Consider the following 72089-nt stretch of genomic DNA (forward strand, 5'->3'; position numbering starts at 1 on the left):
CTTCCTTATCACTATGATTTTAGTCTTAGGTCATTTTTTGGTTTTCCAAAGCTTATTTTTTAGTAGATTTTTTTCAGAAGGGGCTTATGAGAATAATATTCCCCAAATTCTTATAGATTTTGCAACAGTTTGCCTGTGGCCTCTATATTTAAAGGTCAGTTTGGTTGCTTATCAGCAACCTTGGCTCACATTTTCTTTCCCTTAGCATCATAAATGGAGAAGACTGGAGAAGACTCTTGAGAGTCCCTTAGACTGCAAGGAGATCAAATCAGTCAATCCTAAAGGAAATCAACCCTGACTATTCATTGGAAGGACTGATGCTGAAGGTGAAACTCCAATACTTTGGCCACCTGATGTGAAGAGCCGACTCATTGGAAAAAACCCTGATGCTGGGAAAGATTGACACAGGAGGAGAAAGGGACGACAGAGGATGAGATGGTTGGATGGCATCACCGATTCAGTGGACGTGAATTTGAGCAAACTTCAGGAGATAGTGAAGGACAGAGGAGCCTAGCATCCTGAAGTCCACAGGGTTGCAAAGAATTGAATGCGACTTAGTGACTGAACAACAGTGTCATAAATATGCTGACTCCATTGTCTTTGGGCATAAATAGTCTAATGTCAATCTGATTTATCTCCCTCATCAATGACATGGTCTTCTAGCTTGAAAACACCAATAATTCTCTTAGAATATGTCTTAATGCTGACGTTTTGGTGAATTGTCCTAAATGGCTTTCCAAGTTTTCTTTATTTTTTCTCAGGAAGATTTTCTTGAATTCCTTCCTGAGCTTTGCTGTCTCACTTATTCTTATTTTTCCTTGCCTCTAGAGCAACTCTTTCTATTCATGTGGGTCTATTTATTAGGTCAGCTTTGAGAGTTCTTAGGGCCCACACCACTCCAGTGAAACTCTACCTTAACATGGTTCCTAGATTGGAACCTAGAAATATCCTTGCTAGTTTTAGCTCTTCTCAGGTTGACTCCTGATCTTTCCATGCTAAGGGGCATTTTGGAGAAATCAATGGGCAATTTTTGGATTATCTCTTTCTTGTGGTCACTGAAAATTCCCATTCTTTTCCTCTCTTTTCCCCTGGACAGTGGCTGGTTCTATACAAGTCTTGTTGGTGATGGTGTTTTGTCCCAAATCTGTTTCTCTTTCAGAGTTGATGAGGACACCTTGGCACTTGCTTTTATTATAGGTGTTCTTAGATTTACTATCTTAGTTTCTCTTTATTTTGTGTGTGTGTGAGCAGATTCAAAAGATATGCTCCTGCCAGCACCAGTACCTTCCTAGGATTCCTTTCAATAAAATGAGATTGATAAATGATAGTAATAAAACTTATCTTGTGCCACAAGGTTGTTACAGAAATTAAGTGAGATAACGTCCATGATAGCATGTGTAAGACATGGGATAATCCACACATGTTTCTTTGAATTGCTTGTGGGAGAGACTATAGCCCTTTCATTGCTCAGACCACATTCAATGCACCCTCCACCCAATAGACATTCACAAGCTCACTTTCACGATCATTGATGGCTCAGTGTCACATGGAGGTAAGGAGCAATCAGACCCCATACACTGAAATCAAATCTCTTGTATTTCCAGAGGATTAATGCTATACTATTAAACTACAAACTGGAAACAGATCACAAGTATATAACATCCTAGTTCTCTAATCCTCAGTACAACATTCCAGAAGTAAAACCTGATGAAGATGAAGATAAGGAAGAGGAATAAAGGGAGGAAGGAGAAACTCTAAATAAAATAAATTGGGTGAGTAAAAGAAGTCCATGGGAAAAGGGAAATTCATATTGTCATGGTTGGATGTTCTCCAAAATGTCCCCAGATTTAAAACTACAGCTGTACTACACGAAACAGAATGAAATTAGAACACTCTGTGACTCAGATGGTAAAGCATCTGCCCGCAATGCGGGAGACCCGGGTTTGATCCCTGGGTTGGGAAGATCCCTTGAAGAAGGAAATGGCAATCCACTCCAGTACTCTTGCCTGAAAAACTCCACGGACTGTCTGCCGAGGAGCCTGGTAGTCGACAGTCCATGGAGTCACAAAGAGTCGGACACGACTGAGCGACTTTCACTTAACCCCATACACAAAAATAAACTCAAAATAGATTAAAGGCCTAAATGTAAGGCTTGATACTATAAAACTCTTAGAGGAAAATATCAGGCAGACCACTCTTAGACATAAAGCATAGCAAGATCTTTTTTGATCCACTGCCTAGAAAATGAAAACAAAAGCAAAAATAAATAAACAGAAAAAATAAATAAATAAACAGGACTTAATTAAACTTAAAAGCTTTTGCACAGCAAAGGATATCATAAGCAAAACTAAAACAATGGGAGAAAATATTTGCAAATGAAGCAACCGATCGGGGTAATCTCCAAACTATACAAACAACTCATGCAGCTCAATATCATAAAACAAAAAACCCAGTCAAAAAATGGACAAATCTAAATAGACATTTCACCAAAGAAGATATACAGATGGCCAACAAATGCATGAAAAGATACTCAACATCACTATTTATTAGAGAAATTTAAATAAAAACTACAATGAGGTATCACCTAACAGTGGTCATAATGACCATCATAGAAAATCTACAAACAGTAAATGCTGGAGGTGTGGGAAAAAGGGAGCCCTCTTACACTGCTGGTGGGAATGTAAATTGGTACAGTCACTATGGAGAACAGTATGGAGGCTCCTTAAAAAACTAAAAATAGAGCCACCATATGATCCAACAAGGGCTTCACAGGTGGCGCTAGTGGTAAAGAACCCATCTGCCAGTGCAGGAGACATAAGCTACACAGGTTCGATCCCTGGGTTGGGAAGATCCCCTGGAGGAGGACATGGTAACCCATTCCAGTATTCTTGTCTAGAGAATCCCATGGACAGAGGAGCCTGGTGGGTTACAGTCCATAGGGTGTCAAAGGGTCAGACACTACTGAAGTGCCTTAGCATGCACACACATTAGATCCAGCTATTCCACTCATGGGTATACAACTGGAGAAAATCATAATTGGAAAGTATGCATGCACCCCAATGTTCACGGCAGCACTATTTACAATAGCCAGGACACAGAAGCAATGTAAATGGCCATCAACAGAGGGATGGATAAAGAAGATGTGGTACATATATACAATGGAATATTATTCAGCCATAAAAGGGATGAAATAATGCCATTTGTAGGGACATGGATGGACCTAGAGACTCATACAGAGTAAAGTAAGTTAGACAGCTGCTGCTGCTGCTGCTAAGTCGCTTCAGTCGTGTCTGACTCTGTGCGATCCCATAGACGCCAGGCCACCAGGCTCCCCCATCCCTGGGATTCTCCAGGCAAGAACATTGGAGTGGGTTGCCATTTCCTTCTCCATTGCGTGAAAGTGAAAAGTGAAAGTGAAGCCACTCAGTCGCATCCGACTCGTATCGACCCCATGGACTGCAGCCTACCAGGCTCCTCTATCCATGGGATTTTCTAGGCAAGAGTACTGGAGTGGCTTGCCATTGCCTTCTCCGAAGTTAGACAGAGAAAGACAAATATCATATAATATCACTTAAATGTAGAATCTAGAAAAATGATACAGATGAATTTATTTGCAAAACAGAAATAGAGTCATAGATATAGAAAACAAACTTATGGTTTATCATGGAGGGAAGGGGGTGGAATAAACAGGGAGATTGGGACTGACATATAAACACCACTGTGTATAAAACAGATGACTAATGAGAACCTACTGTATACCACTCTAGTAAGTGGAATTCTACTACTTGGTGCTCTGTGGTGACCTAGAGGGAAAGGAATCTTAAAAAGAGAAGATATATGTATATATATAACTGATTCACTTTCCTGTACAGCAGAAACTAACACAACATTGTAAAGCAACTATACTTAAACAAGAATTAATAAAAAATTAGAAATATAGAGAATGGTCCCCCAAAAACCCTACAGCTGTAAAACCCCTATAGTTATTGACAGAAATTTACTTTTAAAATTATAAAAACAAATGGGCTCAATAGAAATAGCTAAAAGGAGAATGGTAAAAGTGAAAAAATATCAATAAAAATATGGAAATCCATTTTAAAGATGCCAGAGGCAAGATTTGGATACTGAAAAATAATGGAAGTATGCAAACATATTACAGAACAACAAAGCCAGTTTCCTGACTCCTTATGGTAATTATCCTGTAAGGTCAGAGAAGAGTTCTCTTGACTATGCAAGCTAATTTAAGACAATAAATGCTGTATTAGAGGCAGTAGAGGGCGCTGGAGATCAATAGGTTTGTGTCAGCAGGTCCTGGAGAGGGCAGAGTAGGCCACAGGAGCTCACCCCTCTGGACTCTTCCTCCCTCCCTGCCCAGGAAATCTAAAAAAAGCCTGGTGGATTTGCTTGCTAGCTTCATTTCTGCAGCCTTCAGTCCCCACCGTCCACCTCCTCTGGCAGTCGGGCCCCTTTCCTTTACACTTTGATGGCAAGTCTCTGACCAAGGTCACCAAAGATTTCCCAGAATGCCACTAAATCCTCTAGTCTTCACACAATCCTTGGCTGGATGATGCACTGATGACTACCCTCGGATCTTCACCAACTCACACTTCCTCAACTCCTTCTTTCCTGATTTTGCCTCAGCATCTCTGACAGAAACCACTCAGATGTCTCCAGCAGGGCCTGTTTTCTACTTGCCCCTTAAATGTGGGTGGTTCTAGGGTCCCCTGAAAGGTTTGCTTGTTCTCATGGCTTCCACTGCCATTTCTGTGCTGAATACTGCTATACCTGTGTCTGGTTTTGGCTTCCATCTTGCCCAGCCCAGCCAAGTGCTTCTAAGGATTTAGCACTCCACCTACTGCAGACTGTGCAGGGAAACTTACAAATAGCCCATTTTACCACCACCTCCAGAATCTAAACACCTAACCTCATCTGCAAGTCACTTGTCCCTTCTTTCTCTATTCCTCCTCCCATTATGCCTTCATCTAACCCTTAGGAGATGACAGATGTCACCAATGGAAAAACAACCTTGGTCTTCAGATATGATCACATCGTTCTACTAGTAAATGTGAAGTGTTCACTCAGATGCTCCCTGTTTTGTGAGTACTACCTTGTCCAACCAATTTCAAACCTCTTTCACTTCCCCACCAGCCTTCCCAAACCCCTTTACCTTGCTCTACTTTTTCTTTTTTCCATAATACTTAGCACCTTCTTGCATACTGTACAATTAACTTATTGATTATATGCATTTTTGTTGTCTGTCTCCCAGCTAGAATGAAAGCTACAAAAGGGCAAAAATGTTTGTTTTATTCTCTGGTGTATCCCCAGTGCTAAGTGCTAAACTTTCAATAATTCATTTTTGCATGAATAAGTGAATAAAGCAATAACACAAGAGCAATTCACGAGGCATATGAGAATCAGAAAGAGATACAGGATGCAAATGAGCCCAGAGAATATGGTTCAAAATTCCATCCATTATGGTGTAATAAGCATTAGTAGGGTATTATTATGGGTTTCCCTGGTGGCTCAGAAAGAATCAACCTGCAATGAAGGAGACCCAGGTTTGATCCCTGGGTCGGGAAGAGGGTATTTCAGTGGCTATGCAAAACAGAATAATCAGTGGGCCTAAAAATGGCCCCAGCTAATACATTATATATATATATATATTATATATATATAATATATATATTATATATATAATATATACTTTTAAGTCAGAAATACTATGCTATATTGTATGTTTAGATCCTAAAATTTGTGTGGTTTGTTAAATCCCACATGTCAGGTAACATGGTAGACAAAAGCTGACCACAAGAAGGAGGCTTTCCCAATAGTTTCCTGCTTCACCTTAAGCGGGGTGTCCAGGGTATATTAGTCATGTTGTTTTTTTTTTAATTTTCTGTATTTTATGATGCTTTGGCATCTTGGGACCTTGTGGACTTAGAGGAGGACTACTTCCTCCCCCGCTACTGCTGCTAAGTCACTTCAGTCGTGTCCAACTCTGTGCGACCCCATAGACGGCAGCCCATCAGGCTCCATCCCTGGGATTCTCCAGGCAAGAACACTGGAGTGGGTTGCCATCTCCTTCTCCAATGCATGAAAGTGAAAAGTGAAAGTGAAGTCACTCAGTCGTGTCCGACTCTTAGCGACCCTATGAACTGCAGCCTACCAGGCTCCTCCATCCATGGGATTTTCCAGGCAAGAATACTGGAGTGGGGTGCCATTTCCTCCCCTAGGGTTAGTTAATTCCTAAAAATAGCAAACAACTTGCTGCAAACCAACCAATCCTAAGTCTATACCCTCCATCTACCTCCTTTTATCAGGATCCTGCCTCCCAAGACAATATCCCTCTACCCTAAATCACTCCAGGGCTGGGTACCAGACAACCAGGGACCATCCTCATGGCCCAGAGCCTGTCAAAATTCTTCACACTATTCAAGCCTGCTCTGTTTGCCTACTTTGCCTCACTCATTCCTTTTCACAAAAACTGCACTAAAGGCTCTTGCTTACATTTCCCCCTGACTCTTTTTGCCTCCTGACTGACTCTGGTGCTTCCCCATGTGGCCCTGAATTGTGTGGAGTGCTTCCTGATTCTAGGAATCTGTAAGAACTTATTCTTTCATGGCAGTCATTTCCATGTCTGTGCGTCTTACCATAATTTAATAAAAGAAATCCTAGGAATGTTTTAAAATACAGGGCCTGTGATGCTTCTGGTCAGACTTTTACAACCCAAAATTTCTGACTAAGAAACCTCAGCTAAAATGAACTGGCAAATGTATTCCATTTGCTTAACTAAGTAACACAAGGAAGGTATTAAAAACAAGAACACTTTGGGAACGTTCTGTTTGGACAAGTGTACTGACAAATGTTGAAGGCTTGTGTTGCTCCAAATGGGCTTCTCTTTTCTTTTTTTAAGATCTTTGAAATGCTTAAGAGAATTTGATCCACTAAATGTTAGGAAAGTTTTTCACATTAGATTTGTAAATCTGCCTTTGTAGCTGTGAGAGAACCAAATGCATTAACTTTGTAAATACAGTTTGAAACACCTAAGATCATTCAATTAATTCAAGTTGAAACTGATGCTAAATACTGAGGAAATTTTGGTTTGTCAAATTTATGAAATAAGAGCATATTAATCAAATAACCAATTAAAGTGATGGGGTTTTTTTCTTACACAGAAATCACTTAGGTTATAAATATAGCTTATATGTTGAGCTTAAAAGCTGAAAAGTAATGGTTTTTATATTTATTATGTTGATAAATGAAATATTAAGACACAAGTAACTGTAAGACTATTTTTCTGTGCATGAAAGCTCTTTGCATAGAAAAGTCACTAACACTTAAAATTTTCCAAAGGCTTCACAAGGCACCTGAAATCAAGTCTAAAATCCTTAGCACAGTCCAAAGTACCAGAGGCAAGTCAGCCAGTGCATCCCTTTCCTTGTCATCCCTATGCTCCTTTACCCTCTGCCTCACTTCCCATACCCGGTCTCTGGGGCTGCCTATTGCTGGCTGCCAGCTTCCCTATCCCCATGGGTGCTGGTGTCATCTTAACCTTCCTCTTCACCTGGCTCTTTTGTGCCCTTCCTTCAAGCCTCAGCTTGAATGTCTCTTCCAACCAAGCCCCCTCTGAAACAAACACGTATGGTATTCTGTATTTTGCAACTAAAATCCACATTAGAATTCCCACCTATGGGGACTTCCATGGAGGTCCAGTGGTTAAGACTCCAGCTTCCAATGCAGGCAGTGAGGGTCTGATCCCTGGTTGGTCAGGGAACTAAGATACCATGTGCTGTGCAGTGAGGCAAAAAATTAATAAATAAATAAGAATTCCCACCTGTGTGTTAATTTTTTTGTTCTCCCCTGGGCAGGAACAACTTCCCCAGAGTGGTACCATTTGGCCAGGTCCCTAATAGGTGTTTTTTAAAACAATGAGCAAGTCTCTTGTCTTCTGAAATTCAACAAGAAGACCACAAGTGACCCTTCAGACACCCAGGACTAATCCCAACTACTGATGTTTGAGGCAAGACAATGCAAGCCCTCTGCCCCCATATGACCACCCCCTCCCAATGTAATGTCCTCTCTGTCCAGTCTTTCATTTGAGTGCAACCTTTTGGCCAAATCCCTTCATCTATGAAAAATATGATGATTAGCATGAAAATAATATTCTAAAGAAATGGAACTGGGCCAGTTGTATAGAAAACAAAGAGAACCTTGATTTCTACCTCACTCCATTCACACACACACATAATTATTTTGGGGTGTATTATAAATTTAAAGGTAAAACCTAGGACTACAAAAGATTCCATAAGAAGGCCTAAGAGGATATTTTCACCACTTTGAAGCAGACAGATTTCATACACAGGACACAGAAAGCCTTAATCACAAAGGGTTGGGGTTGTAGAGTTTATTTAAATCTTTTATTCTGCCATACTGGTAAGCACAATAGGATATACTTGCCAAGCTGATATTTGAAAATTGATATTTGATACAGAACCTTTCACTTCTGAAAACCCAGAATCTTAAAAAAGCTCATACTTGTTAGCATCACCAGAAATGTATCCTAGTGGATCCTGGAATCAGAGGGAAAAAATAGTTACAAAGCATACCATTCGAATAATTGCTGAAATTTGAGTATGGAGTGTATAGTTTTACTCAAGTTGTGTAAAGTAGTGACACTGTTAGTTCCTCAGTCGTGTCTGACTCTTTGTGACCCTGTGGACTGTAGCCCACCAGGCTCCGCTGTCCATGGGATTTTCCAGGCAAGAATACTGGAGTGGGTTGCCATTCCCTTCTGCAGGAGATCTTCCCAACCCAGGAATCAAACCCAGGTCTACCACATTGCAGGCAGATTCTTTATGTCTGAGCCACCAGGGAAGCCCCAAGTTATGTAAGAGAATGTCATTATTATGAAATTCATGAGGAAATATTTAGGAATATAAGGATATTTGCATGTCATTTACATTCAAATGAGTCAGGGGAAAACACATATGAGAAAGAGTGAGAAAGAGAGAGACAAGACAGAGATAGAGAGCAAATGTGGCAAAACATTAACAACTGAGGAATCTAGATCAACAACATACGAGTGTTCTTTGTACTATTCTTGCAACTCTTTGGTAAGCTAAAGATTTTTTAAAAAATAAAAATATATCAAATTTATTTTAATATCTAGTTTCATTTTTAAATTAAAGCTATTGGACAGTTTTTTTTGTAATTTAAAATTCATTATCAGAGGTGAGGAAAGAATTAATAAGCTTTTAATGATTAATGACAACTAAATTATTAACCATGCATTTTTAAAAGCCATGTTTGAGTAAAAATTTCCAGTTATGCTACTTAATGAAGGAACTATCTTTTAACTCTTTATTTCTAATTATAGTCTCATTTTGACATAATGTACATCTTTTTCATCCAATCAATACTATGCCAAACAAAAATTTTCCAAATGTTAAGCCTTTCTTTACTATTTATGAAATATGACTTAACTGTTACTCTTTAAAAGTTCCTTAAAGGAAATTTGAAATTTTAATTTTCACCATGAACCTGTTTGATCAAAAAGGTAAAGGATGTCACTACCACATTAATTAAAACAAAGAGTAGAATAAAAAGCAAAACTGGTATTTATATAATCAACAAATTATCTGAAAAACATTTTTACTACTTCACATTTCTTCTTAGCACAAGTGAGAATAAATTGGTTCCAAGGTACTACAGATTTGGCATTTTTACCACAGGCTTTAAATCATATTGTTACTATACTCAAATCATCTCAAGAAAATGGTGGTGTTCACAAGTACAAAAATTATTATATCCAGTAAGTGGTGTTCTACACAGTCAAGATAATAAGAGAATTCTTTACAAAATTATATTTTGAAAAATGCAGAATGTCTGACAATTACCAGTCTCACAAAAGCTAAAATGAGAAAAATACAGAAAATAGAAGTACTCATTAAATAATATTATTTTGCTTTGAGGAAGCCAGAAATGATTCTATTTGAGGAAATAAGTGATAATGATAAGAGATGTAATTAATACACCCTATCTCTTTTAAGCCAAAGCCTGTTTTTCACCTCAGGACAATTCTGATTTTTGCATTCTTAAGCCATTGTTTGAATAGAGTTCATAATCTAAAGCCATTTTCCTCCACAGGATGTTTTCATTTTAGTATTAATACATAAGTTGCAAAAAGGCAAATGACTACGTCAGTTACAAAGAATTTGTAGCATAATAAGAGCCAATTTATAGTAACTGTCAACCGACTTCTGTACTGAAGCTGAAAAGTTGCTACAGTACAGGTGAGAACTAACATGAACTAACATGATTCTTCCATATGCTCAGACTTTGTTTACTGAAAAATACCATCATAAGATCTGAAAAGAAACCTTACTGGGTCCTTCCAATGCTGAATAATTTTCCAAACGATTTTCCTCTGGTTGCAGAGCCTGTTTATGCCTTCAATGTTTTTTCAATCATTTAGTTTTTGCAATATTTTTTTGATATTTTTGTTTCTTCTTTTGCTCCTTTTCCCAATCATCTTAGCCAATTTCCAAGACAATATAGCACTTGCTAGAAACAATGACATTAGGGCCAAAATAACTGTGGAAAAGAAGTCATATGGGTCCTTTGAAGCCCACTCCACAACATACTCAGCCTAAGCCTTTACATCAACTCTTTGCAACTCCATGGACTATAACCCGCCAAGCTGTTCTGTCCATGGAATTCTCCAGGCAAGAATACTGGAGTGAGTTGCCACTTCCTACTCGAGGGGGTCTTCCCAACCCAGGAATTTAACCTGAATCCCTTGCATCTCCTGGATGCAAGGTAGGTGGATTCTTCACCACTAACGCCACCTGGGATTATTGGCCAATTATAATTTCATATGATCCTTGGTTGGTTGTGTTCTTCTTTAGCTCTACCATAAACTCTGACTGGAGGCTTAAATCCTATATACTCCAGGGTGGAAGCAGGAAGGCAGAAGCAGTGGTCTTCCCAGCCCACCCATGGGCCAGTGCTCACCTGGATCCTAGAGTTGCTGTTGTTTTAATTTTAAGAACAACAACAACAACAACAAAAAGTTCTTGCTGAAACTGAGTTGAATCCTGTCTCCCAAAGATTTCCATCTCTTTGGATCTAATTCTGTCCCTTCTGTGATCTTTCTGGACAAACATACTTTTCCACTATAATACCATTTCAGACATCAGAATGATGGTATCATGACTCTCCTAGCTTTTTCTCAACAGATAATCTGGGTAGGAACTTCACCTCTTTCCTGATCTCTACCCTTCTTTGCTCCCTAGTTGTTCTTTCTCTTCCACTCAGGGCAGATATAAACACATGTGCACACACACACACACACAAATACACTCACAAGTGTATATATTAAGTGTGATGTCTTACTTTGGGAACCTCTGTCAGCTCCTACATGTGCAGAGCTGTCCATGGGAATGCACAAGGAGTAATTTTCTTCCATGCATAAAAATCTCAACAAAATGTCAAAGGCTTCTCAATAAGACTGTGACACAGCCTGTCACTCACTGCATTGGCAAAGAAAAACTAGAGAGCAAAGCATTGTCTCTTTCAGCAGGACTGTGAGATGAATGGAGTCTCAGGAACTCACAGTGTGTGGAAAAGAGAAGAAATAAGACATAAAAGCCCGCTGTAGAAAGGTTGTGCTATGGTGTGATGTGTTTCCCCGACCCCACCACTCTTTTCAGAGACAGAAAAAAATGGATGATGGTAGATTTCACCAATTCTTTCATAAGTGAATGAATGAGGCTTTCCCAAAGAAAACTGTCTCACAAAATGAATGGCTCCATTAAACAAATCTGGTGACACAATCAGACATTAGGAACCAAGATAGCCACAAGTTCTACTCAGTGCACAAAGGCACAGATGGATCTGAATTCTGAGGATGTGTATTCACATTTAAAGTATTGACTGATGGCATGGATTGCATGAGATCTACCAAAAGTGAAAAGTGAAAGCGAAATTGTTAGTCTATCCGTCGTGTCTGACTCTGTGACCACATGGACTGTAGCCCACCAGGCTCCTCTGTCCATGGAATTTCCCCAGGCAAGAATACTGGAGTGAGTAACCATTTCCTTCTCCAGGGAATTTTCCCAATCCGGGGATCAAGCTCAGGTCTCCTGCATTATAGGCAGATTCTTTACTGTCTGAGCCACCAGGGAAGCCCCAAGAACATGAGTGGCTAGCCATTCCCTTCTCCAGGGGAGCTTCCTGACCCACGAATGCGAACCTGGGTCTCCTGCATTGTAGGTGATTCTTTACCATCTGAGCCACCCAGTAAGGTACATTTAGCATGACCAAAACCTAGCTATAGCAATGAACGCCTGTGAAATGTATTTTTACCAAGATAGCTCCAAACCTGTTTGCTGGTGTGTTCCCAGGGCTTGGAACAGGAGGTTTGAAATATAGCAAGCTTCTCAAGGTCCTTTCTACCTCCTTGATGCTGAGCACAGAGTTCTTGCAGACTCCATGTTAAAAGTAGAACATTAGCACCATCTAAAGGCTACATTCCAAATGTCTTGCCAGTGTAAATGTTGCCTGAAATAGTGTTTACTGTGGATTTTTTTGGGCTCCAAAATCACTGCAGATGGTGACTGCAGCCATGAAATTTAAAGACGCTTACTCCTCCTTGGAAGGAAAGTTATGACCAACCTAGATAGTATATTGAAAAGCAGAGATATTACTTTGCCAACAAAGGTCAGTCTAGTCAAGGCTATGGTTTTTCCAGTGGTCTTGTATGGATGTGAGAGTTGGACTGTGAAGAAAGCTGAGCGCCAAAGAATTGATGCTTTTGAACTGTGGTGTTGGAGAAGACTCTTGAGAGTCCCCTGGACTGCAAGGAGATCCAACCAGTCCATCCTAAAGGAGATCAGTCCTGGGTGTTCATTGGAAGGACTGATGCTGAAGCTGAAACTCCAATACTTTGGCCACCTCATGTGAAGAGTTGACTCATTGGAAAAGACCCTGATGCTGGGAGGGATTGGGGGCAGGAGGAGAAGGGGATGACAGAGGATGAGATGGCTGGATGGCATCACTGACTCGATGGACATGAGTTTGAGTGAACTTCGGGAGTTGGTGATGGACAGGGAGGCCTGGCGTGCTGCGATTCATGGGGTCTCAAAGCGTCGGACACGACTGAGCGACTGAACTGAACTGAATGCTTTGGAGTATTGACGCTGAAAATTTTTGCCTACCGAGAATGAAGCAGTGGGCCAGTATCACATGCTATGTGTCTGAGATGGTTATATTTCTGGAGAGGTACATGTTATCTGTAGTGCTTGCCTGTTTGAAAGAGTAGGCCTTTTAAAAAAATTTTTATAGAAATATTGATTTACAATGTGTTTCAGGTGTACAACAAAGTGGTTCAGTTATACCTATATGTATAAACACATACATTAATTTTTTTTACATTCTCTTCCCTTATAGGTTATTATAAGATATTGAGTAGAGTTCGCTATGCTAAACAGTAGGTCTTTGTTGTTTATCTATTTTATATATAGCAGTGTGTACCTGCTAATCCCAAACTCCTAATTTATCCATCTCTCCCCTTCCCAAAAGTAGGTCATGTTTATCAAAAGCTGTACTGGCTTGCTGTATTGTAGGGACCTGTTATTCCTTAGCTCAAACTGCCAGTGGGTCTAGTCTGAACTTGGCCATTGGTGGGAGGGAGGCAGTTGAGGAGCGGGGGGAACCGGGCAGTTATGAAATAGCCATTAGCCTTGTAGGAGAGATGGGGGCTCCAGGTCTGCTTTGCTCTTTGCTAGGTTTGTGGCTTTAACCTCTCTGATCCTCTTAGGCATAAAGCAAGGTTGCTCAACTAGATTATCCTTAGGGACCTCTCCTTTTCTACCATCATTGTGGCCCTGCATTTTGAGACCATGATTAACCTGGTCCCATACCTCTATTTTATATCATTTTGGGAAGCACAAGAAAATGATCCAGGAAACTTTCTGTTATATTATACCCAGGTGAGTTGTACCCAAATCCTTTGGGTTCAAAGGCAAGGAAAGCCTGACTTAAAGTTTCTTTGGAAAGTTTCCAAGGCCCCAGTAGTAAGCTAGAGTCCCCAGATTCCCTAGAAGTTACTAAGGACCTATTAGAAATAGGAGCTTGTCTTTAAAAGACTTGGGTGGTAGGAGGATTTTACAATAGATTGACCCTCTGATACAGTCATCCAATGGAAATGTGACTTCTGAGGGTCAAACCTTGGCAGGTGTGGGGACAGAGAGTGGATGCAGCAAAAAGAAAAAGAATTTTAAGCTTAGTAGATAGAGATCTAGGGCTTCGCAGATGGCGTTAGTGGTAAAGAACCTGCCTGACAATGCAGGAGTCGAAAGAAGCATAGACTCGATCCCTAAGTCAGGAAGATCCCCTGGACGAGGGCATGGCAACCCACTGCAGTATTCTTGCCTGGAGAATCCCATGGACAGAGGAGCCTGGTGGGCTACAGTCCATAGGGTCACACAGAGTCGGAGATGACTGAAGCGACTGAGCACACGCGCATGCAGACAGAGATCTGTGGTTAGTTTGCCTCTGCCCCTTACTGGTCGTGAGACTCAGGAAAAATCACTCAACTGCTCTAAGCTTTGGTTTCCACGTCTGTAAAATGCACCTAACAACCAAGTTGTTGAGAGGATTAAATTAGACACTGTACTCATCTAGTCTAGCCCAATACTGGATGCAGCATAAATATCCCATGAATGATGTCACAAGCTTATTATTTTAAAAGCAGACTCTCCCGTTTAAGGCAACACAGTGAACAAAGAAAGGTTTGAGATTCTTGTGCATTAGCACAAGCCCCAGCAATAGATTTTGAGTCTCAGATCTAACAATGCTTGCCAGGTTCCTCTGACACACAGCCTGGGTTCTTGCTTTTGTCTTTCAAAATGGCCTCTTAGCTCTGTGCTTCTTGAGTGTCTGCCATCGGTTGCACCTTTCCTCTGCACCATCTTGCTTCTGCTTTTAGCACAGGTGGCTTTGCTGTCAGGGTGTTTGAAGTCTTCCTTTGATGGCCCTGCAACTAAGCAACTTAATTATGAATGAGCACTCTGCCTAAAAGCCTGTATCGCTCTGCTCTTGTTTTTGTTCAAGTACCTCTGGCATTTAGCCAGGGACTCGATACACAAAAGCAAAGGGATGACCGACCCACCCACCCACCACTGAACGACCCCACTCCCTTCCCATCCATTTGCTGCTTGCTGCCTTTGTTAGAAGGGAAGAGAGGAAGAGAGAGCTATGAGGAAAAGATCATGAAAATATAATACATTTTTGTGAAATATATTGATAACATGTTTAACCTTTAAAAAAAATTCTCAAAATGAATGATGCATTATCAGCAATTCATTCTGTTCCAAGATTGGTCAAAGCAATGAGCTTACTTCTATTTTTAATCACTTACATAAAATATCACCCATGTACAGCTCTTGAAAAGAAGAGAAGGAAACATGAGAAACTGAATAAGTAAAAATACAAGGTTTCTTTGTGGTGAAAGTACAGCAAAAACTTTATCTTAAGAATAGTTAAGTGTTAGAGCAGGGCTCTGTGTGTGTGGGGGGTGTGTGTGTAGAATATTCATGATATGGGAAGAGATCTTCATAATCTGGTCTACAAAACTGAGTAGTAGAAAGCAAAGTGATGCTCTCTGGATCACACAGCCGGTTGGTGGTGGAGCCAGGAGGGCATTTGGATTTCCTGACTCTTAGATACTTTTGAGCAAGGCCATGTGGACAGTGAAGTCTCCAAAGTGTCCAAGTAACTGTTGCTTGTGTTACTGTTGCTTTTGAACTGTTACTAAACCAGTTCAACTTCTTTTTTGTTCCCTCAACCTCTTTGCTCTTGTTCTTAGACTTGTCCACTATATTTGCTCCCTTTTTACACAAAGATTTCAGTACATATGTTTCAAAAATAATACATGGTTGGAATTGACATGCACTGTGAATGTAAAATAAGCACCAGATTTCAAAGACTTGATATGACAAAAAGAATGTGAATGATCTTAGTGATAACTTTTCTTATTGATTACATGTTGAAACAATATTTGGGATAGATTGGATTGAGTAAAATTTGTTAAAATTAATTTTACCTGTTTAAAAAATTTTAGTGTTGCTACTATGGAGTTAAAAATGATTTATGTGGCTCACATTATAGCTTCAATCATGTAGAATTATAATCTTCCAATTTGAATTAGATATTCTACTCTTTGTTCAAATCCAAGATTTGCAACAAAGGCTTCTGGCTAAGGGTACATGACTACTGTTTTGGCAAAATAGAATTTAATGGAAGAAATGATTGACTTAGGTATATTAAGCTGTGCTAATCAATAATTGCACTGTTTGGGGCAGATTATATAAATTATACTAATCCATAGTTGTACTATTCTGGTAAAGTAGAAATTAACATAAGGCATAAATGATTTAAATGCATTAATTTGTACAATTTACTATAATCCTCCCTTCCTTGTGGTGGAACATATAGTCCCCAACTCTCTGGTGTCTTTAAATTTAAATGTAACCAAAAATGTTGCCTTCATAAAGTTCTTCCAGCAGGCCACCACTCAGAACATACCTCAGAATAGGCTCATTAACTCACAGCTGTAAGCTGTTATTAAAGGGTGGGGTGTGAAGCAGAGAGAGAGAAGACAGGGCTTTTGAGAATAACTGAATGATGCGAGGAAGAAAAGGCTGTACATTACTTCAGAATAAATTAATTTCCCAGAAAAATATTAAAAAGCTTACACATTGTTTTCATCTAAGCCTGATTCATGCATGGAGGAGGGCAAATAAAATGATCTAATAAGTGTCTTCTGCCACTAGAGTGAATGTAATTTTAAAGCAGAATATACAAGCTAAAAATTAAGCTATAAAATAGAAACCAACTTTGATTTATTTCTACCAATTTAGTACTATAACCTTAAAAATGAAAACTTTTTACTGTATAGTAATATAACAGAAAATCTTAGGAATGCATAAATTTTTCTGGGGAAACATATGGATAAGAATACCATTCAGATTAGGCAAAGCTCTATTTGAGAAGTTGCACCTTGTTCTAACTCTGAATGCATAATGCAAATGGTTGCTAATATTCATGAGTGCTACTCAGTGCCAGGCATTGTTCTGGGTTTCTACACATCATGTATTAACGTATTTAATTGTCATAATAGAATCATGAATTCTATTTATAGACTCATCCTACCTTACAGATATGAAATCCAAGCCACAGAAAAACGGAAAAGCTTGCCCAGAGATCACATGGCTAGTAAACAGCAGAACAGGGGTGTAAGGCAGTCTGGCCTCATAGCTCACGATCTTAACATACAACGAGCACTCTGAGTTAGTGAGTAAAAGTGGCCAAAGAGTTAAACAAAGTCTTAGAATATTGGTTTCAACAACAATAATGAAGAATTCATTTGCATGGATCATGGGAAATTGCCATGCAAGAAGAATCAAGGATTTAGCATTGGCCAATGGCATGAGCCTTGGTTGAAAAGTCAGGAGACACAGGATCAGAAACCTCTATAAATAACAGTGGTCCCCAACCTTTTGGCACCAGCGACTGATTTCATGGAAGACAATTTTTCCATGGACCAGGGGGTTGGGGGGAGTGGTAGGAGGGTGGTTTCTGAAAGATTCTCATAAGGAGCATGCAACCTAGATCCCTCACATGCACAGTTCACTGTCGGGTTTGAGCTCCTATGAGAATCTAATGCCACCGCTGATCTGACAGGAGATGGAGCTCAAGCAATAAGAGCCATGGGGAGCAGCTAGAAATACAAATGAGCTTCACTCCCTGGCCCATGGCTCACCTCCTGCTACGTGGCCAGAGCAAGGGGTGTGGGGAGGAAGGATGGGGAGTTGAGGAACCCTGTTCTATAGAGTGAGACAGTGGGATGATGTGCCCTCCACGTACCTTTATCAGACCAATTATTCTGTTAGTATTATGGCTTCTGAGAGCTTCTTCCAATGACAATTACCTAAAAAGTCATGAATCGCAAATGAAGTTGTGGAATTTAATAAGGGCAGGTGAAGGAGACTGCCCCAATGCGAAGAGGCAATAATTGGACGCTAGGATTATGGGAAAAACACTGCTGGTGTCGACCAAAATTGAAGAGGACACATTGTTAAGAATTTAGTTATTTAAAACCAAACACAGGGTTTAGAATATCAGTTCTTATCAGGAAAGATCTTTACCTCTTTAAATTTTTTTCCACTGCACATATGCATGGACAGTTACTTTAATACACTTTGTGATGATAATGGCAATATTAGGTTTAGTGATTGTTTTGAAGATAATGAAGAATTCTCAGATACCAAAGAAAGTCTGAATGATTAGAAACCATAAGAACTTACTTGTACTATCTGTACAGTGAGGGTAATATTAACCTCACAGTCTGTTGGTAGGATTAAATGAGATAAAGCAGAGAAAGTGCTAAGCTCAATGTCTGCTTCATTATGCTCTGTTAATCAAGTTTAAAAATGATGACAGCAACAGTGATGATGACAATGACAGGCCACACAAGTCAAACTGCACTAAGGGAGCCATGTCTAACTCTCAACAATTTTAAAATAAAACATTCCATTTAACATGTATACATTACATGAAAATATTGAAGCTATTCAAAAGATTACAGCCAAATATGACAGGATTTTAAACTCACAAGCTCAGCTTTGGTTTTATATATAATTTGAAATATATTTATTTTCTGCAGAAGCTTATATTCAAATAGCATATTCTCTAAAGTTCTGTTGAATCAAACCCCTCATGGTTTGTGTCAACAAGCTCTCTACATTCTGGGATGGTAGTTTGCAAATGAGAACTGAGAGATGCCAACACAAGATGGTTTGGTGGTCATTGTCTTCTGTTTTCAAGTTTCAGGAAAAAAAAAAGAGGGTGTTACAGAATTGCAAAGAACTTATGGTTTCTTATCCAGGAGATTTCTGTAGTAATTAATTTACCTCATAAGGATGAGATACCATCTGTGCAAGTGCTGTATCATTATAATGTTATTATTGAAAGTCATAGCCCCTTGGTTTAAAGATGGCCTCCTTAAAACCAAGCACACAAGAACATCTGCTTGTGGATTATCTCTATGTGTCACCAGTGAACTTATTATAGTCATCTCTCACCCTCTCTAGGTTGTACATGTATGAAAATCAAGGCTATAGCTTTTTCACCTCAGTATCTCCAGCACTTAGATATTGGTACATATGTTGAAGCTGTGCATTTAGAGGAAGTAGAAATATTGATTTGAACCTTAAATATTATGGGCCACTTCAGAAGACAAGATGGCTTAGATGCACTTGCTTCCTTTTCCAGGCCAATAAAATATGTAGAAGTTATTGTTGCAGGTTTGGTTCCCAAGACTCAGAGGCTGAGATGGAGCTTGTGATGCAAGGTATTTATTAGGGATCATCACAAACACAAAGAGAGAAGCATGCCTGGCCAGAAAGAGAAGTAGAGCTGACATGCCTTCTGCCAACCCAGTTGGACAGCTCTGGCTAGAGTTGTCTTTCATCAGAGTAATATAGATAGGCTCTTATGACTCCACCTACATTAGTCACTGGATGTGAAAGCCACCCCTGGAAGAGCATACCCCTGGGCAAGGTGACTCTGCAGCTGAGGCACTCTTGGAGAAGACTGACAGCTGAGGCAACAAATCCTTCCTTGATGCATGCATGTCCATGTCCACCCTGGTCACCAAATTTTAAATGTTCTGTCTACCATGTGATAAGATGGCATTAACATGTCTTTAATCAATAAGATTAGACCACTAGACCATTCAGGTATGACCTAAATCAAATCCCTTATGATTATACAGTGGAAGTGAGAAATAGATTTAAGGGACTAGATCTGATAGATAGAGTGCCTGATGAACTATGGACTGGGGTTCATGACACTGTACAGGAGACAGGGATCAAGACCATCCCTATGGAAAAAAATGCAAAAAAGAAAAATGGCTGTCTGGGGAGGCCTTACAAATAGCTGTGAAAAGAAGAGAAGTGAAAAGCAAAGGAGAAAAGGAAAGATATAAGCATCTGGATGCAGAGTTCCAAAGAATAGCAAAAAAAGATAAGAAAGCCTTCCTCAGTGATCAATGCAAAGAAATAGAGGAAAACAACAGAATGGGAAAGACTAGATATCTCTTCAAGAAAATTAGAGATAACAAGGGAACATTTCATGCAAAGATGGGCTCGATAAAGGACAGAAATGGTATGGACCTAACAGAAGCAAAAAATATTAAGAAGAGGTGGCAAGAATACACAGAAAGTGAAGTCACTCAGCCGTGTCTGACTCTTTGCAACCCCATGGACTGTAGCCTACCAGGCTCCTCCATCCATGGGATTTTCCAGGCAATAGTCCTGGAAATGAAGTGGGCTGCCATTTCCTTCTCCAGGGGATCTTCCCAACCCAGGGATCGAACCCAGGTCTCCTGCATTGTAGACAGATGCTTTACCATCTGAGCCACGAGGGAAGCTCCAAGAATACACAAAAGAACTGTACAAAAAAGATCTTCATGACCCAGATAATCACGATGGTGTGATCACTCACCTAGAGTCAGATATCCTGGAATGTGAAGTCAAGTGGGCCTTAGAAACATCACGACGAACAAAGCTAGTGGAGGTGATGGAATTCCAGTTGAGCTATTTCAAATCCTGAAAGATGATGCTGTGAAAGTGCTGCACTCAATATGCCAGCAAATTTGGAAAACTCAGCAGTGGCCACAGGACTGGAAAAGGTCAGTTTTCATTCCAATCCCAAAGAAAGGAAATGCCAAAGAATGCTCAAACTACCACACAATTGCACTCATCTCACACGCTAGTAAAGTAATGCTCAAAATTCTCCAAGCCAGGCTTCAGCAATACATGAACTGTGAACTTCTGATGTTCAAGCTGGTTTTAGAAAAGGCAGAGGAACCAGAGATCAAATTGCCAACATCCGCTGGATCATGGAAAAAGCAAGAGAGTTCCAGAAAAACATCTATTTCTGCTTTATTGACTATGCCAAAGCCTTTCACTGTGTGGATCACAATCAACTGTGGAAAATTCTGAAAGAGATGGGAATACCAGACCACCTGACCTGCCTCTTGAGAAATTTGTATGCAGGTCAGGAAGCACCAGTTAGAACTGGACATGGAACAACAGACTGGTTCCAAATAGGAAAAGGAGTATGTCAACGCTGTATATTGTCACCCTGCTTATTTAACTTATATGCAGAGTACATCATGAGAAACACTGGGCTGGAAGAAGCACAAGTTGGAATCAAGACTGCCAGGAGAAATATCAATAACCTCAGATATGCAGATGACACCACCCTTATGGCAGAAAGTGAAGAGGAACTAAAAAGCCTCTTGGTGAAGGTGAAAGAGGAGAGTGAAAAAGTTGGCTTAAAATTCAACATTCAGAAAACGAAGATCATGGCATCTGGTCCCATCACTTCATGGGAAATAGATGGGGAAACAGTGGAAACAGTGTCAGACTTTATTTTTTTGGGCTCCAAAATCACTGCAGATGGTGATTGCAGCCATGAAATTAAAAGACACTTACTCCTTGGAAGAAAAGTTATGACCAATCTAGATAGCATATTGAAAAGCAGAGACATTACTTTGCCAACAAAGGTCCGTCTAGTCAAGGCTATGGTTTTTCCTGTGGTCATGTATGGATGTGAAAGTTGGACTGTGAAGAAGGCTGAGCACCGAATAATTGATTCTTTTGAACTGTGGTGTTGGAGAAGACTCTTGAGAGTCCCTTGGACTGCAAGGAGATCCAACCAGTCCATTGTGAAGGAGATCAGCCCTGGGGTTTCTTTGGAAGGAATGATGCTAAAGCTGAAACTCCAGTACTTTGGCCACCTCATGTGAAGACTTGACTCATTGGAAAAGACTCTGATGCTGGGAAGGACTGGGGGCAGAAGGAGAAGAGGACGACAGAGGATGAGATGGCTGGATGGCATCACCGACTCGATGGACGTGAGTCTGAGTGAACTCCAGGAGTTGGTGATGGACAGGAAGGCCTGGCGTGCTTCGATTCATGGGGTCGCAAAGAGTCGGACACGACTGAGCGACTGAACTGAACTGGAATCAATGAGAAATTTGTAATTACATTCATAATTGAGTTAAAGAATTTACCCATGTTTTCATAGATTTCTGGTAGAATCTACCAAAATATTTCATAAATATAATGAAGAGTTCAGGGAAAACTTTGATTTGTTGGCATATGATGTCATTTTCACATGAACTATTGTCCTTCAGCAAGTGGTGGCTGGGTACTTGTTTGTACATTAAAACAGATGTTACTAAGATGTTTCAATGGGCAGTCTTTCTGGGATGTAACAATATACCTATGGCAGAGCTTGGGTAGAACCTTTCTGCCCAGATCCAAGCCTTTCCATTATTCTAGTTCCTGAAGGGAAAGGGCTTGTCTGTCTACCCAGATGTGACTGTGTCCTGGGGTCAGGAATCAGCATCAGCAGGATATGGCTTCCATTTCTGATCTAAGCCTTCCCAACTACCCATGCATTTGGTGTTTCATCTTGTGTAGCTGTCTTATTCAAGTGTGTATGTTTCAATGGGGCCTGAAAAAGTAACCAAAAGTAAATCTGTATCTTAACTTCTCCAAGGTCACAAGAAAGAAATCAACTTACCTAAACAGTTCCCCAGTCATAACATGTAGGCGCCACGTTCTACCTAATACAAAATCATGGCTTGAGTGGATTAGCAAACACTTGAGTTTAGAAGAAAACCAATTGTTATTTCCTCAAGACCCAAACCAGTTGAATTGTTCTTCATTCTAAGTTTCTGAGGAAAGTTCAGGTGGTTACATGAAGAAAACTAAAGTGATTGGTCTGGGAAATTGAGAACTCAAGAAAATCAGTTCAGTCCATAAACCTCTCCATTTTCTACTGCACTATTAACACATTATTATTAAATGCTTATAAATTATGAGGGTAAGATCAACTTACCCTAAAGGAAATCCTTATCCTATCCTAAAGGAAATCCTTATCCTTATCCTAAAGGAAATCAGCCCTGAATATTCATTGGAAGGACTGATGCTAAAGCTGAAACTCCAATAATTTGGCCACCTGATGTGAAGAACTGACTCATTGGAAAAGACCCAGATGCTGGGAAAGATTGAAGGCAGGAGGAGAAGGGGACGACAGAGGATGAGATTGTTGGATGGCATCATTGACTCAATGGACATGAGTTTGAGTAAGCTCCGGGAGTTGGTGATGGACAGGGAAGACTGGAGTGCTGCAGTCCATGGGGTTGCAAAAAGTAGGACACGACTGAGCGACTGAACTGAACTGAAGATCAGCTTATAAGAGGCTTGCCCTTCACAATTGTAGATTATCACACATATCTTAAAGATGTAAGTTGCTAAAAGTATAACATAATTTCCCTTTATTCATTCAGAGCAAATGGGGAAGACATTCCTTTGGCATTTCAAGAACGCAGTGTTTTTAACTGATCAATGTTTTCATTTAGTTATCTCTCAGTCCTTAAGGGTAGACATTAACATATGGCTAAATATGTTTAATTTTTTAAAGATATAGTGCAAATTCCATAGTAACTTACTATCCAATAATGTCTAAATTCTCTCCATTCCCAGGGCTATTTTTAGGTCTTTTGGAAAATTATAACTTTTTCCTCTTTCTCAGCCTTGATATGCCCCATTAAATTTTACTCTGTCTCGCTATGCTCTTTTCCAGCCCATTCACCATAGTCAACATCCAAGATCCTGAGAAAAGCAGGACTCCTTTCAGAGGCAATGGGACAGAAGAACTCATGGTTGTGGAGAACAGGAAGTCTGGGTTCTAGTCTGAAATCCAGGACTAAGTGTATGACTTTGGGCAAATTCCAGGGTTTCTGCATGTCTCCATTTGCTCAGAGAGAGAAGGACGGAAGCTTTTTAATGGCTCTCCAATGCCACTGTTCTCTAACGTTCCAAGCATATTCTACTTTTTTCCATGGGGGAAACTTTGACAATAGACCATGTAATAGAATTGGAAGGAAACACTTTCTATGGCTTTCAGAGAATTTGGAAAATATGAATCATAAAACTGCCCCCCTCCAGTCCCACATTGGTAGCAAGGAAATAAAGATTTAGTTTAGGGCATATGACCCTCAAAGCAAATTGTTTTCCAAGCCAGGAAGAGATATTTTAAGACTAGAAACACTATTTTCACTTTTTGATTACTGACATGAAAGAATAGCCATAAATGTGACCAGCAGTTAATACTTTCATTATCAGTTATGAATTATAACAATTCAACTTTAGGTGTTAAATTTAATTCTTTTTTTTATGACAAAATTTATCTTCTATAATGATTCAAATTACCACTTCACATTTGCCTTCAGAATGAGGAGAACCTCCAATTTAGTGGACTGGCTGGCTCTGTCACCATGAAGGTCAAGATCAAGGTCAAGGTTTAATATATTAGTCTCATTCTGTTCCAAAGCCACAAATATAAATTTAACCCTGCTGGCTTTCTTAAAAACATGTGAAAGTTATGCCAAAGAATGTATAAAACCATCATCACTACAGAAAATGTAATTCTTGTGTTAACTGTACTAACAGTGGGATGCACCGTCATCTCTGGTGAACCAAGACAGCAAGGTGTCACAGTTGCCTTGGAAGCTGAACTGCCAGCCTGGGTTAGTGTTGAGATGCTTAAAGTGGACACAGCACTATGCCAGCACCATGAGTATTCTTGCAATGCTCCTAAGTACCATTGGCCCTGGATCAATGGGCACAGAATGGCACAGAAACCATTGTCTGTGAACCATTTGTTCTCCTTCTGGTTCTTCAGACTTCATTTATGGATACTTATTTTCTTCTGAGAATAGTGCCTAAGAGATGCACCAGATTTTGTGCCCATTTGGTAAGCTAGATTCTGAGACTAAAAGCCACATGTCATAAGCCCCCACTACCTTAGTACATTGATTTTCAAACAAATGTCCCCATCCAGTATCTTCTGAAACCTTATCTCCCTCTATTTCTGGATCCCCCTCACACACCATAGGGGATACATCCTAGTAGTTGAGTAGGAAAAAACAATCCTTACACCATCAAGATTTTGAAGATACTGTCTTTTTATTTCAAAACATGGGAATAACTCCAATTTTGAGCCTCAAGGACCAAAATCTATTTGAACCAAATATTAAGAAGATGAGCCAGGCCACCATTTTTGGCAGCAAGAGTCCCATGGACAAGTGGATATGAGAGAATGACGCCCATGACATGGCTAAAGCTATAGCACACCCACAAAGATATTTGTACTTGGTTGTCTAATTTGCATGCATGAGTATAGAGCATTTTCCATGCCACTAGTACATATATGCCTTTTTCAAAGTCAGTGCAGGATCCATATTTGTGCAGGTCTTTAAAAGTCTGCTCTCTTACTATACGTTACCATAATTTATCTGAGAGAGCTTCAAATTGACAAATTCTTTATGCCACTTTTACTTTCCCAAAGTCACTTCTGAATAATAATGATGGCTATCAGAGTTCCAGCATCACATAGGAGAATCTGCTTGTTAGTGATTTTAACATCAGTTAGCTGGCTGTGAATGAACCTGGCTAAACATATCCATATGCTTGGTGCCCGGAATTTGAAATTGGTAATATTTAGCAGCAAGGGCAACCTTAGACCCAGTCACAAGACTTAAAAAAAAAAAAAGCCAGAGGATGTCCCAGAAAGAATTCAGCTTTCCTGCTTTCCAAAGCAAATGCTTCCGTCATCAATACTAAAACTGTGACAGCCTGATCCACTCTTGCCTGGGAGCCCACTTTTCCCACTAATGCTGAATGGTTGGAGCCCAGATGGCATTCAGCACTAAAGGGGGAAATGCCCGAATCTGAAAAGGAACCAAAAGAAATGGTACCAAGGAAAGGAGATGGGAATGGAAAACAAGTTCCCAGAGTATCTCTGTCAACAAGCATGTAGACTCTTTATTACTAGAATATGCAGAATCCCGTGGGAATTGCTACATACATACATACATACATACATACATATATATATATATTTTTTTTTTTTTTTCTTTTGCCTTAACTCTTCCCTTGCCAGTCCTTCCCTGGCTGGTTGAACTGCCTCAGCAAGGGGGAGGGTCTGTCCCATCCAGAAGCCACTCAATAGCAGGCCTCAGGAGCTGCACTCCTCACAGTGACAGGAGAGGATGTACCGGTAGGTGGCCGTGAGTCGCATGCCCCCTGAGCAGCGCAGCCGCAGTGCCTTCAGCTTGGACGTCTGGGGCCGGCAGCAGTGACAGGAGGAGCGGAAGGGCTGCTTGAGGACAGTGCTGAAGGAGACCAAGGGCTCAGACCGTGACGCCTGGCTGCAGTGTCCCTCACACCGGGCCAGGAGTACCATCTGGGGAGAGAAAAGAAGTGGTTACTTCAGGTGCGTGCGTGCTAAGTTGTTTCCATCATGTCAGACTTTTTGTGACTCTATGGACTGTAGCCCGCCAGGCTCCTCTGTCCATGGGATTCTCCAGGCAAGAATACTAGAGTGGATTGCCATGCCCTCCTCCAGGAGATCTTCAGGACCCAGGGATCAAACGTACATCTCTTATGTCTCCTGCATTGGCAGGCGGGTTCTTTACTACTAGCGCCACCTGGGAAGCCCAGTTACCCACGGGGAAGCCAAAACCTTAGCCAAGTTCCAAAGCATCCTTTAAAAGGCCCTAACACTCCTGGCTGGATGAGTTCCTGCTGGAAGAGACCAGTGTAAAAACATTTACACACCTACTTTTAAGTCCACAGTTTAGCACTCTTATCGTTATGGCTTTAAAAGTTATAACACAAGATCTTTACATTAAGGACTGGGGGAAAAGATTCATTCAAAACAAAGCCTGATATATACATGCTTTTTGCTTCATTTTAAATACATTAATTTTTTAAAGTTCCTCATTTTTTTTCATCTGGTGGTAAAAGGCTAGTGCAACTTTTCATCAAAATAAAGTTTGCCACAGACATAAATGAATTTTCCCAATTGAAACTGGCCTTTCAGCTGCTATTCAATGAAATTTCCCAACCTAAGTGAAAAAGAATCTGTATCTGTCATTATACACGAAAATATGAAGTATGATAGCATCACCCGTGGTTGCTGTTCAATTGCTAAGTCATGTCCGACTCTGTGAGACCCCGTGGACTGCAGCACGCCAGGCCTCCCTGTCCCTCACTGTCTCCCAGGGTTTGCCCAGGTTCATGTCCATTGAATCGGTGATGCTATCCAACCATCTCTACATTGCTGCAAATTTGCTTCTAAAATGTCAACACTCAGGCCCCATCTCAGGCCAAGTGAATTTATATCCTCTGGAGTTGAGCCCAGACTTTCATGGTTTTCCAAGCTCTTTAGGTGATTCTGAAGGTGCGCTGGGGATTTAGTACCACCGGACACAGCCCACCACCATGATGTGCAAATGAAAACCAAAGAATAAAAGAAATTTTTACTGACAGGTGGTAGTTTACCACTGGCTCCATGCCAGTTCCATCAGTCTCAAAATGTAGAACGTCATTCCAAACTGCAATCGGGGGTAAATAAAGAATGACTACAGAAAAAGAAAAGAAATTTGCTATCTACAGGAAATTACTAAAGAGAAAAAAATATGGTTTCTGAAGAAGAAAAAGAGAATAACCTAATGATGCTTAGGAAGAACTATTCGGGGCACTACAACTTGGAACAAGAGAGTGAAATAGAAACGGGATGTTTTGAGACCTGGAATCACACTTCTGGGCATATATGTTGAAGAAGACTAAGATTATGTGCAATTGCATTTTCAGAGTCGTTTAAGGCAAATATTAGGATGCATTCATTCTGACCATCTCCATTTCCAAAGGTAGGCTAGGGCGATAATAAAGCTTAGGTTTAAGTAGCAGAGGCTGTGTGTTCTTTGTGAAAGTGAAACTGTTAGTCACTCAGTTGTGTCTGACTCTTTGTGACTCCATGGACTGTAGCCCACCAGGCTTCTCTCCATGGAATTCCCTAGGCAAGGATACTGGAGTGGGTTGCCATGCCCTTCTCCAAGGGATCTTCCCTACCCAGGGATCGAACCTGGGTCTCCCACATTGCAGGCAGATTCTTTACCACTTGAGCTACCTGGGAAGATTCTTTATAGGGGCTCTTAATGTGTCTTTAGTAAACAGACCCTTTAAGAATCTGATGCAAGCTACCAAAGTTTTCCAGCAAACAATGGATATAAGCACAAACCTTATATTTTGCATACAGAGTAAAAGGATGGAGCAGAGACTCATTTATGTGTACCATACATAAATGGTATCCTGGGAGTGGTAGTCATAGTGAGAGAAGGGTGGGTAGCTTGATTCATTAAGCTATGGAACATTATATATTGGGGCACAGAAGGTGGTGGAAACCTGAGATTATTGGTCTGTTTATGTGGGAGGGTCTTGCTTGGTGAATTTCACATTAAGTGATGGAAAAAAAGTTGCCCTATACTTCCAGAACCCACAAGAACATAAAAAGTGGAACTATTCAAATAAAAGATTAAACAGTCCATAAATATGCATGAAACTGTTTGACATTTATCTCATGGTATTTTAAGAATTAGCAATTATTTTTGAAAACTTACCAGCTATTATCATCTCTAATATCATCCTATAGGACAGAATTTAATGCCCAAGAATTAAAAGAAGTAAATGGCCTACCCATCTTTCCAAAAGGCAAAGATGACTTCTGGTAATCAGAACTCATTAACATCAATATCTGAAAAGATGCTGGGTGAATTCAATAATCTCTTAGCAACCAACAAGAGAAGATGAGACTAGCAGGGCTTGGTGAAGGATACGTTGGACTAGACCTACTGATTTATTTTCTCTGAAAGGTCACAGAGGCAGGGAAAAAATGGCAGCTGTAAGTCATTTTGATTGTATTAAAGGTTGGATTCTACCCTGCCTGCTCTTCATATTGACAGGGAAAGCAGACATGATCTGAAACTGGTTTTGAGAGACTATGCCACAAGTCTATATCATACATGCCAGTTATTGGTGCCCGCACCATCCATCTAATGAGAGAAAAAGTTCAAGGTCTTCCCAGTCTCTTCTTACCCTTGATATACATGGAAATAGTTCCTTCACATCTCACTTTGGAGTAATGTTAAAATTGCTCATCTCTAATGTGGATCATCTATTAGGCAGATGAATAGTTCTTCAAAGGATCACCTCTACAAATGGAGTCTTTCTAGATTCAGTTTCAGTCTGGATAGATAGAGCTAAGCTGTGGCAGCAGACTTCATTCAGAAGGGCAAAGACATATGGTGTGTCATATCCAAATGAGACATGGAGATGTAAGAGAGGTGGGTTCCATCCCTGGATCAGGAAATGGCAATTCGCTCCAGTTTTTTTGACTGGAAAATCCCATGGACAGAAGAACCCATGGGGTCTCAAGGAATTGGACACTACTGAGCATGCACACACCACCTATGATGGAAGCTAACATTTATCGAATTTCATTTAATTCTCATAACAATCTTCTGTGAAAGATACTATTATTATCTGTGTCATTATTACAGATGAGGAGACTGGGGCTTTAGAGAGTTTAAATAAATTCCCCAGACTCACCTATCTGGTAAAAGGCAGAGCTGAAATCAAATCCAGGTCTGTTTAAAACCAAAGCCCTAGTCTAAGGCACTGTAATATCATGCCTCCTAATATTAAGATGCTTTCCTGAGGCATGAGCCAACTCACCCCTACTGTTATCTACTTTGACCTGCCTACGATATGGAGTCCTAACCATATAACGAGTCTGACCCTTTTCTTATGTATGGGCTTCTTGGGACCCATCATCACTATCTCTAAACTTAAGCACAGCTGGATCTTCTAAGAGCGATGGCAGTCCTAAATAATATCTCCTCCACTGTCAAGTCTCTTGCCCAACTCCATTCCCCAGTGATTGAAAGACTCCCACAACCTCCAAGCAATTCACTGGATGATACCACACACCCTCTAACTGGTCACCAATCCATCCTTCAGTTCAATAGAACTTTGACACCTTCAAGCATCAGTTTACCTGCCAAAACACATTGGCCCCCAGCTTATGCTCAAGCACATTCCTCATACATGGGTGACCTGGCTGTATTTTATTAATTCCTCTGCATTTTGCAGTGCACTTAACTACTCTTAATGGAGACCATACACACTGCTCCATTATCAAATCAAGAAATGAACATTTTTGGACAAAGAACCCACATGGAGCTGCACCCCTACAGGAGTGGGTTCAATAGGTGGTTATTGCTCATACAAACTTCTATTGATTTTTCACAGCTTGCACTGGGGAGGGGAGGGGGAATGTGTGTGTGTGTGTGTGTGTGTGTGTGTGTGACAGATACATAGTATCTGCTTTTGATCAGGTTCAATTTTTGCTATTTTATGGCTTGATGCTAGGAAGTTAGGCAACTTCTCCAGCAGCCTCATTGTATCTCCCCAACCTTGGAATCGCTTGGCTCTGGCTGGATGTGAAATCTAGTTCTTTTTAACATAAACAGAGCTGCCGGGTTCAGAGTATTTGCTCGAGGATAGACTTTTTTCATTTTCTAATCTGATTTCCATGTGCTGAGGCTAAGAGCAACAGAAGGTCCTTGGGTAGTAATAAAAGAATAATAATGATGATGATATATAACATGTATTGAGCATTTACTAGGCTCCAGGCACTGTGCCAAGCCCTTCACAGGCAACTTAATACTTAACAACCACTTCAAAAGGTAAACTCTCCCCACTTTACAAATTAAGAAATTCAAAGGCAGAGGATAAGTTATCTGCCTGAAGTCACACAGCTGTACAATGGAGGGCCAAGTTTCTGAACCAAGACCCCACGATTCCTGAGCTCTCTCTCCTAACTGTGATGCTATACTGTCAGGGCATAAAAGTCAGCCTTTCAAGCTCTCAAGTTTCTAGCATAAGATGCTAGTTGGTCATAAACAAGTTCAGGCTACATTGTGAGGGTTGTAGCCAGCTGTGATTCCTGGGGCCAGCCCAAGGATTGCAGCCAGATACCTCAGGCTCCCACTCTCTCTGGTGACCTACCACAGTTCTTAGATAGTTATGTCTTTTGCTGCAATACACAAGCGTCTTCCAAGAGGGAGAAAACCCAAACACAGATGGTTTTCATTACCCCTGTTGAAAGACTCACCCTCTCTAAAGCCACTTTCTTTTCCTGTCATGTGGAGACCCCATGAATTCCTGGTGCAGGTCATGGGCTCCATCACTATCAGAATAAAGACCCACCTGTTCCATCCTTCACTATCAGAATAGGGTTTTGGCTATTTTAGCTCAATCGATTGAGAAAAAATTTTTGCGTTTTCTTAGCAGTGAACATCCCTTATTCCATGGCACCCCTTGAAGCACCCCGCTTTCTCCTCAGGAACGTGACTCACCTCTGCTTCTCCCCTTCCTCACCTCACCAACATCATTGATAAATGACTGTTTAGCTCATCTCCAGAGACCCAGGTCAACCTCTGAGGGGTCCGTGTCAGGCTTAGGGCATCCACAAAATGGCACCCAGGGGGAGGAAGTAGTTGTGGGTGGTGGGGTGAGCTCTCATAGGGCGGGTGGAAACTTGGTGGATTCCAGCTAGAACCTGGTCCCTTTACTCCGGTTACAACTCGAACTGACATGAAGAGACTTCTGCACACCGAATGCTTCCCTTTCCTCTCTCCCCGCTTTACTTGTAAGCATGATGAGGGCAAAAATGTAGCCTGTGTTTTCTTTTAACTTTTGTGCCTCAACTACCCACCACAGTATAAATTTGTTCCTTTTTTAAAAAAAAAATCAAGTCATATCCGTCCAGTAGGCAATTGTGTTATAAACTCAATATCCCCGATTCCCCTCATTTCTCCATGAGCTTCATGGGCAGCACTAGGAAATGGCTCGGGGATCCTAATCGCCCCTTCTCAACCTTGAGGCTCAGCCTGGGCATCACAGGTCCCCTTTCCTTAGGGAATTTCCCCAGGCTTTGTCCCCTGAATCCTCCTTCTCCTTCTCCTTTGGCCACTGCCTGCTTGCTCCTGTGGCCCTTCAGAGTTCACACAACCATACGCCCTTCTTCCCCACTCCTGGCTTGGTGCCGCCATCTCCTGTTCCTCACCCAGCTCAGACTTCACAGCCCTGTCCTGTGGACTTGCTTTCCCAGCCTTGATTCCTGAACACCTCTCCTTGGCCTGAATCCAGAACACACCCTTCCAAGCCCTCCTTCCTCCACTCACCTGAGAAGGGAGGTCAGACGGCTCGATCTGTTCCCTTTTGACTTGGATCCTCCCTTTCAGCACCCAGTACAGTGGCTTACATTTACTTAGCCCCTCTGTGCACTTCCCCACCCCCACCAGGTCTCTGTGTTTAACAAGAACTGCGGTGAGCTTCATTTTCCTAATCCTTTAAGGCTGTAGGAGATCCCAATACTTATTGAGGTTTCAGTGGTGACTGAAATAGAAGAGTGAGTCTAAACACCTGTCCAGTTTAAAACTTCATCAAGATCACACTATCATTTATTAATGTCTATTAGATGCCAGATATTAAGCTGGATGCGTTACAAATATTACCACCAATACCCAGACCCATACCTTTTGGAAGACAGCATTAGCTTCACATAGGAAGAAACTGAGGCACCAAAGAATGTTTTCACTTGCCCCTAAGTCACCCTTAGTGGATGTGAAGCTGGAATTTTACAAACTGGGGAACTGGAATTTAAAACCAGGTCTCTCTCACTTCAAAGCTTGGGATGCCTCAGTTCCCTTGAAGATTCCCCAGATAACTCATTTCCACTAACCTCTGACCCCTTACTTGTTTGCTCTACCACCTTTACTAAAAATTCCAGGGAAGACTGTCAATGAAGCTGCCACTCCCTGAATCTTTTGCACCAAATCCTAGAAGGTGTTGCTGAAAGTCAGCAGGCACATAGTAACCTGTGGCCACACTGACCTCCTTCATGGACCATGGTGGCTGGTCCTTTCTGCTTGACTCTGTCAGCCCTTTCCAAAATTGCTAGAAGATAGGAGACAGGCCCCCAGGGCTGACCAGCTGCAAGTTCAGAGTGAGGGGAAACAGTCTCATGGAAGGGTCCCAGAAAAGCTTTCCCTACTATTTTTATTTTTCTACACATATTGTTGAGTGTAAATCATCATTTTCAGCAGACCAGAAGTTGAGCCTAGACTTCTAAATACCAGCTCCCATTTGCAGCAACATGGATGGATCTAGAGATTACCATACCAAGTGAAGTAAATCAGAAAGAGAAAGACAAATACCATATGATATCATTTATATGTGGAATCTAAAATATGGTATCAATCAGCTTATCCACAAAATAGAAACAGACTCAGACATAGAGAACAAATTTGTGATGGCCAAGGGGCAGAAGGGGTGGGGAGAGAAAGAATGGGAGTTTGGCATTAGCAGAGGCAAACTATTATATATAGAACGGATAAACAACAAGGTCCTACTGTATAGCATAGGGAACTATATTCAATATCCTGTGACAAACCATAATGGAAAAGAATATGAACAAGAATATATATATACACACACATATATATATATATCTATATGTATGTGAAACTGAGTCACTTTTCTGTACAGAGGAAATTAACACAGCAATGTAAATCAGCTATACTTCAATAATTTTTTTAAAATAATAAAAAATAAATAGTGGCTCTTACATTCTATTTGCATATCTCCAAAATAGGAAGAGCCAGATGAAAGACGAATGAATTGAATGAAAGATGAATTGATAGATGAACACTCCAAGGCAGACATTGCCAATCCTGAGCTAACTGACATTGACCAATCTACTTAATACTTCTTTCAGGTTTCAGCTTTCCTTACTTGTAAAATAGGGATGATAAAGCCTTCCATCATAGGTTTGTCAGCAATGATTAGATCATAGAGTATGAGGTGCCTGACACATTTTAAAATTTTAAGCAAATGCTCTTTCTTCCTTGAGCATGCGTCAAAAAGCTCCCCTTTATCTGTCTTCCAAAGACCAGACACCAGATAAACTAGCCTGAGTCTGTGAGAATTAAGATTTATAGAACATCTCAAAATGAAAAGCAATTTTTATTCCTGAATACATAGAGAAAATTTAATCCAGAGAAGGTCTGGGTAGTTGAGATTCTGCCAGGCATATTTTATGGCCAAGGAAGCAAGGTTTATAATTGCAAGCACCATTTACATAAAACTATTGCTATATTAGGGATAGTTTGTTATGTTTGAAAACAGATTGTTCCCATGAAATTACAAACATTTTTCTACAATCACGATTTTGCGCTATTTATCATGGTATTCTGGAAGAAACAGAGGTGACCAAAGGTGGACTAAAGTCTGTTTCTAGGATTCATGCTCAAGCACCATGAGTTTGTTGGGTTCGAGTTAAGGCTATCTCTCCTTTGACCTTTCTTTAACTAATGTGATAATTGCTAAGCCGCTCCATCATCATTTCATCAAATCTCAGCTTGTTCTTTAGTTTTTAGAAATGTTTCAATTTTCCTGTTCTTTCCTATCATCAAGTGAACACTTTCTTGGAAATAATTTTATTTCCTTTCTTTTTAACTTATTTTTGGCCTCATCTTGCAGCATGTGGGATATTTTAGTGCCTCCCCACCAGGAATCGAACCTGTGCCCCTTGCAGTCAGAGTGCAGAGTCTTAACCACTGGACCATCAAGGAAGTCCCTGATTTTTTTTTTTTTCTTTTTTAAAAAGAATCATGATTATAGAGGACAACTCAGTAGAGGGAGAAATCATCCATGGAATAAGAAACACGAAGTACTAGTGCTCTCTGTAGGGGGAGTGGAGGAGAAATTAGTAATTGCTCTAGTCTATCTCACCTCAGGCCTACAGCTTCTCAGCAATCACAGCTGTGAGAACATGTCCTGATTGTTTTTTCTTAATTTGTTTTATAATCTTTCCTAAGAAGGAATTGCAGGCTTGCAAAATTTCAAGTTTATCTAGTTACTGCTTTTTTTTTTTTTAGTTCAACAAGTACAAATAAGAAGTTTTGGTTAAAGTGAGTTAATCCAAATTCTGATCTCCCTAAACTAAAACAAGCCATCATCACTGAGCTATACTCAGAAATGCTATGGAAATTTTAACAGGAGACAGAAGTCGTAATGTTTTTAAATGGAGAGAAGAGCCATTAATTTATATGGTCTCAATTTTAGTGGTTGATATTACCAAAACTTCTTAATTATACTGGTAATTAAAAAAATGCATGCCATATGAGAATATTTAAGTGGTTTTAGTCTCAGGGTTGGAAATGAAAATCTCTGAGGTTGAGCTAAACAAATTCTTATTTACCAAATGTGGGCAAATTTCATTCATGTGACTGGGAGCAGTGACAGTCGTGAGAAGTCTCCTTCTGAGTCTATTTTTCCCTACTGTGTGCCTCCCTTCTGGGTGGTCCACGTGGCTGGCCACTCTTGGTGACGTTTAAGCATGGTATTACTTCATACGCTCCATCTCAACACTGAGACATCATTTTTGCCTGTGCAAAATATATATATATAACCTGCACCAAACAAGAATGACTTGTATAATCAAGATAAAATAATAACTTATCAAAAGGCCATTTTTCTTTTGAATTCATTTTCACATAAACACGGCAGTAAGAGAAAGGCATGGACCAGGAAACTATTTGAAGAGCCCACCAAGAAGTATGTTCCAATGCACAATCATATTGCTTGTATTCCCTTCCTCTTCATTGCTGGTGGAGATAGAAGGAATTATGAAAACATGTAGACACCATTTTTCTTTCTTGAACAAGGATACCACTGCTCATCAATTTCACAGCCAAAGATAAAACATACCCCTCCCACCTTGAGCCTAGCATCAACTTTATTGTGGAAGCTTTCAGCCTTTCTTATTGACTTTGAGCAGTCTGAATAGAATGAAGGTAGCTAGGTATGTACATGGTCAGTTAGGCAGCTTTATTGACAACAGTTGAAAGCATGGTGGGAAACTCTAAAAGCGTGATTCTGTGGCAGTCCCTACGGGTCAGCCATATAGTTCCCCATCTCTTGTTATAAGAATAGGCCTTCTTTCCTGTTTCTGGGAGTAAGGATATCTCACAGAGATCTTGGTCTTACCTTGGAGCTACACTTGTATAGCGGGTGACTGATAGAATCAACATAGTGGTGCCTCATGCAGCGTTGAGGATCCGAGTCCATCATGAATGAGCTCTCTGTTTTGCTGTCTGTATCTCCCATTAGCGCCAGCAGGGAGAGCATAGAAAAGGATGCAGCTAGTACATGATTTCTCATTGTTGTAAGGGAAAACTTCTCAAGAAGAACAGCAGAGGGAGGCAGAGGACTAAAAATTGGAAATGCCTTCACCTCCTAGGCTCCAGTTCCTTTCAAAGAAAGGGCAGGATCTGGTTGGAGCTTTCTGCTTGTCATTGTCCTTTGTATGCCGGAGTTTCGTCTTACTCTTTGCACTCGCGGTCCATCATCACTGTATCTGCTGCACAACTGGAATGAAAGCAGAAATTATTTTCCCCAGAAACATTTATCCAGAAAAACTAATGGAACCCTGGAGGTATTGAGTAGAATTTTTTCCATGTCATTTATGAGTTGAAAATATTGGTTTCTAGAGTGTCATTCTCATAAGCTGTCAGCCATTTCGTACCGCTTCCCCCATAGCTTATGGTATATATTTAAAATCATTTAAAGGTGGACATAATGGTTTAATGAAAGTACATGTTGACTCTGATCGCTGGAGTCCATGTTACAAGTAACAAGGATAGTTTGAACCCATAGTCAAGATTAACCATGTGGTTCTGGCCTTAGCATAACTCAATTGGGTGGTCTCATTCTTACTCCTGGCTGGTGGGGGCAAGAGGGTCTATTTAGTGTCTCAGTAAGCTTTGATGTCCATGTCAGCTTCCAGGGCTTGAGAGGAGGCAGGTCAGCAGTAACAAACACAGGACATGTCCCACGGGAAAGAAGCACATTTTCCATGTCCACGTCTAACCCACCCATCCACCTAGTTTTCCACTTCTGCACTCTGGGCTCATCCTGTTTTTGTGTGAAACTCCGTGCCACCCAGCATCAATGATAAGCTGCATCGGAAATACACATTATGCTAACCGCTCTCCAGTGTGGTTAAGGCAACACACGTATAGTTGCCAACAGACTCACACATTTCTGAAGAGCCTTTGTAGCCCAAGCACATGGTATAATTTGAAAAAGTAAGTGGTTGTTGGAGCAGAGACTTGTCATTAAAGTGGGATCATGCCATACCTGAAATTTGCCTCGTTTTTTTTAAAGCATATACCTCTTGAACAAAGGACTCAGGTCCATAGTCAGCTCAAATCACTTCAGTAACCCCAACCCAAGGCATGGCCAGCGTTATCACACCAGAAGACAGAGAGCATCAAAAATATTTTCAACCATTTAGGAAAATTGGAGGACTTGACATTACATCAAAAACAAAAGGAACATAATAATTAAAGCTTCAGAGAAGCTTTCAAAGGTATTTCAGATAAAAGTTTGAATATTTTGCTTCATAGTACAACATTTTTTTAAGCTTCCTACTCACGGTCTGAATAAACATGGCAAAGTATTGATAAGATGAAGTTCTAGTCCATATAAGTTGGTTACTCTTGCTCTAACAGAGTGGCCCCAGACTCCCTTAACCTCAGTTTAGCTGTCTTGCGAGTGTGGGACAGTGGAATCCCAGGTGGAAAAAGGTATGTAACACAGCGCTCTTTCAGAGTTGAGCATCCCTGGCAATGGCAAAACTTGAGTATGTGTGTTTCAGAGAAGCCCTGTAAATTGCAGGAAGGGTAGGAAACAGTAATGAGGGGACTCACCTGGATTCTAGCACTGCCATTCATTAGCTGGGGATCATGTACAGGATCATTTGAACTGTTTCAGCCCCGGTTTCCTCATCTGTAGGGGAGTTGGGGAAAAATGGCATCTGCAGCTCCCTCTTGATCAAAAATGCCAACATTTTAGATACTTATGGATTCATTTACCCCCATCTTCATATGTAGAGAATAATCCTAAAGTTCAAGACACCATATTTGCATGCAACTTTGCACCACTTTCCTTTATGTGCATGCTAATGGTAACATCTCACTAAAATTGATCAAACCTGAACCTGAAGCTCCAAATCAGCAAAAGATGCAGAAGAGCATTTTTGCTTTCTTTTCAGCTGCATATTCTAGATTTTCCTCTGCATGTTACACTGAAAGTCAGCAAGACTTCAGCTCAAAGAGCCAGAGCTTTCTTCAGTTCCATGTCAAGAGGCTGAGGTATTACTGACCATTTCCTGAGTTTCAGTATGACTATATTTTCCCAAGTGGTTATCTGTCTCTTTGAAGCCTTAATTAGTCTCAGAAAGAGAATTTATTGGACTTCTCCTTTCACCACTCTGGTCTACAGGTATTTCCCCCAGGAATCAATGGCAAGGGGATGAAGGGGAAAAGCAGACATTCCAGTCCTGGCCTTCCCTTTCCACTGCCAACTTCTTTTCAGAGCCATGGCCAGGAGATATGGTTAAATGAGCAAAGCAAATGAAAGAAAAGCATGCATAGCATGATGGTAAAAACAAGCGACGACATCGACAACAAAATCCTATAAAAGTGTGTGTATGTATGGTGGTATGTGTTGGCATTTACATTTATTCCACAGAAAACGAAATATAACAGGCCCTTAAATATAGAAGATGGCCCTTAAATATGTAAGTCCCTCACTTATATAAGAGAAATGAAAATTAAAGTACTTTGAGATACTTTGTTCAACCAGTCAGATTTATAAAAATCCCAAAGTCTAATTATGTACTCTGTTGGCAAGGCTATGGGAAAACAAGCTTATTTTGGAGACAGTACAGTAAAAATTGGTACAAATTCTATAGAAGCCAATTTGGCAATATTTATTAAGCCAAAAATGTATATAATTTAGACCAGCAATTTCACTTTGGAGAACTCTCCTACAAGTGAGATCACACAAGCATATGGTTATTCACTACGGCATTGGTTGTCATAGCATAAAACTGGAAACAGCACAAAATTTCCATTAGCAGGGGGCTGGTTAAATATATTATACAACATTCATACAATCAAATAATATGTACCTCCATAAAGAGGAATGCAGAAACTCTACTGATCTGTGTTAAAACAAAGAGGGATAAGAATATATATTTATGTTACTTTGTATTTACATAGAGAAGCTCTGAAAGGATACTCAAGAAACTATACAGTTAGTTATGTGTGGGAGTTGGAGGACAGGCCTGGGAAAAAGACTTTTTGCTATATATCTTTTTTTAAATTTGTAGACGTCTGAACTTGCAAATGTATTACCTATCCAGAATTTCATTAAAAAAATAATACTTTCTCTTTTCAAATCAAATCTTGGCTTAGAAATAGTAATGAAGTTAATGGATGTTTGATGTTTGTGTCACTTTGAGTGTTTTAATAATATTAAACTTTTGTTCCTTAGAAGTATGGGAAGACATGTTGGTCTCAGTCAAATCGTTTTCCCCGTGGACCAGTTTGTTCTTGTGCACTACTGCCACCTAGTAGTAATATTCTGAATTGCAAGCACAGTTAAATTTTTTTTTTCCCCAAAAGATGAATAAAATAATTTTGTAAGCAAATGTTATGACGTTTATACTGATAAAGAGCTAGTTAATGTCATACAAAATGTAACTCTATTATTTGATTTTCCCTTTAAAGATAATAAGCTGAGCCGAAAAGTAGTAATAAAGATAAAGTGTATAAGAATGACAGAAAAAATATTGTTTCACCATTAATAAGAAATAGATGTTTTCATTTCAACACTCTCATAAAGCATGATACTTTTTGTTCAGTTGTTATATTAAACTCTGACGTGAGAATTTAAGCAACAGTGTAAATATGCCACAGAACTCACAGAACCCTTGGAGCGTGAAAGTCTAATCCTTGCAACAGAACGCTGGGAGTTTTGCCTCGTGCTCAAATTGAATGAACTAACACTACTGTGTTGAAGAAAAAGTAAGCAGAATGCTCAAGAAAAGATTAAGCCAAGTTGCCTTAACATTGTGTTGGTCTGGATGTGCACAGGTGATGCCCTGGGAAGCACTCGCAAAGAGGAAAATCAGGAATGAAGGAGATTTACATCACTCTAGATGAGATCCCCCTTTGATGGCAGCCTAGGAGTATCTATGTCTGTCTTGTAGGAGCTTCCGTTATTTTTCTCAAAATTAAATTAATTCTAACTTGCTTTAATTTTATTAAAGCCATTTAGCATGAAAATCAAATGCTGCCAATGAACACTTAGAACCTCAGCCCAGCCAGTGATGGATTAAGTGAGAAAGTGACTGTCTCATTGAACTCGGTAGACCTGGGTTGCTCAGTGCTCCGGATACAGTCTCTGAGACATGAACTTGGCCGATATACAGAGCCCACATTCTAATAGCTTCAATGTGGAGCCTCTGCCGGCAGGAGAGGCACGTAGGCTGGCGTGCCCGACTTTGGAGCTACCCTCCAAATGATACCAGTGGAAAAGAACAACTGGTGCCCAGATTTCCCCACCTGTCACCCTCAGCGAAATAATATAGCAGAGCTTACAGTGGGCCCAGCCTCCTGGGTGAGAGATGGTGTTGTAGCCACAGATCAACTCACTCTTGGGCTGACCTTCTCCCTGGCAAAGGATAAAGTGCTGGTTTCACACAAGTTATTCCAGCAATCGGCTAAGACAAGTGACATGTGCCAAGTGGCCTTATTCTTGCCCTGCTTGCCAGACAAGGGAGGGCGGTACTCAGCATCCATATTTCCCCCCTGGACTGTTTTTCAATATAATACATGCAGGTTTTACCTCCTGAAGCTTATTTCTACAAATACATATTTAACACATATTCACACTGAACAGCTACTATGAGTCTCCTTTTGCTCTAGCAGATGAGACTTAAGGGTCAGGAAGAAAAATAGGTCCTATTCTAGTTCCTTCTTCCAGCTCACTGCATCCACAAGCAAAGAGTCTTGGCCTGTTGTCTTTCTGGGTAATCTTTTCGGACATGACGATGAACTTGCTTAACATCTAATTCATATGCAACATCCATTGCATCATTCCTAAGAAGATCAAGTTAAGCAGATGAAATCTAATGACTTTGGAATGACGTCAGTGTGCCAGACTGAATTATTCGATGTTTACTATCATTTAAAACAATCATCTCAGGCACGAGTAAGGTAAAGATGGCAGAACATAGAGCCTCTCTCAAAGGAATTGCACACACACAAAATCAGAGATTTAAAAGTGGAAGAAAGCTTGCCACTAGATAACACTTCACACTAGAATTAGAAAAACAAAAACTTAAAGTCTCATCAGAGAGTGTGAAGTGCTAAGTAGCCCCTTCCCAGGAACTCCAAGAATTCCAATTGGATCTAGTCAACGAGATGCCTTGGAGAATAAGTCAGATGCTCTTCCCAAGGCACTTAATTTATAAACTGTAAACAGCATGCTGGATTTTATAAAGCATCCCATGTGCTCAATGAATGGTTTTTTATATTATTCCTATCTGACAGCACATCAGTGGCAACAGAGAGGTCAAGCCTGGGCTCACCCAAAGGCAGCCCTCCAGCCTGCCCACCCCAGGTATCTCCAAGGAGGGGCAGCCCCAAGGTCAGTGGGGAGGGAGCAGCTCCTACCCCTGGCATCTCAAGTATGGTGTCTGTTCTACACTTAGAGGTAGCAGAGCATGGGAGGCAATGCTTGCCCCCACAGAGTCATCTTAGGAGAAAGATGACATCCTTGGGATTAAACAACAGCTCTCTAGTCTCGGAGAGCCTCTTTTCTCCCAGCCTGCATTACAAGACATGCTCAGTCGCTCAGTCATGTCCAACTCTTTGTGACCCCTGCACCGCATCCCGCCACGCTCCTCTGTCCATCGGATTTCCCAGGCAAGAATACTGGAGTGGGTTGCCATTTCCTTCTCCTGGCAGACATGGCCAAACTCAGGGGTGATGGTGAGAAGAGATGGAAACAAGCAAAGAGATGGAACAAGCAAAAGGGAACAAGAAATAGAGCCCAAGAAGGAAGCAATAAATCAAAGGCTAGGATAAAGAGGGATGTGAAAAAGGAGGACTGGGAATAGAAGTAATTTCTGACCAACTGTCAAGTGGCGCCACCTGTGTGTGTGTCCTTGGATGGAATAGTTTTACTGTCTGGGCAGGACTGGTGTGGGAGGACTGGACCTAGAACCTGACTGAAACTTCAAATCCTGATTTTTCAGGAAATCCAGGGAAACCACTCACTGTGATCCAAACTCCCACCTATCTACAGTTTTCATTTCTTCCTCCCCAAACCTATTTCTAGCCTGTGTCCTGCAACCCGCTGTCTTACATTCATTTATCAGAAATATTAGATAACTATTCTACAACCTTCTGAAACTCAAAGGGCATTCTACTGTTGTCTGCTCTGGCAGAAGGAAGGCCATATTGAGGAGCTGAAAACTCTACCTACTTTCCTGTCACTGGCTGTGTGATCTTGAGCAAGTCAGTTGCCTTCTCTGGGACTCAGTTTTCTCATCCACAAAAAGAACAGATTGGTCTAGATATTTCTATGGTTCTATCTGTTTCTAACATTCTCTAACTCTATCCAAGCTTATCAGAGTATATGTTTGCTTTGGGGCTACATGGTCCCCAAAGAAATACTACAGAAAAAGTTCTTTTCTTACTCAAGAAGTTAATGATCACAGAAAAGTCCAAACAAGTTCTAATGTGGGGCCTAAGCCAAAATTTGAAAGTCAAACTATGAGAATTTGACACTTGATGAGGCCATATTGGTGCCCAGAAATAAAAATAGCCCTTAATAATCAGTTGACTTGGTGTTTGAATGTACTATGATTTATAAATTCATAACATGTTGTTAATAATAGGAAGCAGTTAATGAATATACTTAACCAGTTCTTATTTCTCTTAAAGCTGTCCTAAAATTTGAAGTGTTTCTTTCCAGTCTTCACCAAATGAGGAGAAGAGAAAGACTAATAGTAGTCAGTCATGGTAAAATTAAACTTCTTTCAATTGAGGATGTTGATGATACAGGCTGAGTTCAACCTTCTTGCACCTTTCCTGTGAATGACCCTTATTCCTAATGGATTGAGTCACAGATCTTCATGCCCTAGTGGGGCCATTTGTGATGCTCTGGTTCAGGATAGAAGAGGAAGACTGGTTAGAAGAACTTTCTTCTCTGCAAATGTGGTCAAGAGCAAGACACTCTGCTTGATAAAGCATCTATGGAAACATTGTGTTAGGGTTCCTGAAGCTCTAGGTTGGGCATTAGTTAGTGTTAGTCAGAGTCCTGTCCAGCTCTTTGCAACCTCATGGACTGTAGCCTGCCAGGCTCCTCTGTGCATAGGATTCTCCAGGCAAGAATACTGGAGTGGGTAGCCATTCCCTTCTCTAGGAGATCTTCCCCACCCAGCGATCAAACCCTGGTCTCCTGGATGGCAGGCAGATTCTTTTACCATCTGAGCCACCAGGGAAGCCCTTTTAGGCTGGGAGTTGGACTAAAAGAGTTGTCCGTTGGGTACGGGTTTTGGATCCTACGCTGGGCTTCTGTAGGCTTCTATAGTTTCTATACAAAGACTCATTCTGAGTTCTTAACAGTTGACATAACTGGCTTTTAGAGGACAAAGCTTGCATAAATTGGAAATGACCAAGTCTGATTACCCATGTGTCAAGAAGTAGGATATAGTTGAAGGCTTCTCCTCTGGAGGTTTGGATTATTTCTGTAAATACACTCCACTAAAAGCTGTGACTGATATGTTGATGAGCTATCAGAAAATGTATAGGGGTGGCCTTTTTGCAGTGCTAGAAATCAACAATAGCCCTAAACATGGAGCCCGCTTCCATTCTTTCATCAATAATAGGGAGAGAGGAAGCCGCAAAAGAAGTAACATGAGAGATGGAGGAAGCATGATTTTTATGTTTCAAACCTTTCACTGCCCTTTCAGTGATTTCAGATAGCAAAATTCTACAAGGGGATGGTTTCCTTCATTTCACCCACTCTTTCCCAGGAAGGGGCTTTCACATGAGGACTGAGACATGCTCCACCACTTACCTTGCGTAAGACCCTTTGGAAGGAAAGCAGGGGAGTTCTGAGATACCCAGCACAGGGCACTCTGTCTCGTCAAAACGTGAATGTGCACTCTCCCTGTAGAAAAGAAAAGGTTCCCAGGTGTTCTGGGGACCCTCTGTGCTGACGTAATTTGATACTTGCTCTGCCGCTGGACCACTGGCTGTGCTATGGCCTCAGGAGAAGAGGGATAACCAATGTTAGCTCAGGGTACAAGCTCCTGTTCACCCTGAAGCCAAATGAGTATGTTGGCGTTTCTTCAAAGTGTCCAGCAAAGCATTTCCAAAGCTGCATTTGCATCTCCTCACCCACAACAGTGTTCTGGAATGGTGGGTAGTGATCTCACCTAACAGCTGTAGAGCCCTTAGTTAGAAATTGGGCATAAACAATAGAGCAACTCAGTATTTCCACTCCCCATCCAATTTGCCTTTTCTGCCTAGTGATGGGACTTGAATACTGAATCCCCTCCTGTGGCAATCTGGAAGCAACGCTTGCAGACAAAGATTCATGTCAAAGGGTCAAGGTTAAAGCCCAGGGAACTCTACTCAGTATTCTGTAATAAACTATATGAGAAAAGAATCTGAAAAAGAATACACACACACACACACATATGTGAAAATGAAAGTGTAGTCACTCAGTCGTGTCCAAATCTTTGGTACCCCATGGACTGTAGCCCGCCAGGCTCCTCTTCCATGGGATTCTCCAGGCAAGAATACTGGAGTGGGTAGCCATTTCCTTCTCCAGGGGATCTTTCTAACCCAGGGATCAAACCTGGGTCTCCTGCATTGCCAACAGATTCTTTACCATCTGAGCCACCAGGGAAGCCTGCCCCCACCACATCCACACATATAAGTAATTCAATTTGCTGTACACCTGAAACTAACACAACATTGTAAATCAACTATACTCCAATACCATTTTTTCAAAGTGAAAAAAAAAAAAAAAAAAGCCAATCACATAAAAATGTGTTTCCCAGGACTTCCCTGATGGTCCAGTGACTAAGACTCTGCACTCCCAATGCAGGGGGCCAGGGTTCAATCCCTGGTCAGGGAACTAGATCCCACATGCTGCAACTAAAGATCCTGCATGCCACAACTAAGACTCCTGTGCAGCCAAATCAATAAATATTAAAAATGCGTTTCCCTCTATTGCTAATCGCTCTGAACTTACTGGCCTTTTGGTTTTCTGTTTGTATTTTGTGTGTAAAACACACACACTTTGGTTATGTCTCTTGATTGCCAGCCCCCATGTGACACTTCTATTCTGCTGCCTTTAGATTTCAAACTTCAAAAGAAAAATTCTAATTCTGAAAAGAAGTAATTTCCCGTAACTGGGAGGAAGTCACAGAAATGTATTAAGCCCTTAAATACTGCCTTGAGCTTTAAAGAAAAATTGACCTTGATTAAGAATTGAATTTCTTTGACTCGTCATATCCATATCAGGAATGTGTGTGCCTACATCATTTTACTTAGATTTAAGCAAGGAGAATTTTTTTTTCACCTGAAGAGTTGACTTCTTTTTCTAATGACAAGTAAAGAAGGCAACTTCAGAGTTCAAGTCCCTCTTCCTGGCAAGGAATAGGTGAAATTAAGGGAAGCTTCCCTTTCTGAAATTATGCTATTTGAAAATCTCCAGTAGCAGATTTTGAGCATCAAAAATAATCCTTTCTCCTTTTTTTTTTTTTACTTCTCCCGTGGCCTACTCTTTTCCTATCTTTATTCCTTATTGATGAAAGGATGGGAGGAGACTCCATCTTTAGGGCTATTGTTGGTGGGTGGCACCACAGAAGGGTCACCCCTGAGCATTTTCTGACAACTCATCAACTTTCTTGAATGTATTAACCTGTTGCCCTTTCATTTTTAAAGGATATGGCAATCAGTTGGATCACAGCTTAAAAGAAAAAGTTGGGATTGAGCCAGGCTTTGGAAGAGAGAACATGGTATGAAAAGATTCTTAGCTTTTGTAGAAAAAACAAAAAGAAAAACATATCTACTGGAAATCTTAAAGAACTGAGTTTAAAGCTATGGACCATGTTCATGTACAGATTTGGACATGAGGGAGAAATGCACTCTAATTGGATAAATTCCTGATTCTAAGCATGAGGGATATATTGCCTCCTAAAGCTACCCATTCTTTGCATTTCTGAATCAGCAGTCTTTCTAACAAGAAAGTAGTTGTCCCAGACTGTGAACCCCCATCCAGGGAGTTACATTCTAACGACTGAAAATGGCTCTGGTAAGGCAGGGGGTGTGATTCTCAGCAGTATAGTCTCACCCACCAGACTCTGAGACCCTCTGATGAGACAGACAGGAAGGATGGATGGTACCAAGCAAATTATTGCCAGACACGCAACAGAAAAGCTTTGCAGATGTGAGAGCAGCTTGCATCAGAAAGCATGCTATGGAACAATCTTCCTTAAAAACTCCAGTGTGTGGGTGTGTGAATTTGCCACATGCAACCTGCATGGCCAAGTCAGCACTCGCTGAAGTACCAGCTACTCCCACCCAGCTGCATATGCACTGGGCTTTCGGCAGGATTCCCCACCCTTTGTTTTTTTCCTGGATGCCAAAGTAGAAGTTTATGGTTGCTGATCTGAAGGGTGAGGAGCGGGTACTACCAGCTGGAATGTTGCCACTGGTAGGGGCAGACAGGAAAATAGGAAGGCTCTTAATGTCCTCCCAAAGAAAACCTTTGATGGACAAAAGAGTGGTTGTATTTTTACCCTCTCTCTTCACGCTGCCAGGCGTCTTTAAATAGATTCTCTAGCCTAGGGACTTGTATGGAATAATTCATATTAAAACCCAAGAAGTGGCAACAGAGGGGAGTTGGTTCTTTCTTCGCTTTCTTTTCTTTTCCTTCTTATTTTTTTTCCTTCTTGTCAAGCTAACAGGAAAAAAAAAAAAAGGCTCATTTTAATTCAGCTGTGTTCAATTTTTCCTTTTGGGCCTTTTAATGAACTTTAGCTAATTCGGAAAAGACTACCAAAGCCCCCAGGAAAAGAAAAGGAATAGGAAGCTGCGTTGTAGAGTGCTCCTTAATACCTTTTGGACCCGAGGACATTAGTAGCATCTTTTAAGGATGCTGCACCTAGAGGGTTACACAGGCTCTTAAATGGGATGTCTAATTGAGAAGTCCAGTCGTTCCATTTGCAGCTCATAAACTGATCTGTTGTTCCGCTGTTTAAAGACAGAAAAAGAGAAGAAGTCCTCCCCACCTCCCTAACCCCATGCATTTTTAGTTCGGCTCAACCCAGGAACCATTTCTCCCCTCTCTCTTTCACAAAACGGGTTTCCTAAAGACGTTCAGCCCTACACTAGCCAAATTAAAAGTCCTGTCTGTCCTTCTTTTTCCTTGGTAAGGGAAGGATGTGGGAAGGACAGAGCAAGGGGGCGGGTCCAGGTCCAAGGATCCAGGGAGCTTTGTTTCAAGTCACTTGTCTCTCTCCCTGAAACAGAGAATAACCACATTTCTCTTAATGTAGGCTGAAGTGCATTCAGGCGTTCCCATAGCACTCCCACCCCCGGCCCTTTGCTGGAGATGTGTGGGTCACTGTGATGGTATGCCGGTCCCTGCCAGCCCGGGTCACTCCAGCCCTTCTCTCAGAAGCCTAAAGGGCAGCCTGAGCCATGAGGCTGCTCCTCTCTGCGAATGGGCTCAGGCTCGGGGTGCTCCAAAAAGACCCCCGATCCCATCAGCCCGGCAGAGCTCCTGCCAAGAATGACATCCTGGGAATACTATGGATATGGGGAGACCTCATGGGCTGTTGGCCTCGGATGGGACAGGACCCAGGCTGTCTGCAAAACAGACTGAGCAAAAAGCGAGCTCACAATGGAAGGAGCTCAGGCGAGGGGAATAGGGGGCGGGGTGGGAGTGGTGGAGAGCAAAATGGAAGAAAAGCCACATGCCACCCAGGAAGATTCCAGGGAGGGCGGGAGGAGGTGGTGGAGGATGGACTTGCAGGAAACTAGTACCCAGACATGGCACTGCCAGTCTAGCTGGATTCTTTTGTGAACTAGATTATGCGAAAGAAAGAGGGGAAATATATAGCCTGCCAGCTGTTCAAAGGCTTACAACCTTGCTTTTATTGTCCGGGTAAGTTGGTGAGGTGGGGCATCAGAGGAATTCCAAACATACCATCCCAGAGAAATTTTAATATGTTCCACAGTGTCATACACGAAGAGGAAATGACAGCTGATCACAGCCAGGGTAGGCTGCAGCAATCTGGGCCTTGGGGCTCACCCACCCTCCCATGGCCCAGCTTCCCTCCTTTCTCTGTCCTGCCACCTGCCGCCCCATCCCTCCTGCTCCCACTGGCTCAGCCAGGGGGCCTGGACAAAGTTGCCTTAGTTGACTGTCATGGGAAGAGGTGAGGATGAGCTTGAAGGCTGCTGGCCAAGAAGTTGAGGGCTGGCTAGGGTGAGTCAGCCCCCTCCCCCCACAACCCCAGGGAGTCAGAGGCATCTTAATCCAACCACAGGGGATTATCTGCTGATAAGAAGCAAATCAAGGACTCTGGTGATGCTGCCTTCAGGGTTTCCCCCACCCCACCCCCAGTAACCTACTTGTGTCAGAAACAAAAGATCGGATTATTTGAAAGCAACATTGTTAGTGGCTCTGATGGAGACCTGGGTTTGGGCAAGGACTTCCAGCAACTTCTTCCCAGGGGCCTGTGGAATTTAGGCCAGGCCCAGAGGTCATTGGTTTCGATCCTGGGGGTGGGACAACTAAGTGGGGGGAGATACTGGCTACATCTTCCTCCGGGTGTGTTTCTAATTCAATGATTCATCAAGCAGCCCTGGTGTAAGCCACTGAGTAGGTGACTCATAGCTGTCCCTGATACAGACAGCACGTGGTCCTTTCCAAAGGGGGCTCAAGAGAGCAGAGAGAGGATAAACTGCCCTTTTGCCAGGCTTCTCCTAGCCAGGAGGGAAAGATCTGGGTTGTGCTAGCTGTGAGTGACGTGTCCCTGGGATCCGATGATAAAAGCCTAAGGGGAACCGCATTATCATAAATGGAAAGAAAACCGACTGATATACAACCATCATTTCTAGTAAATCTGGGTACCGGCAGATATGTGAAATGGTTCTTTCTAACAAGGAACTCATTGACCAGTTTGCCCACTGGCCAAGTCCATGTCAGTTACAAAATCTAACTGGAAATAGCATAGAGACTGAGAATTAGGGCATGAGACAATGTCTCATTTACCTTTGCATCCATCAGGACTGGCATAACATTAAAAGAATAATGGCATGAATAATTAACCAATAAGAAAAATAGGCCTTGAATTGTAAGTTCTCAAAATACAGTAAAAATTGCCAGCCACAACTGGTGGTTATAATTTCAAGAAACTCACCACATTTTTCAAGGGCCGAGGAAAATAAATGAGTTGGAAATTGTTAAATGTATTGAAAAATGATTTATTTTCCCCTTGACAGTGTCATTGGGGCTTGAATTAAGATTGAAAACTCCACAGACGTGTTTCCATCTGTGGCTGTCAGCTGATGGTACATGGTCATCTAGAAGGCTTCAGCCAGCTCTCCTTCTACCTGAATCCAATGTACGCTAAAGTAAACAATGCAAAACATTGCGTTTTGTGCTCACTCACATATCGTGGTCTGAATAATAGTTTAAAAAAATTGTTTTGATTTGGCTAAATGCTTTGTTAACAGTAGTAGTTTAAAATTGTATAGCAATAGAATCCATGGTATTTTCTCAGACTTTCTCGAATAAATAATGACTCTCTCAAAGCTGTAAATTAGCTCATTCAAAAGCCAGATTTTCATTCAACAATGCTTGTTCGCTTAGTTATTAGAGAAAATCACACGAGTTTCCCCAGAAAGCACGTTCCTGCTCCACGATAAAAATTGGCCACTCGGATGCTAAAGTTTACTTTCAGAAGCCAGACGGATGAGAAGAAAATAGGCAGATATTTGCATTTGATCTAAACACACAACTGAGAAGCATCTGGCAGTCCCATGGTAGGTATTTGGTAGACCCCTATAGCCAACTCTGCATTTTAGGCATCTCTACATTTGCAAATGCACCTGGCATTTAATTTAGGTGTTGAAGCAGTTTGCCAATGCCAGCTCCTTGTAATTAAAATACACTAGTATAAATGAAAAGAAACAAGCTTCACAGCATTTGGATCTGCTATTCATGACCGTTTCCAAGCATAGAATGAGGGACTCCCCTCTTGCCAAAGAGTTTCCTTTCCTGCACCTGAATCTCAGCAGAGAAGGGAGGCTACCTTTTTTCAAGCAGGTTTATCTCAGCTCCTCCCTGACAATGAGCCTCAGTTACAGGGCGTTCAGAGTCATTAACATTCTGTACACAGTCAAACTTCCCGTCCCCCAAGAAAGAGTTATGCCCAGGCCTCCTACAGCCCAATTGTTCATTCAGAGAGAGAACTTGTATTCAGGAGCTTTGAAAGAACCCTCTGAATATTCCTCAGGTGTTTGTAGGAGTCATCCCTACATGTCCTGGTCCCCAGGCTGGTGGGAGCATCCTTTCCCGGTTACTTCTTGGGCAAGGTAGCATAAGTGGAGTTGTAGAGACAAGCTGATTTACTAAAAATAACCCTTTGCAATAAGGCCAAGGCAAACAACATGCATTTCCCCGGACTTTTTGCGGAATGCAAATCCTATAGTAAATCCATCCTCCTCTCTCCCTGGCGCTCCTGACCGCATCTATGGAAGTGAAGATCTTGCAAGTTGGGAGAAAGGTGCAAAGGAACAGGATTCCTGCAAAGCGTGACACAGAAAGGTAGAAATAAATGTTGCCTATTGTTTGAAGTCATTCTAAGCACTCCGGCAGAGCCCTGGCAGGAGATCAGCAGCATACATAAGTAGTAATAAAAGTAAACAGTGCGCTTTTAAACTCGCAGGCTTGCCCGCGTTCACAGTGCCCCATTGTAAGAGGGATGAGGGCGGCGGGGAAGATAACCGGGGCTTCAGGAATCCATGTCGGCGAGTAGCTGCTTCTCAGTCTCCTTTCACGGGGACAAATAGAAGAATCATTACAAAGTTCCATCTAACTACGCAGAGTCTGAAAATCCAATCCCTTTCAGTCCAACCAAAGGAGATTTTCCAGCCTCTCTTGGAGGCTCCCCTGCTCTGTCACTGACTTCAAAGACCCGTTCATTTACAAAACACAATGCTAGAGCTCTACAGATTAATGCAAATTCAATTAATGCAAATTTAAGTGGTATTTAAAGGTTGTCTCTTTGTCTGAGAGGAGGATGAAACGCTCGCTTTGGAAAGAAGTAATTTCCTAGGGAAGCCGTCAGCGCTGTTTTCCTGCTTACCTTGGGGGAAACGCAGGGCTCCTTTCTCCCCAGACTTTTCTGAGAGCTAGAAAGAGGTCGTGCTACTTCCAATTGCTTTTGTTCTTCTGTCCCTCTGTCACATGGCTTGCCTTTTATATTTGCAACACACAAAAGTTAGGACTGTTGTTTAAGCGACACAGGGAGAGAGAGAGAGGGAGCGAGAGAGAGGGAGAGAGAGAGAGAGAGAGAATGTCAAATGGAAAAGAGCCATTGCAGTCATATATCAATCAGGCGTGCGGCCGCAGCAGCGCACTAGCAAATGGGAATGCCAGGGAAATGTGAGGCGCCCGGTATCGGGGACTCTCCGCCTCTGCCCACCGCTCGGCTCCCTTCCACCGAGCATCTTACGATGGGAACCGCATAGGACTAACAAGGGCAAGGAAGTCCCCACCCACCCCCCACCCCCACTTCTTCTTCTTTTTTTGGTGTTTTGGAAATATTTAGTAAGGGGCTACATAATATTCGGGATTTAATTCTTTGGCAAGCATGCGGCTACCCTAAAGAGGTGACGTCCGCAAGAAAGACACAGAAATATAGAGTGGCACTCTGCTTAACGATTCAGCAGCTGACCAGGATGAAGTTGAAATTCTCAGAAAGAGAGGAGAAACATGGGAATCCGAACTCCTTCTCAGGAGATGCTGTGGTAGCAAGTGCAAAAGGCTGCCCTGTTTGTTCACGCTGTGGGTGGGTGGTGAGAGTTCTTCTTTTCTGAGTTGTTTATCCAGTAAATGATTTTTAGCAGCAGATCCATGATTAAATTCACAATAGTACTTAAATCAGCGCCTTCTCAGCGTCATTTGAATAAAACTCTAGATCTGATTTAGATACAATGTCAAAGTGGGAGTCCTTGACTCCTGGAGTTCTCTGAGGGTGAGAATAATAACAGGTAAAGCCAACCCACTGCATTAAGACTGGTAGAAAAATGACAAAGGTAACTCTGTGTGTGGGCTAAATGCCTGCTAGCTGGATAATACTGTTAGGAGCTGTGGGAATACAAAGGGAAATATTTCATAATTCTTGCCCTTAAAAGCTGAAAATTAAGACAGAAAACCATCAGCAATTCTTTGTGGAAAACACAAAGATCCATTTATAAATTTTTTTATGTCAGATGAACCCAGCTCCAGAATGTTTTTTTTTTAGAAATGAACACTGATGAAGAATTAAACTGAGACTATAAAAACGTGATAAATATGTCATAGAATTTCAGAAGAAATTTCTTGCGAGAACTCCATATAATTGTTGATGCTGAAACTGTTATGTTCAGCTAGATCACATCATTTATTATTCATTCATAAATAGGCAGTCACATTATTACTTTCCCACAGAACCTTTACTTCAGTCACTGAAGTTTATAAGAGGTGTCTTATATTTTTCAGTTTGATCTCCACACTTTTCTTTTGCTTTACCAGGAAAACCTAGTCTACCTGGGACCAGCCAGTCACAAAACAGAATCTACTTTCAAGGATAAAGGACAAATGACAAGTTCAAAGCCTTGAAAGGAAATCTGGCACTTGGCCAATGATGATATTGGCCGAAATGTCTTAAAAGCAGAAGATCAAAAAGCAAATGGAAATTGGACCTTAAAAATGGAAATAATCTGAAAGGGGAAATGACTTGTAGCTGAGTAAGAGCCATGGAAAGAGTCATGAACACATTTTCTGGCTCAATTTTGTGGGTCAGATCGAGAGGGTGGATAAATCCTTTGGCCACCAACATTTTCAAATATCAGAGCTTGACGTCCATCCACCTTTTCACTTCTCCTAATAATTTGTGGATTTTTTCCTCAACATGTGTTCATCACTCCACCCTGCTATCTTTTGAGGGTTTTCAGAGTTACTCTATCTGCTCTGAAGTAACATGAAAAGGTGTGGTTCTTCCTGGTTGGAATTTTCCAGCCTCCTACAAGCAATAGCACCACAGAAAGTGTAAAAATTGCAAGCACATTGATTGCTTGGCCACAGAAGACAGGCTGTCTCCCAGATGGAGCCCCACTGCTTCCTCCAGGAGTTATTCTGTTAGGGATAGCAAAGAATACCATCTGCTGCCCCTTTCAAGAGGGAGATTTGCCTCCGCCCCTTGGGCTCCAGAGGACCCGTTTCTCAGTAGGTATCTGGCAACATGACTCTTTTCATCACATCACCATGCTTTTCAGAAAGGTCACTGTGCCACCCATGGTTACTTTACCAGCCATCATTAACATTCCTGAGAAAGGAGGACTCTCTTTACATTTCTGTCTATGCCAAAGGGGGTGAAAACAGTCCTGCTGCTATTTCATTTGTGCTCAGGATGGGAAGAGTTTTGGAGAAGGTGCTGTCTATAAGCTGGATGGGAAATTCTTCAGGGGACCCTCCTGACCCTTTTTTTTCTGGTTCTGTTTTCAGCTTGCCTCTTTCTTGTTAGCTCTAGTGGATATTTACAGGAATTTCCCATCATCCAATTACCCCTGAAGGATGGGAAATCCCAAGGCTGCCTTCTCCCATCAGAACCTGTTCCCTCTTCTGAACAGCTGGAGAGTCAGGTGTGACCAAGCTTACCAGATGTGCCATACAGGAGGCATGGTTAAGAAAGACCTGCAGACATTCAGAGGTTATTCCCTATGGGTGCACTGGAGGTCCCATAGGATACAGCAGCCAGTGTCAAGGGCAACAGAGCCCAGCATGTGACAAAGGGTGTTCTGTGAATGCCATCAAAATCCATGATGGCATTCTGAGCAGTCTGGTCTTCTGGGCTGCATCCATGTTTGTCACCATTTTATGAGGCTGAATCTCCAGCTTTCCTGGGGATTCTGTGAACTGCCTCCCTCATCACCACACCCACAGAGATCCTGCCAATAAATTATTTTCTGCTTTAATTAGCTAGAGAAGTTTTTGAGGTTGGCAACCAAGAGTCCTGACCTGAACATTCCATTTTCCAAGTTCAGGTAACTAACATCATTAACATACAAATGGGAATGTAGCCTCTTCTTCTTCCTAACTACTTTTCCAAACAAATAAATGGTTTCAGATTAATTGTCAGTCTGCTATAGCTACATTTTGAAAGTAGAAAATTTCTAGGTGGATGTATAATAAGATTCACATATATGCTGTGGGGACTTCCCAGGTGGCGTTAGTGGTAAGGAACCTGCCTGCCCGTGCAGGAGACATAGAGATGTGGGTTTGATCTCTGGGTCAGGAAGATCCCCTGGAGGAGGGCAGGGCAACCCACTCTAGTATTCTTGCCTGGGAAATCCCATGGACAGAGGAACCTGGCAGGCTATAGTCCATGGGGTTGCAAAGAGTCAGACATGACTAAACTGACTCAGCATACATGCATGAGTATACTATGTACTTATTAAGACGCTCACCAAAAACCAACATATGACATCATGCCTACATGGATATAGATAGGTGTGTGTTTGTGTGTAAAATCCCAACATACCAGCATAGTCTGCCAAGCATGATTTATAATTATCTATGAGAATACTAGTCTTTACCATGCTCATGAATATAATCGTATTTATTCAAACATATCTATTAATAATAATAGCAACTATTTAATGAGTGTATACTCTCTCCTGGGCATTGTGAAAAATATTCTATATGGATTATCTCTTTTAGAGAAATACACAGTAATCCTATAAGGTAGATACTATTCTCTATTTTGTAAGTAGGGAAACTGGAGTTCTGAGTCGACAGGTGATTTCCCTGAGGTTGACCAAGTAAACAAATAGCAGATATGAGTCCTGGCTTTACTGTCTTTTTTCAAAAAATAATAACGAATGTTTATTGAAAGATTGCTCTGTGCCAGGTACAAAGTGCTTTACTTACAGTAACTTGTTAAATCCAAATAACCACTTAATGACATGTGCTTAGTTGCTCAGTTGTGTCCAGCCCTTTGCAATCTCATAGACTGTAGCCTGGCAGGCTCCTCTGTCTATGGGGATTCTCCAGGCAAGAACACTGGAGTGGGTTGCCAATGCCCACCTCCACGGCATCTTCCCAACCCAGGGATCAAAACCAGATCTCCCGCATTGCAGATGGATTCTTTACTGTCTGAGCCACCAGAGAAGCCCAAGAATACTGGAGTGGGTAGCCCATCCCTTCTCCAGGGGACTTTCCTGACTCAGGAATTGAACTGGGGTCTCCTGCATTGGCAGGTGGATTCTTTACCACTTGAGCCACCTAGGAAGCCCAAGCAACTATTGTTTCTTTAATATTTGTTCCAGTATATGTCAATTTTTTAAATCTTAAATATTTCTTTGCTTTGTGTATACTTGGATGGTTAAGCTTTGTTTTGTTTTCTTAACTGGTGACTTTTTAAAAACATCAGTCCTTGGATTTTCTAAGAAGATAGTCCTACTATATGATAGCATACATAGTGCTATTATTCACATTTTAACCCCCTTTAAAAAATTCATTGGAGTATAATTGCTTTACAAAGTTGTATTAGTTTCTGCTGTACAGCAAAGTGAATCAACTATATGTATACATATATCCCCTCCCTCTGGAGCCTCCCTCCCAGCCCCTATTCCAGCCCTCTAGGTTGTCACTGAACACCAGGTTGGGTTCCCTGTGTTATATAGCAACTTTCCACTAGCTACCTCTCTTACATATGGAAGTGTATATATGTCAATGCTATTCTCCCGGTTCATCCCACCCTCCCTTTCCCCCACTGTGTCCACAGTCTTTTCTCTACGTCTGCATCTCTATTCCTGGATGGACCTGGAGTTTGTCATACAGAATGAAAAAAGTCACAAAGAGAAAAGCAAATATCTTATATTAATGCATATATATATATATACATATATATATACACACACACATATGAAATCTAGAAAAAAGTACTACAAGCTAAGTCACTTCAGTCATGTCTGACTCTTTGCAACACTTTCAAGGCAAGAAACAAAAACCTTAAAGATCAATGGCTTAAAACATAAGGACATTTCTGGTGCTCAATCAGACAGTAATAACTTGACAGTCGGTACGGTAGTCCTGGTATCATCAAAATCTCAAGCTCCTCCCACTTTCATCATGCTCAATACTGCTGGGTTCTGTTCTCCTCTGGAAGATCAATTCATGCACACAAGATGGCTGGTGGAACTCTAGAAATCATACTGAATTTCAGGAGTCAAGAGGGAAAGAGAGAAGAGCTTGTTTTGTTTTTTCTCTGCTCCTTCAATCAGGAGGAAAGTCTTTCCAGAGACCCCAAGGACTTCCCATTGCATCCCATTGACCAGAACCTGGCCACATTCCCACTCCAACAGTAATCTCTGCAATGTTGTTGCTGTTGTTGTTGTTTAGTCACTAAGTCATGTCCGACTCTTTGCAACCCCTTGGACTGTAGCCCACCAGGCATCTCTGTCCATGGAATTTCCCAGGCAAGAATATGGGAGTGGGTTGCCATTTCCTTCTCCAGGGGATCTTCCTGACCCAGGGATTGAACCTGTGTCTCTGAGTCTCCTGCATTGGCAGGTGGATTCTTTACCACTGAGCCACCTAGGGAAGCCCCAGTCTCTGCAAAGGAAAGCATAATTGCCATGACTAGTCTGGCCCAAACATGGTCCATGCCCTGGGGCTGGATGCATAGCAGACTAGACATAGATTCTTAGTGATGAAAGAGGATGAAGTGTAGTATCTGCCGCTGTGAGAAAGACAATATAAACACCAGGTAACTGCAGAGTGTGACAAATGCTATGAGGAAAATGAAACAGTAATGAACTAGACAGTAACTGAAGTAGTACAGAAAGAGGAGTGAATTAATAGTGTGCCTGACCAGAGTTGGTTTCTCTGTAGACACAACATTTGAATTTAAATGCTAAGAGCAAAGTGGGCAAGCAGAACTGCCTGGAACAGAGTGAGAGGGGCAAGTAGTAGGAGATGTGATCAGAGATGAAAGCAGGGGGCATATATACAAGCTTTATTACATAAAGCTTGATTGGTCAGTGTAGGGAGTTTGGGGTTTTGTTCTTGGTTGAATTGTGTCTCCTCCAAATAAGATATATTGAAATCCTAACCCCCAGTAGCTTAGAATGCCACCTTATTTCAAAATTGACTTATTATAAAGATAAATAGTGAAGTCATTAAGATGGGTCCTAATCCAATATGACCAGTGTTCTTATAAAAAGGAGAATTTTAGACACAGAAACATACATACACAGAGGGAAGAAAATGTAAAGACACAAACAGCGAGAAGATGGCTGTGTGACTATAGTGAAGCATCAGTAAGCTAAGGAAGATCAAGGGTTTCCAACAAAGACCAGAAGCTAAAAGAGACAAGGAAGGATGCTCCCCTGAAGCCATCAGAGAAAACATGGCCCTGCTGACAACTTGATTTCAGACTTCTGGCCCCCAGAACTGTGGGACAATATATTTCTGTAGTTTCTTTTTTTTTTTTCTCTCACAAAGACGGCTCTCTTTATTCTTCGACTCCAATATTTATCACTCACCACCCGAACATCACTTTTGTGTTTTCCAAGCAGCAAACAGCCTGTTTCAAATAACCCATATTTTGATACCTATTATACTCTTAAAAATTATTCTGTAGTATTTTAACAGTTAACCACACATCTGTTCTCATTACAAAGCACATTATCAAATCAATGCCCTATAGTAGCAGTCACCATACCTGTCCTCAGCAGTGAAAGATAAGGGCAGCAGCACGCACTTAATAACATCTTTCCCAGTACTAGTTCATCTGGTCTATTATTTTATTTCTTATCATAATCTTCTCTAATTACTCAGTTGAGGCACAAAATTATAAAGAGACAATTTTCATATTGAAATGAAATGAAATCATTTCAGAGATAATATGTATTATCTCTGTGTAAAAATTTGAGACGCTTCTTGAATATATACACATACCTGGAGTTTTTTTATTTTTCCTGAAAGAGGATTGGATAACCATGGTGACTAGACTACAGCTTTTAATTGTGAGTCAATCTTCTAATGGCAGAAATTCTATTCTGAAAAGTAATTAAAATATGATCACACACAGGTAGATGGATTCACACTCTATGTGGACTTGCATCATAACTTGGTTATTGATCTCTGTGTTATTTTAAAGTTGTTTTCCAAAGATAAAAACTTTTAATTGGCTATTTAATTGCCTATTTTTGATAATTTTAGCTTATTCCAAAAGGGTACATGCTGCTGCTGCTGCTAAGTTGCTTCAGTCGTGTCCGACTCTGTGCGACCCCATAGACGGCAGCCCACCAGGCTCCGCCATCCCTGGGATTCTCAAGGCAAGAACACTGGAGTGGGTTGTCATTTCCTTCTCCAATTTCTGTAGTTTTAAACCACCTAGGTTTTGGTACATTGATATGGCAGCCCTTGGAAACAAACAGTTTTGCTTGCAAAAGGATGGGAATTCACTGGTGGGTTTAAAGAAATGATTTACATTTTTTAGAAACTCGCTCTGGTTCATATGTAGAGATGGATCATGGGCAGATGAGGAAATGGGATGTGACAAAGAGTGGAAGGAGAGAGGTCACTGAAGTCTCCCAGGGAAGAGAAAGCGTTGGTTTGCACTGTGGTGGAAGTAGTCCAAGTGGAGTGGAGTGGACAGACTTTGGATGTATTTGGGGGGTGTAGAATATACATGACTTGCCTCTGAATTGTATGTGGAGAGGCCAAAAAGAGAAAACATCAGTCTTATGCTTGCCCCATGGTGGACTGAGGGAAGTACCGGTTGGTTTGATGATGTGTGGAGCTGGAAGCATTCAATTCAATTTGGAACAGGTTCAGTTTAGCATTCTTATAAGACATCCAAACTGAAACTCAGAAAAGATAATGTGATATACTAGTTTGGATTTCAGGGGCAATTTCAGAGCTGGAGGAAAAAACATGTGGACATTGTCAACCTATGGAGGGTAGTTACAATATGTGGGTGATGAAGATCACTGAGGAAGAGAATGTAGCTAGAGAAGAGATGAGGAGGGACTTCCCAGGCAGTCCAGTGGTTAAGAATTTGCCTTTCAATGCAAAGGGTGCGGGTTTGATCCCTGGTCAGGGCACTAATATCCCACATACCTCCAGGGTCAAAAACCAAAACATAAAACAGGAACAATATTGTAACAAATTCAATAAAGACGAGTCTTTATTAATAAAATAAAAATGGTCCACATCAGAAAAAAAAGAGAAAGAGAGATGGAGAACTAGGATAAAGCCCCAGAGCTCACCTACATTAAGTGAGATTGAAAAGATCAGAAAGGTAAGAGGAAAATCAGGATATTGAGCCATCACCAGAAAAACAAATAACAAGTTTTGTTTTTTTTGTTTTTTAGTTATAGAAAGTTGTTGCCTAAAAGTAGAGAAAGGGAACTATGGCATTAGGCTTCTGTTCCTCCAATTTAGAATTAACTGGAGAGTGTTACTAAGCAACTAACACACACACACAGTGTTAAAATGCTGTTGCCCAGGCCTCACTCAGATTAACCAAAACAGACTCTTTAGGGGTGAAGAGCTGGGCATTTGATATCTTTAAATGCTCTCCTTTCTTCCTCAAAAAATTAAACATAGGGCTACCATATGATCCAGCAACACCACTCCTGGGTATTTATCCAAAGGAAATAAAAAAGGATTTCAAAGAGATATGTGTACCCTCGTGGTCACTGTCAGATTACTCACAATAGCCTATATATGGAAGCAACTTAGGTGTCTATCAACAGATGAATGGATAAAGAAGATGTGATATATGTGTGCACGTGTCTGTGTGTGTACCTGTGTGTATACACAATGGAATACTACTCAGCTGTGAGTAAGAAAGAAATGTTGCCATTTGGGACAACATGGACGAAATGTGAGGACATTATGCTAGGTGAAGTAAGTCTGATATAGAAAGACAAATAGTGTATGGTCTCAAGTATATGTGGAATCCAAAAAAACTAAACTCTTAGAGAGTAGAATAGTGGTTATCAGGAGCTATGGATTTGGGGAAATAAGAAGATATTGGTCAAACAGCACAAACTTCCAGTTATAAAATGAATAAGTTCTGGGGATCTAATGCACAGCATGGTGATTATAGTTAATCATCAGTTCAGTTGCTCAGTTGTGTCCAGCTCTTTGTGACCCCATGGACTGCAGCACACCAGGCCTCCCTGTCCATCATTAACTCCCGGAGTTTACTCCAACTCATGTCCATTGAGTCAGTGATGCCGTCCAACCATTTCATCCTCTGTTGTCCCTTTCTCCTCCTGCCCTCAATCTTTCCCAGCATCACTCTTTTCAAATGAGTCAGCTCTCTGCTACAGGTGGCCAAAGTATTGGAGTTTCAGCCTCAACATAAGTCCCTCCAATGAACACCCAGGACTGATCTCCTTTAGGATGAACTGGTTGGATCTCCTTGCAGTCCAAGGGACTCTCAAGAGTCTTCTCCAACACCACAGTTCAAAAGCATCAGTTCTTCCGCGCTCAGCTGTCTTCACAGTCTAACTCTCACATCCATACATGACTACTGGAAAAACCATAGCCTTGACTAGACGGACCTTTGTTGGCAAAGTAATGTCTCTACTTTTTAATATGCTATCTATGTTGGTCATAACTTTCCTTCCAAGGAGTAAGCGTCTTTTAATTTCATGGCTGCAGTCACCATCTGCAGTGATTTTGGAGCCCCCCAAAATAAAGTCAACCACTGTTTCCACTGTTTCCCCATCTATTTGCCGTGAAGTGATAGGACCTGATGCCATGATCTCAGTTTTCTGAATGTTGAGCTTTAAGCCAACTTTTTCACTCTCCTCTTTCACTTTCAGCAAGAGGCTTTTTAGTTCCTCTTCACTTTCTGCCATAAGGGTGGTGTCATCTGCATATCTGAGGTTACTGATATTTCTCCCAGAAATCTTGATTCCAGCTGTGCTTCCTCCAGCCCAGTGTTTCTCATGATGTACACTGCATATAAGTTAAATAAACAGGGTGACAATATACAGCCTTGACATACTCCTTTCCTATTTGGAACCAGTCTCTTGTTCCATGTCCAGTTCTAACTGTTGCTTCCTGACCTGCATACAGGTTTCTCAAGAGGCAGGTCAGGTGGTCTGGTATTCCCATCTCTTTCAGAATTTTCCACAGTTTATTGATAGGGATTACACTGAATCTGTAGATGCCTTGAATAGCATGGTCATTTTAACAGTATTAATTCTTTTAATCCATTAACACAGTATATCTTTCTACTTGTTTATGTCACCTTCAATTTTTTTTTTATCAATGTCTTATAGTTTTCTGATTATGTCACTTACTTCCTTAGTTAGATTTACTACTAGATATTTTATTCTTTTTGATGTGATTATAATTGGGATTGTTTCTTTAATTTCTCTTTTTGATATTTCATTGTGATTGTATAGAAATGCAACTGATTTCTATGTATTAATTTAGTATCCTGCAACTTTACCAAATTCATTGATGAGCTTTAGTAGTTTTTTTGGTGGTGTCTTTAGGGTGCTGTATGTCATGTCATCTACAAACAGTAAATGTTTTACTTCTTCCTTTCCAAATTGGAATAAAATTTTCCAATTTGCAACAACATGGATGGGTCTGGAGGGTATTATGCTTAGTGAAATAGGTCAGACAGAGAAAGACAAATACTGTGTGTTATCACTTTTATGTGGAATCTAAAAAGTAAAGCAAGTGAATGAATATAATAAAACAGAAATAGACTCACACATACAGAGAACAAACCAGTGGTTTCCATGGGGAGAGGGAAGAGGAGGGGGGCCAGATAAGGGTAGAGGATTAACAGACATAAACTAGCATGTATGAAATTAATAAACTACAAGGATATATTGTACAACACAAAGTATATAGCCAATATTTTATAATATCTATCAATGGAGTATATTCTATAAAAATGTCGACTGATTACGTTGTAAACCTGAAACTAAAACAATACTATAAATCAATATTCAGTTCAGTTCAGTCACTCAGTTGTGTTGGACTCTTTCCGACCCCATGAACTGCAGCATGCTAGGCTTCCCTGTCCATCGCCAACTCCCAGAGCTTACTCAAACTCATATCCATTCAGTCGGTGATGCCGTACAACCATCTCATCCTCTGCCATCCCCTTCTCCTCCTGCCTTCAATCTTTCCCAGCATCAGGGTCTTTTCCAAAGAGTCAGTTCTTCTTAACAGGTGGCCAAAGTACTGGAGTTTCAGCTTCAGCATCAGTCCTTTCAATGAATATTCAGGACTTCCTTTAGGATGGATTGATTTGTTCTTCTTGTAGTCCAAGGGACTCTCAAGAGTCTTCTCCAACACCACAGTTCAAAAGCATCAGTTCTTCAGCACTCAGCTTTCTCTATAGTCCAACTCTCACATCCGTACATGACCACAGGAAAAACCATAGCTTTGACTAGATGGACTTTTGTTGGCAAAATAATGTCTCTGCTTTTTAATATGCTGTCTAGGTTGCTGATAGCTTTTCTTCCAAAGAGTAAGTGTCTTTTAATTTCATGGCTGCAGTCACCATCTGCAGTGATTTTGAAGCCAAAAATAAATAAATAAAGTTTGTCACTGTTTCCGTTGCTTCCCCATCTATTTGCCATGAATTTATGGGACCAGACGCCATGATCTTCGTTTTCTGAATGTTGAGTTTTAAGCCAGCTTTTTCATTCTCCTCTTTCACTTTTATCAAGAAGCTCTTTAGTTCTTCGCTTTCTGCTGTAAGGGTGGTGTCATCTGCATATCCGAGGTTATTTATATTTCTCCTGGCAATCTTGATTCCAGCTTGTACTTCATCCAGCCCAGCGTTTCTCATGATGTACTCTGCATATAAGTTAAATAAGCAGGGTGACAATATACAGCCTTGACATACTCTTTTTCCTATTTGGAACCAGTCTGCTGTTCCATGTCCAGTTCTGTTGCTTCCTGACCTGCATACAGATTTCTCAAGAGGCAGGTCGGATGGTCTGGTATTTCCATCTCTTCAGAATTTTCCACAGTTTATTGTGATCCACATTGTCAAAGGCTTTGGTATAGTCAATAAAGCAGAAATAGATGTTTTTCTGGAATTTTCTTGCTTTTTGATGATCCAGCAGATGTTGGCAATTTCATCTATATTGTACTATATACTGGAAGGTTGCAAGGAAAGTAGCTCTTAAACATTCTCACATAAAAAAAGAAACTAATTATGTGATGGGATGGAGGTGTTAATGTTATGGTGATAATCATTTTGAAAAATATGAGTATATCATATCAAATCAACATATTGTACATCTTAAACTTACACAATGCTATACATGAATTATATTTCAGTAAAGCCCAGGAAAAAACAAAAAGAAGATGAAGAATGTAAATAAATACATAAATAAAGCTCCCCTTACAACGTCAAAGGCACAATTCATTAAATAATTGAGCTGGACTTCATTAAAATTAAAACTTCTGCTCCACAACAATGTTAAGAGAATGAAAAAGAAAAAAAAAAGCCATGGACTGAAAGAAAAATATTTGCAAAAGACACATCAGATAAAGGACTATTACCTAGAATACACAAAACAAATAACCTAATTAAAAAATGGGGAAAAGATCTGAACAGATACCTAATCAAAGATGATACACAGATGGAGAATAAATATATGAAAAGATTCTCCAAGTTATATGTCATCGGGGAAATGGAAGTTAAAACAGTAATAAGATACCACACATGTCTATTAGAATAGCCACAATCCAGAAACTGACAGCACTACATATTGGTGAGAGTAATAGAAATTGATTTGTGATGAGTAGGAATGCAAAATAGTAAAGCCACCCTGGAAGACAGTTTGGCAGTTTCTTACAAAACTATACACACTCTAACCATATGATCCAGCAATCGTGATCCTTGGTGTTTACCCAAAGAAGCTGAAAACTTATGCCCATGCAGATATTCATAGCAGCTTTATTCATAATTGCCAAAACTTGCAATGAACCAAGATGTCCTTCAGTAGGTGAATAGATAAACTGTGGTGCATCCAAACAATGGAATATTATTTAGTGCTAAAAAGAAATGAGCTATCAATCATGAACAGACATGGAGGAAGCTTAAAGGTGAATTTTTAAATAATTTTTATGTCAATTATATCTCAACAGAGCTGGATTTTTTAAATGCATCTAACTAAGTGAAAGAAGTCAAACTTAAAAGGTTATATACTCTATGATTCCAACTAAATTATATTCTTGAAAAGGCAAAACTACTGGAGACAGTAAAAGAGAAGTAGTTTCCAGGGACTGAGAAGGGGAAGGGATGAATAGATGGAGTACAGATATTATAATGATGGATACACGTCATTATACATGCATCTAAATCCATAGAATGTACAACTCCAGAGGCGAACCCTAGTATACACTATAGACTTTGAGTGATGATGATGTCCAAGTTGGTTCATCAGTGGTAACTTATGTACCCTGCAGTGCTGGATGCTGATGTTGGGGGAGGCTACGCATGTGCAGGGACAGGGGAATACGGGGACTCTGTACTTCCCACTCAATTTTGCTGTGAACTTAAAACTGCTCTAAAAAATAAATTGTGAAAAAAAAATATGGCAGGCTCCCTTCTCTCTGCAAAAATATTACCCAATTAGAGGAGACAGTCTCAGGAAAGAAAAAAAAATTCCCCAGGCAATTCTAAAGCACAGTTAGAGTCAAGAACCAGTCTTTAGCCATTATAAAAGTACCCAGTCAATCAACTCAATAAACAATTTTATAATGTAAATTCAAGCTAATGAACCCCTAGACATGTGCTAATTGTAGTGAATAATCTTTTTTGGCATCCTTTCCACCATTTTATGAGCATCTTCAAAGAGTTGAGAGGACATCTTTTCCTTACAACATACTGTACATTTCATCAAAGGCATAACTCAGTACAATCTTTGGTTTATAAAAAGATGACGAAAGAAAGACTCTCAACTCTAAATCTAAGCACATTTTGAACTTTATAAAAATCACTTAAAGAGCGACATAGTGTAATAGAAAAACTAAGATCTTTATCTAGCCCCTTTTAAAATAATACATCTTACTGTCCATGAGTTACTCCATAAGGATAATGAAAAATTATTTAATACTTCAAATTAAAAATGCAAGGATTCAAAAAGTCCAAAAAGCATTTGAGAAAAGAAAGGACTTATATTTAAGGAGGAAACAAATTCTCTAACAAAATGTAGTGTCTTACTTCATTATGGTTCTAAAATTAGCCTTTCTTTAGTTTGATGAGGAATAGGTCTATTAAAATCATCAGTACTCTGCCAAATCACTGAGGGGGTGTGGGACCCCTTGCTAGAAGTAAGGATCTCAATGTTTATTTTAATTCAAAGATCTTATTCCTCACCCCATAGAACTCAATAGTATCTAACATGAATGAGTGAGCAACTCTTCCTTAAAATTCATCCTTCTCTTTGTCTTCATCATGTTATAGCAGGGGTCCCTAGCCTCCGGGCTCTAATGCCTGATAATCTGAAGTGGAGCTGATGCAATAATAATAGAAATAGAGTGCACAATAAATGAAATGTGCTTAAATCATCCTGAAACCATTCCCCCACCTGTTTTCATTGTCTTCCATGAAACCAGTCCCTAGTGCCAAAACCACTGGGGACTGCTTGTATAGGAACCACTCCTATCCTGGCATCCTTTCCTTCATGGCCTCAATTCTTTTCTCCACAAACCCACCTGAGTGATTTATCTAGTTCATGGCTCAAATGTTACCTCCAGGTCCATTTCAGTTCTCAGTCTACCTTCTGAACTTCAAAACAAGAACTGCCACTTATTCCCAAGGACTCACCATTTAAATAATTCATTGGCACCTCTCACTGGGCCACCGAGTCGGCTCCTTTCATGCTACTCCAGTATTCTGCATCCTTAAATCAGGTGTACCACAGTTGCCCCAGCCTGAAAAATCTTATTAGTTGTGTAATTTAGGAAAAGTTGTTAACTTCTTACAACCTCAGTTACTTCATCTGTTTTATGGGTAAAGAAAAATAATCTAAGAGGCTCAGTGTGAAGGTTATTTGAGACATTGCTTTAAATTGCGAAGATTATTGCTCTGTGTTGTTAGATGAGGCCCTGCTGGAGAACACCTAAGGAACAGTGAACTCAGTCTCAAGCTATAAACAGAACCAAGGTCTTTGACTCCCATATTATGATGCCTATAAAACTACTGACTGGCTAGGAAATAATAACGTTCTCTATAGTGAAACAAAATGGTTTCAGTCATATTTGAACTTCAATTTCTTACATTCTAGCTATAAAATAATGTAGTCTACTGTCAAATCCTATTTTCTCAAAATCTTAAATTTCACAGGACTGAAAAATATCCCCTCCGTTTAGTTTCAAAATGTGAAATTCATTTAAAAATGAAGGATTTTGGAGGTGGGAGTGGGCTTCAGGATGGTGGGACACATATACATCCATGGCTGATTCATGTCAATGTATGGCAAAACCCACCACAATATTGTAATTAGCCTCCAATTAAAATAAATAAAAAATTTAAAAAAAGAAAAAGAATGAAGTATTTGAAGGGAGGTCAGAGGGAGGTTCAAGAGGGAGGGATCATAGATTTACCTATGGCTGATTAATGTTGGTGTTTGGCAGAAATCAACACAATATTGTAAAGTAATTATCGTTCAATTAAAAATAAATTAAAAAATTGAAAGCAAATAACAGCCTAAAATAAATTAATGAAAAAAATAAGGGATTTTTCATTAACTTCACATGTCTCAAAGATCATAGACAAACTATAGTCACTAGAAGCTCAACAAATTCATGTTAGGTCAGTTTTAATCCTACCTGAGGTCAATTTCACACAGAAAGAATTATTGTAAGAGTTCATACTGACAGCTTGTAATTAATGTATGCTTTTGAAAGGATGAATAGTCATTGACTGGATGCTCAAAGAAAGATTATATTTTTTGATCTTCCCCCACACAGCAAAAAAAAAAAAAGATACCACTCATCATATTTGTCACTTTGTTATCTTTCCCAGAAGAATCTTCTCACATATTGAAAAGTTTGTCTTCTTCAAATTTATGATTTTTTTTCCAATTAAAACTTAATTAAAAAAAACATATTTTGTGGTTTGAGTCAAGAAATAAATAACAGGCTTAGAGGCATTCTGTAGTTGTTCTATGTGATGAATAAAAGCAGCTTTATTTTATATATTTACTTATTCAATCTGTATTTATTAAACGTTTACTAAGCCCAGAAATTTCCAGATGTACAAGCTGGATTTAGAAAAGGCAGAGGAACCAGAGATCAAATTGCCAACATCTGCTGAATCATAGAAAAGGCAAGGGAATTCTAAAAAAAAAAGTCTACTTCTGTTTCATTGACTACACTAAAGCCTTTGACTGTGTGGATCACAACAAAATATGGAAAATTCTTAAAGAGATGGGAATACCACATCACCTTACCTGTCTCCTGAGAAATCTGTGTGTAGGAGAAGAAGCAACAGTTAGAATTGGACATGGAACAATGGACTGGTTCAAAAGTGGGAAAGGAGTACGACAAGGCTGTATATTGTCACCCTGCTTATTTAACTTACATGCAGAGTACATCATGTGAAATGCTGGGCTGGATAACTCACAAGCCGGAATCAAGATTACCAGGAGAAATACCAACAACCTTAGATATGCAGATGATACCACCTTAAGGGCAGAAAGTGAAGAAGAACTAAAGAGCCTCTTGATGAAGGTAAAAGAGAAGAGTGAAAAATATGGTTTAAAACTCAACATTCAAAAAATGAAGATCATGGCATCTGGTCCCATAAATTCATGGCAAATACATGGGGGAAAATGGAAACAGTGACAGATTTTCTTTTTCTTTTTTTGGCCTCCAAAATCACTGTGGATGGTGACTACATCCATGAAATTAAAAGACTCTTGTTCCTTGGAAGAAAAGCTATGACAAACCTAGACACCATATTAAAAAACAGAGACATCACTTTGCTGACAAAGGTCTGTATAGTCAAAGGAATGGCTTTTCCAGTAGTCATATACAGATGTAAAAGCTGTACCATAAAGAAGGCTGAGCACCAAAAAATTGATGCTTTTGAACTGTGGTGCTGGAGAACACTCCTGAGAATCCCTTGGACAGCAAGGAAATGAGACCAGTCACTCCAAAAGGAAATCAACCCTGAATATTCATTGGAAAGACTGATGCTTAAGGCTGAAGCTCCAATACTTTGGCCACCTGATACGAAGAGCAGACTCATTGGAAAAGATCCTGATACTGGGAAAGATTGAGGGCAAGAGGAGAAGGGGGCAACAGAGGGTAAGATGGTTGGATGGCATCACTAACTCAATGGGCATGAATTTGAGCAAACTCCAGGAGATAGTAAAGGACAGGGAAGCCTGGCATGCTTCCATGGGGTCACAAAGAGTTGGATGGCACTTAGTGAATCAACGGCAACCACAAAGTATAGAAAACCCTGCCTTCCCTTGTCTAATTGATGAATAATTATATTTTCAGAAAGTTCCTCTGATTTTCCCAGGTTTCTGAGAAGTGATTTTCAGAACTTTTTACTCCCTCTCATTAGTTTTTCAAGAAATAAATTTTGAGCAGTGCCAAGCCCTGTTTTAGGCCTTGCACATAGAGTAGCAAACTAGACCGAAAAGTCCCAGCTCTCATGAAGCTGAAAATGTATTAGGGAGACAGACAATCTCATGAGGAAATATGTAATATACTTTCAGGTGATAAGTACAATGACAAAAAAAAGGATAAGGTGATCTAGAGTGAAGGAGAGTGCTACTTTAGATTGGATGGTTAAGAAACACATGAAGGAAAAATTAGTATTTGAACTCCAGGATATGAGTGAAGTAAAAGTCATGTAAGGGCTGGCAGAAGACCATTCCAGGCAGAGGGAACAGCTTTAGAATGAAACCAAGCTTAGCATGTTCATGATGAAGAAAGGAGGCCACTGTGGCTGGAGCAGAGTTAATCAGAGCAAGAGTAGAAGAAAATGAGATAAAGACCAAATCATGTAGTACCTTATACCCATGACTGGGCATTTAGAGTGTATTCTAAGCGGAATGGGAGGCCGCTGGGGATATTGAACCAGATGGTGACATGAGCTGATTCATGTTTATCAAAGATGACCATGGGTCTTTTGTGGAAATAGAAAATGTGGTTAGGAGGCCAATGCAGTGAAACATGGTTGAATTCTGACTATATTCTGAAAGTAGAGCTCTTGTAGAACTTGATAATGGATTGGATTTATGGTTCAGATATAAAAGAGGAATTGACAGTGACATTTAGTTTCTTGATATGAACTGGTGATTCATTTAATTGAAATAGGGAAGATTAGAGGGTGAATACAGTGGAAGGAGGAAGCAGAATCAGGAGTTCTTACTTAGACATAATAGAGAACCTGTTGTGCAGCAAGTACAAATGATCTGTTGTCAAGTAGACCAGACCTGTAGGAACATCATTCATAGAAAAAATTTCAGGAAGACAGGACAAGGGAAGCTATGTGGATTCCTTGCTGCCCCTCACATTCTGGGGTAGCTTCACCACAGATGCCAGATATGGGAGAGGGACATGATTTTTGGAATGTGGGGCTTTTAATTTGAATGGTTAGGGAAGAATCAGGTTCTTCCTTGATATAATGAGGGGCTGGGATATAATAGCAATATAACACAGTAAACTGTGCTCCATCCCCATCCTGCCAGTCCCTCCTTTGGGGTGATCAGGGACCAAGATATAATGGCAATAGGATACAGCAGAAATTTGTTCCATCCCTATTTAACTTTGTATCCATCCCCCTTCTTCTGCTGTTGTGAAAGTAAGAGAAGGATCCAAGGTACCTGTTGCAGCTGTATGACAGAGAAAGTTAACAGCACAATTTGCCACATCAGTGCTCATGATTGGAGAAGTACCAGCCTCTTTTGGGGGCATGCTGGGAGGGCTGTGGTCCAAGCCTTGTGGTTGACCAAGATTGATTGCCTTAAACACTAGCCTTAGCCAGTTTCTATGGAGATCTTCAGGAGGCCAATTCCTTCTCTACAGGGGATAATTCATGAACAAATTAACACTTACCTCTTCATAAAAACTTGGATTGAATTGGTAGTAGTGGAGTGGTGAAATGTGATTGGATTCTAGAAATACTTTCAATGTAGATTTCCCAAAGAACTTGCTGGTGGATTGACTTTTCAAAGAGAAAGAAAGCAATCAAGAAGTATGTATAGGTTTTTATCCTGACCAACTGATTTAATCATGTTGTCATTGACAGAAATAAGGAAGATTGAAGGAAGGTATAGTGGGGGTGGAGATGAAATCAAGGGTTTTGATTTAGAAATGACTGAAAGACAGTCAAGTAAGGAGGTGGACAGCACCTGGAGTTCAGGGAAAAGATCTGTATGAAGGATATAAATTTTGGAGTCATTAGGATATAGGTGCCTTTTAAAGCTGTTACCGAGTCCAAGTTCATTGCTCACCACATTACAGGCCAATAATTCAAGAGATTATTTGTTGGGACAAGTAATAGTGACTTTATTCAGAAAGTCAGCAGATTGAGAAGATGGTGAACTTGTGTCTAAAAGTCAGAATTCAGGTTTCTTTTGTACCAAAAGGGGAAGGAGCATGGCTGGTTGTTGGAAACTTCTTGTTGCAGGAATCCTTTGTTCTTGCAGCTGTCCATGTAGATGTGGTTACAATGTTCCTATAAACCTCCAACAAGACAATAGTTATTTTCTGTTTTGCAAATTTTTATGTCTATACAAATGAAAAAGTGCTATACCTTTAAAGGTCAGAGCCCCAAGAATGGCCTATCCTGTACATTTCAGGCTCTAGGCAACATTCTTTTATGAAGGTGCAGAGCCAGCACAAGCAACAGAACACAAGAGTTAGAGCTAAGGAATAGATTCAATATGGAGTCAGGTTTGTTCTCTGCTACAAAGCCATGGAACTGGTTCACTTTAGGAGCAAATATAAGAGAAAAAAGACCTCATACTGGCAAACTGAATCCTGCCCAGGTTATGTTAATATTTAGAAGCCTGGAGCAGGCCTAATATTTAGAAGCCTACTTGGCCAGGCAGACTCTTGGTTGCCTACATCAAAAAATAAATTAATAAATAAAAATAAACAAGAAGGAACATTCAAGCACAATGTAATCTCAAAACAATACCTGTGATTTACCACATAAGGCAAAACCAAGATAGATCCAAACTGTCATTTTCAAGATAAAGGGGGAATATTTCTAAGGAGATATAAAACATAATAAACATAAAATTTGAAAAGCATGGCTTTCCCCTCACTCTGCTAAAGAGAATTACCCACCAGTTAAATATAAAATTGACAATATTCTATACTTTACACTTTCAGAGACTTCAATCAAAATTATATAATTATTCCAAAGCTTTTTGAGCAAGGTTTGTTTTTCTTTTGAATGCAACATTTTACTCTCTCCTCCCCCCAAACTATAGAACTATTAAATTATAGGACATTCTTCACATGTGATATGTGTATTTTCTTTTTTGATTCTAGGTTTTAAGACGACTGTTTCAATTACAGGGCAATGATGCTTCAGATATTGTTACTCCACTGCATATCATTCTTATTTTCATTCTTACTCTGAAGAGAAATCATTAAGGAAATTTGGAAATGCCATTGACTTTTCTTCAACTTTTGGATCTGGTACCCTGAGCTAAATGAACTAGACATTCAGTCATAATTAGGAATACTTAATTAAGAACCAAAAGAGTGCTGATTGGTAGGAAGGGAGCAACAAGTGTCCAATAGTAAAAATAGGGAACTGTTTTTGTCCCTCTT

General features: G+C 40.6%; 1 protein-coding gene and 1 pseudogene across 4 annotated transcripts; both read right to left on the bottom strand.

Annotated features, from left to right (window-relative positions):
• Positions 1–10451: 10451 nt before the first annotated feature.
• On the bottom strand, positions 10452–10681 carry LOC113888030 (annotated as a pseudogene).
• Positions 10682–25086: 14405 nt separating this feature from the next.
• On the bottom strand, positions 25087–51732 carry NDP (NDP, norrin cystine knot growth factor). 4 transcript variants are annotated; one of them, XM_027534126.1, is made up of 5 exons: positions 51373–51732; positions 47111–47514; positions 37826–37904; positions 36102–36482; positions 26082–26388 (listed from the first exon to the last, which is right to left on the bottom strand). In XM_027534126.1, the coding sequence occupies exons 4-5, from the start codon at positions 36273–36275 to the stop codon at positions 26161–26163; spliced, it is 402 nt and encodes a 133-aa protein (XP_027389927.1). In that variant the 5' UTR covers positions 36276–36482; positions 37826–37904; positions 47111–47514; positions 51373–51732; the 3' UTR covers positions 26082–26160. The 4 variants fall into 4 exon arrangements, with proteins under 4 accessions (XP_027389924.1, XP_027389927.1, XP_027389925.1 ...); XM_027534124.1 differs by lacking the exon at positions 47111–47514; XM_027534125.1 differs by lacking the exon at positions 47111–47514 and having other exon boundaries at positions 37826–37944.
• Positions 51733–72089: the final 20357 nt, after the last annotated feature.

This window comes from Bos indicus x Bos taurus, chromosome X, assembly GCF_003369695.1.
Source record: "Bos indicus x Bos taurus breed Angus x Brahman F1 hybrid chromosome X, Bos_hybrid_MaternalHap_v2.0, whole genome shotgun sequence".
Classification (NCBI taxonomy): Eukaryota; Metazoa; Chordata; class Mammalia; order Artiodactyla; family Bovidae; genus Bos; species Bos indicus x Bos taurus.

Bases quoted from the DNA above. Each gene is read 5' to 3' on its own strand.
- NDP (XM_027534123.1), bottom strand. From the start codon at position 36,275: ATGAGAAATCATGTACTAGCTGCATCCTTTTCTATGCTCTCCCTGCTG. The intron at 26,389-36,101 runs GTAAGACCAAGA...TTCTCTCCCCAG, and splicing joins TATACAAGTGTAGCTCCAAG to ATGGTACTCCTGGCCCGGTG.